Genomic DNA, 72,089 nt, shown 5'->3' on the forward strand with positions numbered 1-72,089 from the left:
AGCTCCGGTTCACTGAGATGTCGAGTGGCTGGAGTACTTTGGTTAAGCCTCCAGGGATGATGACAGGTATGGAGTTGCAAGCTTTTATTATATCTTTGAACTGTGGAGTTATGTGCGCTCGCATACTGTCCATCACAAGCAGAGCTTTGCATGTTTTAAAGAAGCCATCAGGACGCTTAGTTTAGCACTTTGTAAGCCAAATGTTCATCATTCTTGATTCATCCACCCTTTCTCGTTCACAGCCACGACAACTGTGGGGGGAGATTCGTCTTTGGGCATGGTTTTCCGTTTGAAAATGACCATCGGTGGAAAATTCGATCCATCTACACAACATGCCAGCACCACTGTGAAGTGTGATTTCTCATGACCAGTTAACTACACTTTTCTGCCCTTTCTCTGCGACACTTCGGCCCATGGGGATATCAAACGTGAGGGAGACCTCGTCCATGTTGATAATATGATCCGGTGACACGTTGTGTTCAGTTACCTGCTTTTCAGCGAACTTTCTGACACAACGTTGTCTGTGCTCTGATAGAGAAGTGGTTGTGTTGCATGAAGCGGTAACACCAAGAAGGCCCGCCTGCAAAGTCATTTATATTCATCTCCTTGGCAACTACCAGGGCGCTGCACCATTGACAAGCCTCTCCCGGCAGAACGTTGTTCAAGCACCCATCTGTGGACTCGTTCCTCCAGCTCTGGCCATCTTGCTTTCAGCCCGCGATTAGCTTTCTTTGTTTTCTTCATTACAGTTAAAGTAACCTCTGCTTTTTGCCAGTCCTTCACAAGTTTCTCACTCACTCAAACTTTCTTTCTGCTGCTCGATTACCGTTTTCGGCTGCATATTTTACTACCTGCAGTTTGTAATCTGCAGAATGGGATTTTCTTTTTGGGGGCATTTTGTTTGTGTTCAGTCTTTCTCAGTTGTCTTTAAGTTAATATTTCAGTTAACAGTTTTTCAGTTGTTTTCAGTTAATTTTTTAGGCTACAGGAGCAAAATAGAGCGCCCTCTCGCGGCTGTAGATGTAAATGTTTTCTCTTGTCAGTTAGTATGAATTAATTTTGATATATAAGTCACGCCTGACTATATAAGTCGCAGGACCAGCCAAACTATCAAAAAAAGTGCGACTTATAGTCTGGAAAATACGGTAATAAAATCTGATTATACAATAAACTGGAATAAATCAACAGTACTACCCCTTTCTGAGGACGCCTGGGATTCCACAGCTCATAATTCTTCTCTTCCACTCCACACCGGCAACATTACATACTTGGGTATCAACATTTCCCCCAGACTGTCAGAGTTGTTTAATCTCAACTATACTCAGTCGCACTGAGACATTTCAAATGATACCAAACATGTGTAATACTGTATGATACTTATTCACATTAAACCATAGATTGTTGGGTGAATTTTGGTGGGGATGGGTGAAGGGAATGATGTGTAAATTGGGAGGCGGTCAACTCAGGTGTGATTGTGTCTCGATGGTGCTAGTTTCACAAGAGAGAGTTCAAATGTTAATTTCCTTTGTTCTCTCAGAGAGTTACCCTCTGTTTTTCCAGCCTTGCACTGTACTAATGAGCTGATGACCTGAATCGTGTGTTTGATTAAGGAGTCGTGCAAAAATGTGCAGGATTGGGGAACACCACACCAGGAACACTTGTGCATATTGACAGGGAACATAAATGAGCAAAGATAATTCTAGTTATTAATAAATGTGCAACAATGGAGACAATATGACAATATGAACAATTGATTAAACAGAACTAAAAAATAAATAAATAATGGGCAAATAAATTTTTTACAGTGATATTCTAACTGTATAAACACGTAATGGCAATTTACCAAATTAATATTTTTTGAATAGGTTTTTTTTTCCTCAGAAATTTCCTCTTATAATAAAGTGTCATGTTTTACACCAAAAAAAAAAAAGTATTTTTTTGTTCTCTTTAAAACCGTATTCAGGACAAATATGGGTAAAATAATTTTTATTTATTTTTTTAAAAATACTTTCCTTAATCTGAGCGGTACAAGACTTGGGCTGAGTCCCAATTCGCCTACTTATACTACGACCTAAAAGTATGTACTTTTTTGTGATGAAAAAGTACATACTTTTGAGTGTGTAGCAAAAAGTATGCACGTTCTGGGACATACTTCGATGATGTCATGCAACGTGAACTTGAACGTGGTTGCCTAGTTACGCACACCGCGACTGTTAACAAAACATTTAACATTTCATTCATTCTTATATATCCAATATAATTTTATTTACTATTCCCATCTTTTTTTCCACAATACATTTACAATGTGTTTACCAAATTGAGGAGTGAAGCAGGGCGTCGTCGTAGATCAACCAAACGCAGGTCGTTTGTGAGGCGTCTCTGACGTTCATGTGCAAATGTGTGTAACGAAAGCTAGCGTTACTTATTTTCTGAGTTAAAATATTTAAAGTTTATAGTGTAACTATTGTTTAACGTATTTTATACTTAATCTTATACTTATGTATAATACTTAAAAATACCCCGATGAAAATGAACCATGCTTTTACTATAGTAAAAGTGTAGTAACCATTTTTCTTTGGTTGGACTGATAAAGTTAACATATGTACAGCCACAGTATTACTACAAATAAGTCAGACAGAAACATCAAAAGAAATACATAAAAAAAGACACTTGCATGACACTGTACTAGAGCCTTTTTATTTATTGTTTTGTAGCCTGATAAACCCCAATGAGGCGCTCGGTATCTTCATCGGACCCTACAAGATAAACACGGTACTTTTTTGGCACAACATAAACCCATTAATATTACGAGACAATAAAATATAACTTTAATTAGGGTTAAACATTTGAATTCTTACACTTAAAAACTGAGGGCGCATCTCCGCTGCTGCATCCGACTGCCAGGTTTACATCACCATCATCACCGCAAAGCTCCTCCCTCCCGCACGCAATGGGTTGTGGGCAATATTAGCCGTTAGAGTGTGCATTGATCTGCACTTCGAATTCTAACCGGAAATAGTAGACCATCCGGGTATCTTTGGAATACTCATTTCAACATGCTACGATTTGGGACGTTCTAATTCTAGTTTCGCATACTATTTAGGACGGATAGTATGCGAATTGGGACTCAGCATTGGTGACTTACAAAAACTTGGTGACTGAACACACAAAAAAAATTGACTCGAATGTTAAAGGTGCTCTAAGCGATGTCACACGTTTTTTCGGCCAAAACATTTTTTGTCACATACAGCAAACATCTCCTCACTATCCGCTAGCTGCCTGTCCCCTGAACAAACTGTAAAAAAATGCGGTCTCTGTAGACAGCCCAGGCTCCACAAATGGCAACAAAAACAAACTGGGCTAACCCGCACCACGAAACATAACAAACTGTTCCAGCCAATAACCGACAAGAAGGATTTGGGGGGTTAGTGTGCGGATGAGGAGGAGGGAGGGTCTAGCTAGCCTTCCGTTTTGTTTGACAATACTTTAAACGTCAACAAGAAGTGACGTCACCCAACATCACTTAGAGCACCTTGAAAGGTCCCATTACATGAAAATTTCACTTAATGAATTTTTTTATCATTAAAGGTTGTATCAGCGATTGTGGGTGACGTCACTTCTGTTTGTGTTTGAAGCGAGATTCCAAACAAACCAAGTTAGCTCGCCCCCTCCCTCCCGTTTCGTACATAATGTCGCCTACGTTAGCTAGAGCTACCCAAGTTTAGTCGAGCTTCGCTCATATTTTTTCAAGAAGGATATTTTCACACACAGTTCACATCCAAACAAGTCAGCACTAGCAGCTACTCACCTGTCCAGAAGAAACAGTGCAACCTCGGCGTCCGATTTAAAAATTTTCAGTTCTTTAAGTTCTCTCCACCTTTCAAAAGCCTTCCCGATAACTATATAACCTATACGATATTTCCTCGCCCTAATCCTCCTCCTCCTCTTGGGGACTGACTCAGCCATGTTCAATTTATCTTGTTCGTTGATAGACTCTGGCTTCTTCTTCAGCTCCGACTTCGCATTCAGCCATCACCATGCACGAGCGCAAAACCTCACAACACCCACCCCCTGTCGGTGATTGGTTGGAACACTTTATTTTGGTTTTGAGTGGTGGTGAAACCAATTGTTTTTGTGTGCAGATCTCAGAGCCTAGGCTGCCTACAGAGACGCGTTTTTTTGACAGCCTGTTGGGTGAAAGTAATCTTATTTAAACTGTGATAAAAATATATACAGAAAGCGATCAAAGAACAATCCCTTTCCAATCGCCCAAGCTGTCAATCACACAGTGCGAGTTTATCTGGACACTTGCCAAAACTCGTTATGAAATCAATGACACTGTTACGCTGCACAACGAAGCTCTTACTGTACTTACCTCATGTTTGCATGATTGAAATCATTAGTGAGAGTGCAAAAACTGCATTGCAATGATAAGATCTTCATTCACGCGTTCAACAGGCTGTCATCTGCTCAGTGCTCATCACTGCAACCTTTTATGTGATGGAATTAGGGGTGTGCCATATCATACCGTCCATGATAATACCGGTATACATTTTTACATGATAAAAAAAGTGTCATATCGTGATATCACTGATATAGCGACGCAATGACGTATGGCGCATTACGTTCCCTAGCACGCACAACAACACCTGTCTGAGCGCGAGAGCAGCAAGTCAGCCTCCAATGACGATTTAGTACCTAAAAAGGAGCTACTTAAATAGTATTTTAATAATTCCTGCAGGTCTACCACTTATAATGCGGGAAATTCCCCCGCAAACATTGATTCACTTGTACATTGTATGAGTAGCCTAAATGAATCCACACAGATTATAAAATCAAATCAATCATTTTAAAACTTTCTCCAAGACGCAATTTTACCAACCGCGTGAGTGTTCAGCGGTGCAGCATCTTCTCTCTCTCGCTCTCAAAATGGGTTGCACAAGTCAATCGTCGATACCACACTGTGTTTAGCAGTCAGGACATGACGGAATTGTCTTTTGTCACTTGCATCGTATCTAAAGTTTATCATTTTCACTTCTTTTTAAGTCTTATCAGTTTAAACATTTGCGATTTTAAACTTTTCAGTACTCTCGCGCGCTCTCTGAGAGATGTTTACTCTGCGTGCACACATACAGTAAAGCCGTCTCACAAACAGCTCGCGAGTAAAAAAAGTTTTTTTTCGCAGATTATATCGCTTTAACAGGGGAAAAAACACGCAAAATTGTGTTAAAATTCCGGTCATGGTTAGTATATTCGTAAACAGTCGGTTATGTCTGAAATAAGCATAAAACGCGCGTGACAGTGTGACAGACATTATAATGAAAACAGTAATGGATCCGGGCACTAGCTCTAAAAGTGACAGCAGCCATATGTGTCTGTCATTAATGTTGTCGTCAAAACAACAAAAGATAGCTTTAATTGTAAGGAATCAGAATTAATAGCCTATGTATTTAATTTAGTCAGGACTCAGGACTAGTGTTATTTTACATTTGATTACCTTATTCACTTTATGTAGTATTTCTGAATACTAGTGTTAGACCTACCCAAAAACTTTTCTCTTTATTTGTATTTTTATTATTTTGTATATATTTTTTGCTACTTTTTAAAATTTAATTCAAAGATTGAAATCAAGCTTCCTTGTGTTGTGTAAACTCTTAAAAACAAAATTACCCAATTGTAAAAATGAAATGAGTGAGCAAACATTTAGGTGAGATAAATGTAATAAAAAAAATTGTCTAATTTTTTTTTTCTATATCGTCATAAATATCATTATCGCAAATATTATTGAAATATCGTGATATAATTTTGAGGCTATATCGCCCACCCCTAATGGGAATTGATCTAAATACTTAAAAAACTTCTCACGATTCGTTAATCTCGATAGCTGTAATAGTAAAAACGTATAATAGCTGTAATTATAAAAGTATTCAAGAATATGCAAGCATGTCAGCCAATCACAGCAGTGGGCGTTTACATTTAAGTCTCACAGCAGACACGCCCCTTCAAACAGAGTGTTCAGATCAGAGGCTAAAATCAGGCTAGGAAAAATGCCTTTTATTTCAAAATTATTACAATTTTTGATCTTAAAAACATACTAACATTATAAGGGCACCTCAGGAAACATTATAAAATAATAAAATAATCCATGTCATGGGACCTTGAAGTGGGTGAAAAAAAAACCTCCTTTATCTCACCTTCGTGGACAAAAATGGACACCCATAGGAGCATTTTTTTTATTTATTTTTTGTCAAATAAAAATCAATAGGTCCAACACAATGCATATCATACATACACATGAATAAAGTTTCATGTGTTGTTGACTTGTATATGCATTTGTGTATTGATGGTTACTTTTATTTGTTCTTTTACTAATTTATTCATGTTTCTTATTGTTGTCAGTAAATAAAATAGAATTATTTAATTAATGCATTAATTCATTGCTTGACTGAAAATTGTAATGTTTTCACTGCATTTATCTAGAGTGTATTCATGTATAGCTCTGTCATATGACAAAACAAATTACATTTTGATTGTTTTATTAAATTATATAATTTTCAGTAAAACAAAGGTAATATAATTAAGTATTGGACAGCATTTATCATTATTATTGTGTGTAAGTTTTGGGGTGGCCTAGCAATACAATTTGTTCTGGGGTAATATTAATTTTTAAGGAGTGATACTTACATTTTTTGAGTATAAAATCAACAGTTTTCTCCAAAGGTGAGATCTTCGAGCAGCCACCCGTCTCCTTTGTGCAGACATTACAAACATTACAAACGCTTAGGAAAACCATTCAAGGTAGGGCTGTCGAGTTACTGATGTTGTGAGGTGTTAGTGCACCTGTCGCTCATATCATTTTTTTTTTATTGCCAAACTTAGTTACATACAAGATCAGGGAAATATACCATGGTTGTATATTTAACAATGAATGAATAAAATAACAAATATAATGGGTTTGCATAAATCATAATATGATATTTTATGCACAGGAAAAAAGAACAATGACAAGGTTAAATAACTTTAAATAATTCATCATAATACATACAAAAAATGATTTTTTGTTGTTGTTATTTGTTACTTACAAATTCAACAAAAAAAAGAGGGAAACATAAAAGGAGATTTAAGCAATTTTTGGCTGTGGATGAAAAATTGTGGATAAAATAAAGAAATAAACAACATATTCAAGAGATGACGATTTTGGGTTTTCGTAATAAAAATAATATCGTTAAGGATAAAACTAGGTCACATTAGTAGGGTTTAAAATATAAGAAATCAACCATAAATGTATTCACAAAATAAATTGCAAGGTGTTTCTTCAACAAGACACAAAATGAGCCAGTTTCGTCAATATCAAGATATTTACAGATAGATGAACTAAACCAGTCGCTCATATCTTTAAGTAAAAAAAAAAAAAAAAAAAACTTTTAAGTTGTTGCGCTTGTGATAACGTTGTAGGTCACATGATAACGTCAACATGGTGGATGATGTACTGCTCGCATTTATACTTAATGAGATCTGGCTATAAGTACCTACTCTCTTAGCGCTCGTTAAGTAAGTACTTATTGAAATTAAGTACCTACTCAGTGAGTATGCGGTTTCGAACGCAGCCACCGTGTCGAAAAGGGGCGAGACGTCATTTGACTCTTTGTGAGACTCTTAGGCGGGGTTAGTTTGCGGTCAGGTAACTATAATTCTCAGGCATTTTATTTATGTGGCAAGAATAGCAACTCTTTGGCGTCAACCCTTGCGTTCAGAGGTGAACTCAACTGAGTATAATATTTTCAGGTGTCAAGGACACTCGCTTCAACCTAAGTCAAGTGCGTAGGGGAAAATCTAAGACTATATATATATATATATATATATATATTAGGGGTGTGAACCTACACTGGTCTCACGGTTCGGTTCGATTACGATTATCAAGTCATCGAGTCAGTTCAATTCGATATCTCGATGCGTTGACGATGCACTGCATCCTTAATTTTACTTCACATGTATACAATTTTTTCAATAAATACAAGCAGTCACTTAAATACTTATAGTGCATTGTACTTTCTTGTAAAACATTTAAATATTGACAAATGTATAAACATGAAATTAAATTACAAACCAAAAGAGCCCAAACCTACTTATATTATAGAATATATTCAATATTCAAAAAACTAAATCTGCACTTCAGCAGTGTTTTTTAATGCACAAAATAAATGCAAACATAAAATAACAGCCTTTGACAGCCGAGAAAGCAGAGGAAACGTGACCTCATGGACACGCCATCAGTTCAAAGGGTCCTCAGTGAGAGGCAGAGATGGATACAGTATGCCTCCATTTTCTCCTTAGCAATGACATAGGGGGTCTTGGGTTCTACTGTATCTTCAGTGTCAGTGAAAGACTGTCCCAGCAAACTCACAAGCAGCGATGAGGCCTTTCGTTTGGGAGCAGAGGGCCTGTCCTCCATGGATGTTTCTTCTCCTAAAGTTCCTGTTCCCTCAGGTGCTTCATCCACTTCTGTCCTTCTAGATGTACCCTCATTCTGTGTTTGAACAAAATAATTGAAAATACAATTAAACTAGGACAGTGGCAGTGCACTCAGTCAATACAACAGCTCACATAATATATTAGGATTATAACTGTTTTTCAGTTAATTAAAAATAATAATAATAAATACATTTTATTACTTAATAACATTTTAACAAATTTTACCTCACGTTTAAGTTTGTTTTAATTTTATATAGCCTATTGTACAAGAAACATGATAGAATTACCTCCATGGATGCAGCCTCTTCTGTCAGGGCTCTGTATACCTCCAATCTCTCCTCTTCTGTGAGAAAAGGCATTCCCTTAAATCTGGGATTCAGGGCAGAGGCTTTATGAAGGATCCTCTTCTGTGACTCACTGTTGTACCTCTTCAGGAGATCTGTTCTGATTGTATTCTTGATCTCATGGATCATGTGTGAGTCTCCGTTGGTGTCTGTCATATTCTGGAGGAGTTGCGCATTTAGTGGAGCAATGAGAGAAACTGTCGGATTGCGCTCTTCTGACATCAGTGTTGTTGCATCCTTCATTGGCTTTAATGCCCTCACAGCATCCTTTGCATTTGTCACATCTGTTTCAGTAGGAGTGCACAGATCTGTCTCTCCTTTTCTGACTTCTGGTGACAGCAAGGTGGCACAAATTGCAGGTTGTTGTTCCAAGAACCTCTCGACCATGTCGTATGCGCTGTTCCATCTTGTTGCAACATCAGTTATCAGCTTATGATTTTTCAGGCCAAGACATTGCTGTTTCACTTTCAGACAGTGGCTCGCTGTGGTGCTGCGATGAAAGAATGTTGATATTCGGCGGATTCTGCCCAAAAGCCTGGAGAGCGTGGCCACTTTAAGCGCGTGCTGGGACGCCAGATTCAGCGTATGCGCGAAGCATTTTACGTGAGGGAATTTTCCGAATTGAGCTGCAGCGATCATGTTTGTCGCATTATCTGTTACAAGCACTACATCCTTATGTGATAGCTGCCATTCATCCACGACATGAGACAGTAGCTCTGCCAGATGAGCACCCGTGTGAGACTCATAAACGGCTCTCATTTGCAGCACATGAGACAAAATCTTCCAGTCATCGCTAATGTAATGTGCTGTTATTGTCACATACGACTCTGTCGCGACCGAAGTTCAGGAATCACGTTATTGCAACTCGGTGAGCTTGGCTCATTGACGCCATTACCTGGGCTTTGGTTTTGAGGTAGAGTTCCAGGATAATCTTTTCTGAAAAGTGGATGCGAGAGGAGAGCTTATATCGCGGCTCCAGTGTTTTTAACAGGTGACGAAACTCAGGGTTTTCCACTACAGAAAAGGGCCGTATATCCTTTGCAATAAAAGATGCCACTGCTCTGGTAATTCTCTGCCCTCTCACAGAATTGGGCGGCAACGTTGACATAATTTGATCTATTTTTGGCTGAGCTGGATCAACAATGGCACTGACAGGCGTTAACAGCTAGGGGGTGAAAACGGCTGATGTGATTTCTCAAGTTGGTGGTATTACCCCCTATATATTTGATTTGTACGTGACATGATTTGCACACAGCGTGTGTCTTTTCCAGGTCGGGCTTACCATGTTGTTGATGAAAGCCAAAATGTGCCCAGATGTCAGCTTTTAAAGTGGTTGGAGCATTTTTTATTGCTCGCACTTGAGTTTCGCCTCCCTCTGCCATTGTATGCCGCGACTAAGCACGCGGTGCTGACGTCAGAAAAGCGACTGTACATAATAATCGGTTATGGTCTATTACTGACCCGATACCGAATCGTCCTCGTCTGCATCGCGATGCATCGTAAAAACGATTGATTTTTACACCCCTAATATATATATATATATATATATATATATATATATATACACATGCACTTTTACAAGTTGATTGTACTGAAATGTGTGTTGGCAGTGCCTGTACACAACCATCATAAAATGATACAAATCCATCCAGTGTTTTTTTTTTTTAAATCTTCTTATATGTTTTCCCCTGTCTCAAATCAAGCCGTTCGACCGCGTGACGTCACACGGTCGGATGCCCCTCCCACGATTGTTAATTGACAGCAGCGTTTCAACACAGACCTGCCCTCGCTCGTGAGCGAGCCGTCATCATAGTCCACATTGTTGATACGCTGGAGCAGAATGGCATCTAAGCAATTGTGGTGTTCTGTTCTTGGGTGCAATAAGGAACACAGCATCATTTTGATGTTCCTATATCCGAACCGCTGAAGACGCAGTGGCTGAGTTTTGTTTTCGAAGGGAATATTCCCCACGATCAACATCAATGCTTTCATGTTAGCGCAAATCATTTCACACACCAGACTGCTTTACAAACGAGGGTCAGTATAAAGCTGGTTTTGCTAAGAAGCTGCTCCTGAAAAAAGGATCGGTACCAACTATTCGTGTTCCTGCTGCACCTCCAGAAGAAATGAGTGTAACGTTTTATTAACCTTTATATTAATCTTTATATTAATCTTTGCAAATCGCTAGCACGCTTCACGATGAATGCGGCTAAGGTTTACACTCAGGGTACATTACAGCATGTTTTCTATGTACGACGTTCTCAATATAATTCATAATCCCACGTTTATAATGAACAACGCGTTATGGTTATTGTGTTATTACAAACTGTGTACGCAGGTGTTAAAGTTTCCGTGGTAATACTACACTCAGCTTACTTTTGTAGATGGTTTATAACGGTGTCTGTTACTGATTAAGAAGTAATGTAAAAAAAAAACAGTTATAACTGCATGAAGATGAATGGTAACACAAAATTCTTAGGTGTCCTTCAATTACTGTTAGAAACATTCCTGCCGTGACCTCATGTCAGTGCATCAGCCCTGACAGTTGTACCTAACACTGCATAGATAACGTTACGCATCACTGACAAGCCTACATTTACTGGAAATTTTTTTTTCATGACCATTAGCTGTAACATCAATCTGTCAATGAACTAACGTATACATCAGTAAACACATAGCATATATGTGTATCTCACTACTCTACCCTGCCAGTACATACAAAGATAGATTGAAGTGACATTACGTTAACCAACCATTCAGAAACGTCCTGTTCGAGCCTTAATTGTGGAACTTCTTCGGGGCCGTCATGTTGTTCTGGGTCCGACTCCGGTTCAAATTGATACGGTTGCACAGATGTGTCCTCAGAGACTCCCGCTGCCATTCTTCAAAATATAACCTCAACTGTTGTCAAGGCAACACTCCATGTGTGTTGTGTCAGGTCAAAACGCCCCACAGAACAGAGGGGCGGGGTGAGCAAAGCTCATTATCATTTAAAGACACATGCACTTAAACGGCGTGCTGAAAACAGAGCTGTTTTTGACCAGGTAAAATTAGTGTTTTCTTACAATACTAATGAGAATTTTTAATTAAAGTATATTATAAACTTTTCATTTAGACCCTAAAGAATCATATTAGCTTGTACAAAAATGGCATTATATGACCCCTTTAAGGCGTCAGTATTACAGTGTGATTATACATTTAAGTCCTGAGTAATAATAATAAACTACATGTCCTTACTATGGGTTAGGAAGAGGGTTTGGTTTAGGGTTTAATTGCATGTAATTATGCATCATTTATAGTTATCACTACAGTAATTGTATGTAACGTGTAACAATGACACTGTACAATAAAGTGTTACCAAAGTTTCTATCCACAAAAGTGTTGGAATGAGTGAATAAAGTAATAACGTGAATACTACTGTCTCTAGCTAACAAGAAAAGTCATGTTATTGAGATCTCTTCTGAAACTTTAGACGAGACAAATGAGAGTGTGTTTAGAGTTTTTGTCTCAGGAGAAGTGTGAGAAGCTGGAGACTTGAGAAAAAGAAAAAGTCTCCATTTGATGTTAATGTAACCTCATTTATTATAGCAGAAACATTTGAAATGTTAAAAGGCATATTGCAGTTTTTTTTTTTTAAATTAATATATAACCTTGTATGAAAATACCATATGAAAAAAGTCAATGCAGGATTCGGACACCACTACAAAATGGCAGACACCTGATGTAGTGCACTATATAGTGGATAGGGAGCGGTTTCGGACACACATCTCCTGTCTACTATATAGTGCACTACATCAGGTGTCTGCCATTTTGTAGTGGTGTCCGAATTCTGAGTGAACTACATCATTCCCTACATTCGTTCACTACTTTTACCCACAATCCTCTCTGAATTCGAGTGTACATTCGATGTACACTTGCTGAAGCACTATTTCCCACAATCCATTGTCGAGAGGACTGAGCGCATGTGAAAGTGCGGTAGCAAGCATAAGAGATTGCTTTCTTATTTCTGCTTTAACATTAATTTCATGCTAGTTTTATAATTATTTTCCTTTTTTTATTAATCATTACTTGAATAAAACATATTGAAACAATATTATATAGATGAATTTTAAAATGAAATGATATTAATAAGGTAAATTACATGGGTAGCCTATATTCTTTTTTTATTAAAATATATTATTCTGAAATTTAACTCAGTTTAATGTGTTTTACTAACAGCCAGATTTTTTAATAATTTGTGGCACTGTGGTTACTTCGTTAAACTATAAGGAAGAGATGATAATTTGGTGGATGATTTAAAAATATTTGTTAATCATCTGTAGGTAGCGTATTCATTCGAATGTAATTGTCACAATGTGGGTTTTGTGTCCTGTCAGGTTCTATGATTCCCTGTCTTGTCTATTAGTTATCCCAGGTGTTTCTGATTTACCATGCCCCCTTGTTATCTTGACTAGCTTGTTTGTCTCTGATTATTTAAACCCTGTGTTTCAGCCTTGTCTTTGTGAGTTCTTGTATGTCTTACAGTTCGCTGTAGCACGTTAACGTTGATGTTGGTTGTTCCTGTTCTCGTATCCTGTTCCTGAGTCCCGAGTCCTGTATCCAGTCTAATTTGTATAGTTTGTGGTCTGTTAAATAAAGCATGTGCTGCATTTGGATCCTGCCTCATCTCTGCCTCAACTGCACTACGTTACAGTAATAATCATAACGGTCACCTGAGGGCACTCAACGACCACGTCATCTGTGAGCGTGAGAGTTTCTAACAATTTCAATCGACGAAACTACAAAGCTGGCACGGAGGTTGTAGCAAATTAGCTCAAAATATATATTTATAATTAATTTTAAGGGATTATAATCAAATATTTTGTATTATTTTTAGAATTGACTAGCAGAATTAATAGTACAATCATTTAATCAGTTCATCCAATGAACAGAAAGCATAATCAATTATTAATTCTAGGAAATATATTATCTTCTTGGCCAAGAAAGAATAACCTTTTCTAACCACAGTAAATAAAGTACTAGCAGGGTAATGGCATAGGCTAGATCAAGATGTTTAAGTGACTTCGAAATGTGGCAAACACAGAGACAATAAAGCGTGGATTTACTGGTTTAATAAACGAAACTACGGTAGGCTACACACACAACTAAACTAGGCAAAGATTGTATACAGAATCAAGAAAGTAAAGAAGGTGAAGAAAGAGAGAGAGAAGAAAGTAGAATGGCAAGATTACAATCAGTTAACCACAACCTACGAGAAACATCAGAGAATCAGGGTCACCTTAAAGGGGCACGATAACTTAAAAACGCATCTAAAGGCTGCGAACGGCTACTTGCATTGACTTTGGTTGCTGAACAAGTCCAGATGCAGGAGATTCTTGATGATTTTGTCACTGAAGCATTCGTTTGGGTTCTTTGGGTGGTCGACGTTGAATCCAAAGAAGTTAACTAGTTAACTTTTAAGAAGTTAAAATGAGGCAGGAAACGTTGTCATGAAGAAGTTGAGCAAAGATCTGAACTAATCAGACACTCTTAAAGGTCCTATCAGTTCACACCCATTTTGTTGAGGTGACCAATCAAAGATGACCGGGAGAAAGTCTTTGTTCCATCTTATCCTCATTTGCATGTTCATGGTGGCATGGAGAATTTGTGCAATCTTTACACAAAAGTATGGTAAAAATATTATGATGCAATTTATCATAACATATTGTTCACCATTGATTATAAACTCAAAAGAGGATTCTTTTGATACCAATAAAGAGGGGATTTCAAGACATTAAAGCAGTGATACTGTACATCATCTTTGGATATCAACATTTAAAATGACTCTAACATAAATAAAGAATCATAACTAGGCTAATAAAACATAGGGACATGAATAAAACACAAGAGAAATACTTTAAATATTTGGGAAAGTTTGTGGGTAAGAATGGGTGAGTTTTTATTTGAGTTTATCTCTATAGTCTTTGACCAAATGGCTAGTGTCGTCTGGTCTGCACACAGTCTCTTGCTAAGATCGTTCAGGGGAGCAGAGGTGATAACGGACTTTAAAGAGAACTGGTTTGGGTGACAACAGGGGAGAGGGGGCAGGTTTTATGATGTATAGAGCATTTTGATGAAGTCCATTCATTAAAAACCTCAACTTTATTTTCATCATTTATCTGTCTATGGGTCGTTACATTACTTGCCGATGTCTGTTCGTTCTAAAACAGATATAGATGAAGTGGAACGGTAAGATTTATTTTAGTGCATTAGTGAGAACGATTGCGTGTATGAATTTGTTCTAACGTTACCAGTCTGTGCTGCGTTTCTTTGCCAATATTGAAGCTATGGGTTTAAATTACTTCAAAACAGAAATACATATGCTATAAATTTCAGTTTCTAAGCGATTTTGTTGAAAAATCACAGGACAGCATTAAGGATAGGTTCTTAATGATTCTATGTGCGACTGTGCGTGCAATCTGCTCATAATGTGCGAGCTACGGTTTGTACGTGTGTGTTTAAGCGACAAGGAAGCACCGCTTTAGTTTAGAACAGTAAATCACTTGTTCAGAAACAGTTTAAAATGCTCAAAAAGGAGTATCCCGATGGCATAAACTGTGCTCGTGATTTAACAACTGAAGCGATGCAAAATTCAGCCAGAGACAGAAAACGAGAAGGTTTTGAGCTGAGCTCTCACGGAGTTGAGCCAGCAGGGGTGTGTGAGTGTGTGAGCCGGGACTGAATCTGCGGCTCAGCTCACTGAGGGCCTGCTGGGGCGGCCTGATGCTGGAGGAAGGCCTGTTCCTTTGCGGGAAGAGGGGAGCATTGCCTGAGACCCGAGCTTGGTGCTCGACGGGCCTAGGTTCTTTATCGGACGGGAAGAGCTCGATTTGGACATGTTGGAAAGGTATGCCAAATGCTGAAAACTGTCAAGGAACATAGGTGAGTCGACTGTGTATATACAGTGAGGAAAATAAGTATTTGAACACCCTGCTATTTTGCAAGTTCTCCCACTTAGAAATCATGGAGGGGTCTGAAATTGTCATCGTAGGTGCATGTCCACTGTGAGAAACATAATCTAAAAAAAAAAATCCAGAAATCACAATGTATGATTTTTTACCTATTTATTTGTATGATACAGCTGCAAATAAGTATTTGAACACCTGAGAAAATCAATGTTAATATTTGGTACAGTAGCCTTTGTTTGCAATTACAGAGGTCAAACGTTTCCTGTAGTTTTTCACCAGGTTTGCACACACTGCAGGAGGGATTTTGGCCCACTCCTCCACACAGATCTTCTCTAGATCAGTCAGATTTCTGGGCTGTTGCTGAGAAACACGGAGTTTGAGCTCCCTCCAAAGATTCTCTATTGGGTTTAGGTCTGGAGACTGGCTAGGCCACGCCAGAACCTTGATATGCTTCTTACAGAGCCACTCCTTGGTTATCCTGGCTGTGTGCTTCGGGTCATTGTCATGTTGGAAGACCCAGCCTCGACCCATCTTCAATGCTCTAACTGAGGGAAGGAGGTTGTTCCCCAAAATCTCGCAATACATGGCCCCGGTCATCCTCTCCTTAATACAGTGCAGTCGCCCTGTCCCATGTGCAGAAAAACACCCCCAAAGCATGATGCTACCACCCCCATGCTTCACAGTAGGGATGGTGTTCTTGGGATGGTACTCATCATTCTTCTTCCTCCAAACACTTTTAGTGGAATTATGACCAAAAAGTTCTATTTTGGTCTCATCTGACCACATGACTTTCTCCCATGACTCCTCTGGATCATCCAAATGGTCATTGGCAAACTTAAGACGGGCCTTGACACGTGCTGGTTTAAGCAGGGGAACCTTCCGTGCCATGCATGATTTCAAACCATGACGTCTTAGTGTATTACCAACAGTAACCTTGGAAACGGTGGTCCCAGCTCTTTTCAGGTCATTGACCAGCTCCTCCCGTGTAGTTCTGGGCTGATTTCTCACCTTTCTTAGGATCATTGAGACCCCACGAGGTGAGATCTTGCATGGAGCCCCAGTCCGAGGGAGATTGACAGTCATGTTTAGCTTCTTCCATTTTCTAATGATTGTTCCAACAGTGGACCTTTTTTCACCAAGCTGCTTGGCAATTTCCCCATAGCCCTTTCCAGCCTTGTGGAGGTGTACAATTTTGTCTCTAGTGTCTTTGGACAGCTCTTTCGTCTTGGCCATGTTAGTAGTTGGATTCTTACTGATTGTATGGGTAGGACAGGTGTCAATATGCAGCTAACGACCTCAAACAGGTGCATCTAATTTAGGATAATAAATGGAGTGGAGGTAGACATTTTAAAGGCAGACTAACAGGTCTTTGAGGGTCAGAATTCTAGCTGATAGACAGGTGTTCAAATACTTATTTGCAGCTGTATCATACAAATAAATAGTTAAAAAATCATACATTGTGATTTCTGGATTTTTTTTTTTAGATTATGTCTCTCACAGTGGACATGCACCTACGATGACAAGTTCAGACCCCTCCATGATTTCCAAGTGGGAGAAATTGCAAAATAGCAGGGTGTTCAAATACTTATTTTCCTCACTGTATATAGGCCTCCACTCACGCTGATTGGGTAGACATGTTGATTACTGATTGCTGACTGCTTGTTTGAATGACGTGATGATTGAATTTGAACATGTTCCTCCCGAACTTTGTTAATAAAACACTCATTTGGGAAGCCCACGTGTGCCCCATATTACACGGCGGTATCAGGGCCCACAGTGGGCTGCCTGACATGGGCTTGATTTTCTACCCATGTAACTAGAATAAACTGTAACCATATTTGACCAAGATTTGAAACAATTCATTGAAAGTTAAAAAGCATGGAGTGTTGAAATAAATTCACATAGATACATATTTAAAAGAGCAAGGAATGAACTGACTGAAGTTTGACAGTTATTTATTGGATTAACAGATTAGTTAGATCCAAATTGCTACATAAGTGAGGAATATGGGGGTAGGAATTCATAGAGCAAGCAGAAAGATTAGTTCACCAGGTAGAACAAAGGTAAAATGACGAGATAGAAAAAAAGTTAAATGAAATTAGATAATCTTTTTAGGTATTGCAAATTGGAAGAATTTACATTTATGTCAGGACCACTATCGTCAAATACGATTGACAATAAGCATACAGTTTGGATTGGCGGTATGGTTCCGTTCTGGGCAAGAACTCTCGCAGGGAGAGGGAGAGCAGCAATAACCCCCCTTGGAGTAAACAGAACAGAACCAACATGAATGTATGCAAATATATTTAATTCAAGATTTTAAAGTACAACATAATTTGAGAATTTATTTTGATACAAGGGGAATCAGAATGCCAAATCCTGACGGGGCGAGAGGAGGAGCTGGGGATGGAGGAGGGTAATTAGCTCCTGAGAAACGCGATAGCTGCTGATAAAACTGAAAGAGCTTATATATGTATACGGTAATAGGCGTCGTATTCCTATAGGTAGACGTGGATCAGCTGAGAGTCAGCTGATGCGAGTTTGACTAACATGACCTGCCAGAACTAACGCTACGCTTGATTTCAAACAATGCCTTTAAACATATTCACTTAAGCCCTATTCGGACGCGATTAACTTTACAAGGGTAGATGGAGTAATGTAATTTAACCATAGGACGTCTGTAATAATAATGGCCAATTCACAAGGGATAAGAAATCTCAGTAAAACTAGCAGAAGTGGGAGGGGTAACTCGATTCATGCATCGCCGTCACCCTCATGTCGTCATGTGTGTATTACATTGCTTCCTGATATCATGTATGCAAACGCATATAACCTATATTTATGTATATAATTAACTTCAGATTGGATTGTGTTGTTAATAGGCACCTATAAAAAGATGTTTTGTGCCTCTAACAAGTGCTTTCGATCTGCTTTCTGATCTGAATGGTATGTGGAAAACACTTGAGGTTTGCCACAAACTTGTCCCAGGGTCTAGAAAGCAACTGAATGCTTTTTCAAGAGCCTCCATACTTGAAAAACCACAGAAAACTACTTGCAAACAGGAAACGATGAAATATTATTGTACATATTTACAGCGGGTGTATTCACACAGGATTAGTATTACCTGAGGAGGGATTAAGTAATTGTCGAAAACAATTAAATAAATTCAAGGTGCACACTTATGCAAAGCTCTCTCTCTTTTGAACTGCACTAAATTAATGTGTGTGTGTTTGTGTGTGTGTTAAAATCAGCAACAGGTAAAGGAACAAACAATCATCTATATCAGACTGTACTTTGCTGTTTGATGATCATCCAAAATCAAACAACGATTACAGTATCAAACCAATGTGTCAGAGGTAAATATGCGCAGCCTGCGCAGGTTATAAAGCTTTTTTGGCATTTCATCATGTAAGTGCATGTTATCACTTTCCTGAAACCAATGAAAAAAACATAACATAAGACATAACATAACATAACATAAGAACATTTACAAAACATTTAATAATTGATCTCTCAGCCCTGCACGGTTTCCATTGAGCTCTGGATTCCAATTGCACTGGTTAAAACCATGGGTCCAGCCACATCCATTGAATTCTGGCCATTTACTTGGATACAGTTCATTTCCAGGCCTCACTGCACAAGGAAAAATTGATAGGATATTTCTGGTCTCGTCCACCCTCCCAGACAATCTAAATCTAATCTTTGCTCGGCCACTTAAACTTCAGATGCACATGATCCTGCAATGCTGCCTTTTCATCTCTCACCTCCTCTTCCTCGTGTCTTTGATTTATGTGCTAGAAGACGAGCGTCGGCGTACTAGGCCCCACTCTCCTCCTCCCTTCGCTCAGCCACGCATCGCAGCTTTTCCCGGTGCTGCACCCCATACAACAATGCCCACCCCTCTCAACGAATGCCTTCCCCTCGCAGAATGGGACAAGCTCAGCAGTCTCAGCCAATTCATCCCACGGTCTCTAACTCTCCCCATTGGTGCAAAGCTGCTTCTGCAACACAGGCATATATAACACTTCCTTCTCTTCCCACTACCTTTAACCTTTTTCCCTACCATTGCTCTACAGCTCCTTCAGCAGACCCTAGTGTGAGGATGCCTCCGCTAGCAAGTGTCTTCCAAACTGCCCCTCTGAACGGCACACTATCAGCCCTGCACTCTGCACTTTTTGGGGGGTCGTCAGTCCTGGCTGCTCTCCCAGATTGGTTTGCAATTTTTGGGGAGTATGGGTTTGGGCCAAAACACAGAGCTCGGAGTCCTCTGAGGCCAAAATATGCGTACTACTTTAGTATGATTATCTGATTATTTGTAAGTGTGAATCTTGTGAATGCTGGCCGTTGGGCCACCAAAGCCCACCATTCAATGAAACCCTCTCATCCAGGGCTAAAAAGAGAACAAATATTGAAGACTAACTGCTATTGCAACAAGTCTGGGACAGAAGTCTGAAGATAACAGTAGGCATTTTTTATGTACCGTGCCACCTTTGGATTCTATGGGTGTGGCCAACTGCCCCAAGGGGAGATTTATAGGCTTGAAAATGAAGACATTTGCTTTTCTGTTCTAGTCAAGTCCAGTCAAGTCATCTTCATTTATATAGCACTTTTAACAATGTAGATTGTTCCAAAACAGCTTTACATTGATAATAGGAAATTCAAGTGTTTTGGCTTTATAGCAGCTCTAGAATAAAGTTATTGTCCAGCTAAAGTTAGTTTGATTGATTCACTTCCGTCGCAACAATCATTAGTTATTAACTTAGGGGCCGCTAACACGACACCGTTTTAACAGAAAACTCTTATGTTCTTTCTGCGCAAACTTCAAAAACGCAAACCAGTGAGAACGCCGATGGCGTGCACATGCGTATTATGAGTTCAGTCTATAGGTATGTGCGTTTGAATATATGTGCATATGCGCGCCCAGGTGCAGGTCCTTCATCAGATCATGATACAGCCTGGATCCGGCAGACTGCGGTAAACCTCGGGATAAACAGAGAGACTAATATTAACGTAGACGCCATTCTTCTTATGATGTAACGAGTACATCAGGATTTATGGGAAGTGTTCCTGGTTCCGGCTGACCTAAACTATGCAGCCTAACATTGAATTATAAAATTCTATAATGTGTTATGTGTATGCTAGGTCAAAGAGATGTGTTTTTAGTCTAGCTTTAAACTGACAGAGTATGTCTGCCTCCCAGACAATGTTAGGAAGACTGTTCCAAAGTTTTGGTGCTAAATAGGAAAAGGATCTACTGCCAGCAGTCGATTTTGATATTCTAGGTATTATCAACTGGCCGGAATTTTGAGATCGCAATAGACGTGAAGGACTATAATGCGTTAAGAGCTCGCTCAAGTACTGCAGAGCTAAACCATTTAGTGCTTTGTAAGTAATCAGCAATATTTTAAAATGTATACGATATTTAATAGGGAGCCAGTGCAGTGTTGACAGAACTGGGCTAATATGGTCATACTTCCTGGTTCTGGTAAGATCTCGAGCTGCTGCGTGCAGGGCAACCACCCATAATAGCATTACAATAATCTAGCCTTGATGTCATGAACGCATGGACTAATTGTTCCGCATTTGTCAATGAGAGCATATGACGCAATTTAGATATATTTTTAAGATGGAAAAATGCGGTTTTACAGATACTAGACATGTGACTTTCAAATGAAAGATTAGTATCAAAGAGCACACCCAGGAAGTTTTTTGTCCAATAATTAGAATCTCTGTTTTTCCAGAATTAAGTAGTAGGAAATTACTAGTCATCCAATTTTTTATATCACCTATACATTCTGTTAATTTTGTGAATTGGTAAGTTTCGTTAGGGCGTGAAGAAATATAGTGCTCAGTATCATCGGCATAACAGTGAAAACTAATTCCATGCTTCCTAATGATATCTCCTAATGGTAGCATGTACAGTGTGAAAAGCAACGGTCCTAGTATTGACCCTTGTGGTACGCCATACTGAAATTGTGATCGATGAGACATCTCTTCATTTACTGCTACAAACTGATAACGGTCAGATAAGTATGATTTAAACCATGTTAATGCAATTCCACTAATGCCAACATCATTTTCGAGTCTATTTAAAAGAATGTTGTGGTCAATAGTATCAAATGCAGCACTAAGATCGAGTAACACTAATAGAGAGATTCAACCATGATCGGATGATAAGAGCAAATCATTTGTAACTCTAATGAGAGCTGTCTCAGTACTATGGTACGGTCTAAATCCTGACTGAAAATCCTCACAGATATCATTTCTTTCTAAAAAGGAACATAGTTGTGAGGATACTGCCTTTTCTAGTATCTTTGACAGAAAAGGTAGATTGGAGATCGGCCTGTAATTGACTAATTCTGTACGATCAAGTTGTGTTTTTTTAACAAGCGATTTAATCATAGCCAGCTTAAAAGTTTTTGGTACATATCCTAATGACAAAGATGAATTAATGATATTAAGAAGAGGATTCTAACTCCTTCTTTTTTATCAAAAGGGCCCTTTTAGTACGGTGAGGCAAGCTGTGTCTTGACCTCACCCCGTTGTTAACTCATTTTTCGTTCATTTTCCCTACCTGCTCTCCCTTGTTCCCTTCCTTATTTCCATCCCCATTTATTTTCCCTGTGTGTTCTGTCCTGTGCCAGATTGTTGGAATGTTTCCCTGTTTATGTGTCTGGTCCTGATGTGTTTTTCCTGCCTTGCCCTTCATGCCAGTGTGCCATGCTGTGCTCCAGTCCTGCCACTACTAGTACTGGACTGTGTGTTTTCCCCTCATGGAGTAGTTTATGTACATTTATGTACAAATTTATACAACATTGAGTGGAACACCTCATATCTATCTCTGGATGTGTGTAATTTTCTTTTACTTAACACTAGTACAGTAAAGACTATTGCTCTTACTAAGTCAGAACTACAAGTTACATTTTAAGAAGAGATGTGTAACCTCTGAGTTACCTGTTCATTCTCTGCAATACTATGTAAGTAGTGTTATGGGATATTTTGATTTTCATTGATTTACAGTATTGATTTTCATTGACTTTCAGTAAGGCATTGAAATGACTCTTTGCTGGACTGTATGTGGTCTGCCAACATATGACTAATGTGTGTGTGTTTTTTAACACTGGGAAACAGGTGAGACGTCAGGAGGAGGCAGATTGAAAAGGGACCTCTGACCCCGAGGGTCAGAGGCTGCCCAATTTAGAACTTGTGAGTTTGTAAGAATAAACTTAGCAGTATCAGAAAACTAGCAGGGAAGCCTCTCCTTGTTTAGATAAGGGCCTGTAAGCAGAAGACCTTGAAAGCAGTATAAAGACTCCTCTGCCCTCCCTCTCCTGGTCGCACTTGTTTCACAGACTGTACTTTTGACTTCTGTGTGGCAACTGGGCCTTCTTGCAAGAATAAACTACTTTTTAATGATCATTTGAATTTCAGAGTGTCTCTTACGCAGTGATTGATTGTTTAATGAATATTTTTTGCCACAACAGTAGCACTAAAATATATAATTCAATCTAAACACATGAAACTAAAACTCAAGAAAAAAATTACAACTTTTTTCTTCATTTCTAACCAGGTTTATCAAAAGGTTAGTCAGGTATATTGTATTCCAAGATTACTCCTTGAACAAAGAGAAAGACAGACAGCTAATTATTTCATTTAATTCAGTTTATAGTAAGTTTAACCCATATCCACCCAACAACCTTAAAGAATTTAGTTTGCATATATTGTTTTGAATGGCACTTCCTCTATAACAATAAGACAATACATATATGCAGAGAGTTATTAGAGAGATTTTTAAAGAATTTATTTGTAGTGTCACCTATCATTAAGTTATCGTAAGTGATGTGCTTATTTAAAATGTAGATGTTTAAAGACAACAAAGTGCTTGCAAAACTTAATTTAAATGTATTTTTTTAACAAAGTATTGATTACAATATGATCTTTCATTCATCAGGGTTACTGAGCTTTCAGACCCATGGAGATCGCTGAAGAGTGGAGGAAGTCCAAAGATCTTTGCCTTCTACTTCTATATCCATGGTCGCATAACTGATGATGACAGACAAGAAAATAAATTTAACATCAAACACATGCTTTCTACAAAGCTAAGGCTGTTGAATGTGTTTTCTTTTTGAAAGACCCATTGTAAAAGGTTTACAATTTGCTTGAAGGCTACTGTCAGTAATGCAGTTGAAATTTACTGTCGAAACTTACCAGAGCACATCTGCCATTTTGTACAAGGCAAAGATTAACCTGACAGTGCAGGAAGATGTGGTCAGAAATTTCTGAGAAGGTGAACATCCTAAAGGAGAAGTGGCTTGTTGTATCAATACCGTTCTGAAGGACTTCCACAGTGGTATCTTCAGGGTTGGCGCATCTAGGAAGAGAGGAGGGTTTTTCAAACGAAGGTAATAAAGGGAAAATTAGAGCATGTCAAAATTTAAATGCCTTGTATATGATGTACTTGGTCAGCAGGGCTGTTTCTAGGCATAGGCGAACTAGGTGCCGAGTATTTTATAGTAAGACTTTAGAATAATGGTCCATCATTAATAGGTAACTGTGCAAGAAGTAATGCAAGACAAATTAGTACTGCATTAACAATTCAGTTTCTTAACTAATATGGAAACATGATGAACTAATCATTAGGTAATTAGCAATAGCTAATTTAGGACTGTGCCAGTTTCTTATTATGTAATCAATCATTATTGAATCAAATTCGCCTCATGAAGAACTATTATCTAACTATGACCAATTATGAAGAAATGAAAGCGTAAGCGTAAGTTCTACCAGAAAGACTCCACTGCCACGTCTTTTATAATTTTGCGGAGCCAATCACAGCTTGACATCAATTATAAAAAGACTGATCTTACCCTCCTATTTTGTTGCCTGTAGGTGTTGTAGCAAAGTTCCCCTCCATCCTCCCCACCACCACCGGGATGGCTCCCGTCCACTCGCCCGGGGGTAGGCTCTGCCCCTGCCTCTATCATCAGGCAGGACCTACCAGTTAACTTCCAGACCTGGCCGAAGGACGGGGCCTACGCCAAAGGACTTTGAGTCGGAGCTTGTTGAGGGTTTACCAGCCCGTTCCAGTCATCCCAGAGTCTGTCCAGCCCATTCCAGTCATCCAAGAGTCTGTCCAGCCCGTTTCAGTCATCCCAGAGTCGATTAAGAAGGTTGCAGTCACTCCAGAAGTGGCCAATCATGCACTTTTGTGCCCCCGGAAGCGTGCGAAAAGGACTGTTGTGCAGTCAAATGCTCTTTCAGAGGTCCCAAGCCCACTGGCCCAGGAGGGCCCAAGTACAGATGTCCCAAATCCATTGGCCCGGGAGGCCCTGAGTCAGGTGTTCAGTGGTCCCAGAGGACCCGATTCTTATGGTCCCAAGTCCAGTGGTCCCAGAGGACCATATTCAGGAGAGGTCAGACCCATTGGTCAAGGAGAGGCTGAGTCAAGATACCACTAGTCCAAAGGTCCAGGACAGGCTGAGTCAAGAGGCCCCTAGTCCAGGAGAGCCTGAGTCAAGAGGCCCCTGTTCCAGAGGTCCAGGAGAGTCTGAGTCAGGAAGTTCCTAATCCTTTGGTCCAGGAGGACACGACTCAGTTGGTCCTGTATTCAGTGGTTCCATAAATATTTAACCTGGAACCAAACCCTAAGCCGCCTACTTTACCAGCTATGCCTGTGTTGAAGGAACCTGGGACTGCACAGCCTGAATCCTTTACCAGTTCTGTCTTGTCCAAGGTGGGCATTGTTAAACTAACAGCACGGCTACCTCCACAGAGACTGTTCTTTTCAGTTAATTAGTTTATTTATTTTCTGTAGTCACTGTGCCGAGTCTGTTTTTATTTCTGTTTTGCTTTTTCTTGTTGTTCTCTCTTGTTGTATTTGTTCCTTTCCTCCATCCTGATCCTCTATCCTGATCCATCCTGGCTGCTGCTTTCAAGACCAGGCAGTGAGACTGATACAGCTTCGGTTGCAGCTCAAAGTTTCCAGCCTCTGGTTCCTCAAGCTACAGCCTGATCTCCAGTCATTATCTGGTGCTTCTCCATCTCCTCGATTCTCCAGCATAGCCATCTCATCTGGCTTCCCTTTCTCCTGTTGACTGCCCTGTCCAACTGTTTGGATCATCCTCACTCTTAACCATCCCTATTGTGCCTTGTCTTATCAATAAAATTCAATCCCTTGGTCATTCTGCATCTGGGTCGTCTTTCTCCATAAGACTGCTGTGACAAAACTTGACACAATTGTCTATTTTACATTAGTTAGTGTCATAAAATAAAATGCTAAATCCTCTCTGGACTGATCAAATCTGACCTATGTGACCTTTTAAATGCAAAAGAGCCTCACAAGCTGCACTCAGAGCCAGGACAATCTCATCTGATAATATTAAAACAGAAACTCTCAGTAGCGGTGTTCATTTCAACCCTGAGTCGGACAATAATGCATACAGAGTCAGAGAATATATGTTGTATGGAAATAGAACAGGTATAGTCTAGTTTAATTAGGTCCGAATGATGACCAAGATATACTGATGAGTTCAATGAAGTTTTTGTGCATCACACAAAAGATAAAGCGTCAGTTTTACTCCAGAAAATCACAGTAAGAGCTGAATAAACACTGTATAAAAGTGCGCATTAAAGTCTTATCCATAAACTCTCTCTCTCTCCCTTTCATTATCATCATACACAGCGAAGTACACAAAACACTTGTTACAACTAACAGTAAACAAATATATACACACAGCTTTTCAGGGGGTGCTTAATAAACTGGTAAACTTTATATCCGTAAAACGACTCGATGAGCTGTCATAAAGTGTGTGCTCTCCCTTCCATTTCTGCCGTGATCAGTAACGTTAGGCCTGTCGCTCTGAAGACTGTAAGCTTGATCACGAACAGTTGTACTGATCCATCCTCGAGTAACAACAAGAGTAAATGAAGACTGCTATGTTCATTCTTACATCTTATAACAAAACACCTCAATCGCTTAGAAGACAGCTGCTCCGGCATCGAAACAATGGCAGACTGTGTCCAGTTGTGTACACACACTGCCAACACACATTTATGTTCAAACACCAAGTAATGAATTTTGCATAATAGGTGCCCTTTAATGTAGTACTCATTTCTACTGCATTACTTCCTGCATAGTTACCTATTAATGATGGACCATTATTTTTTAAAGTGTTATCCAGTTTTGTTGTATTCACTTTCTGAGACTGCAACAAATTTAATCATATAACAATTTAAACATCAAGACACTCACTCGTTGATAATCAGATTCCAGCGAACATGATATTTGGCATCGTTAACAGGTGTGGCCCAGCAGTTGTCCAGAACTGTTGCAATTTGGTTTCTATCAACTCCTTCCACCTCAACAGCCACATATATCTGCTGGTTCACCTGCATTTGCACCTCCCCTTCATATGGGCTAGTAAACTCTGCATCATGGTAGGGAATCATGCGGATCTGGTATGTGCCCTTGCCAGCAGGAAGTTCCTCACTTATCACACTGTAGGCAAAAACATAAAAATAACAGCAACCAGGACCTAAGTCGATTGTAATGGTGATAGCTCATGCCTTACGACACTCAAACCTCCAGCCTTTCAAATATCAGCCTAAGGCAGCAAACCTGCTTTATAACCACTGTAACCTTTATCAACACTTAACTATTAACACTTGTGGATCAGGTGAAATTCTCTGGAAAGTCCTAAATTAGATAACTGATTTTATTAATTTGATTATATAATAAGCAGTCTCTGTCATGTTCAAAAAGACAGATATGTTAGAAAGTGAATGCAGTCAATCCAATTTGGCAAAACATGGTGATTTATCAAAATCACAGTTCTCGTTTGCCATGATCACTGCAATTAAAAAACGGTAAAACTTGTGGTCCCATTAATGTGCATAAACTAAAATAAACTAACAATAAGCAATCCATTTTTTATAGTAGTAATTAATCTTTAACGTTGTTAATAAAAATGCAACTGTTAATTCTTGGTTCATGTTAATTCAGGTCCATTTATTTACATTAATAGATACAACTTTTGATTTTAATAATGTATTAGTAAATGTTGAAATTAACATTAAGACTAATAAATGCGTTAGAAGTATGTATCATTGTTAGTTTGTGTTAAGCAATGTAGTTAACCAATGTTAACAAATGGAACCTTAATATAAAGTGGTACCTAAAAATATTATAGATTGTCTGAATACTACCAAAGTCCCTTTAAGACAAGTCTTTTCACTTGGCGGCCATCTTTGAAACGCCACTCGGGCATGCAAGTGCAGCTCCTATCTTTTTGAATGGGGAAACATCAAATTCTCCAAAAGTGTTTGCCAAGCTTACGATTAAATTTCATATTTGAGATCACCAATGAAATCTGACAACATCTGTCTCATATTTTTTCTATACACTCGAATCATGACAGAAAACAAAATTTTTCAGGCTGGATCAAGCTCTTTGATACTACACACTGTTATTCAGAAGATATTGAGAACCCTTACCCGCCTTTGGCTCGGAAACCTACAGGCATAGATATAGTCTGGATCAGAGGGTATGCACAAAAAAATGTCATGTTCATCCATATCTGTCTTGAAATGATGCTGTGGTCAGTGTCCATCAGGTCAGACTGAATGGAGTTTTGGTAGATGAAGTGAGTCCTGTTGCTCTATGAGGATGTGAACAAATGTCAATTTCAAGCTATGGGACAACTTACTAATCATTACACACACAGGACTGTATGTACAGTATGGATATGCATCCCATTAGTAGCTCTAGTGATGAAACAGAAATGGAAAGATCATTACCATCAGAGTGGTACCACATATGTGGCCTTCATTGTCAAAATAAAACAGAAGTCTGCCATCCTCAAGGGTTCCAGTGCAGCTTGGGTCATTTAGGTGCAGGTGCTCAGGATAAAAACCAGATTCAAAGAGCTGGCAGCGGGATAGAGATATGAAGCCGGTGCTGCTGGTACAAGACTCCACAGCATCTGAGCAAAGAAAGGATTGCAAAGATTATGTTTATGTATATTTTGTGTGTATGTGTGTGTGTGTGTGTGTGTGTGTGTGTGTGTGGTTTAAAATTGAATTTGAGATCACATTAATAGATGTAGGTGGCAATTTTATTGTGAAATATTTTTTTATTGCGAAAGTGGGCGATTGCAGTACAGTTATCTGTGTTGGTTTATCACTAGCAGTTCATGCCTAATTTTGCCTCTACTGCAGCACTCTTAAACAATCTTGTCCAGAAAAGCCCTACCTAACCAGGTAACATGGACCAGAGAGACTGAACAAAGCTCTGGATTGGTGACCCATGTTTTGTGATTTAACATCTATTAACACTTGCCCCGCGAATGATGGAAATTTACAGCAATCCATGTTTTCACTGTTATACAAGGCGCTATTACAAATATTCAGAAAGAGTCCTGAATCTCCGGTTCAAAACACAGGCAAAGAAGGAGAAACAAATAAACAAAATCAAGAAAATAAATCAAAACTCCCTAACGTTACTGAATGAGATGTCAACCCAGGAAAAGATACAGGTATTTGCAAGCTTTGGGGGTGTTGATGAACTCGATCTAATCCATCTATGTATTGATCATCAATCTGAATCTGATCTGGATAGTCATTGACAAAAAAATGTATTCTCATCTTTTTGTTCAAAATGTTGCTTTTTTATTAACCTTACCCACATTCAAGTGTTGATAAAAAAAAGAATGAATGAAGCTAGAACTGAAGAATTATTATTATTTTTATTTTTTTTAAAGCATAGGCTCTGTTCTTTCTTTTGATATATTTTATGTTCAGATATTCATACTACTAAATATTTTGGGGGCCATGACAATTTTGTGAAAAATTATCAAAAAGCTGATGGGGAAAGAGTTAATGTGATCTCAAATTCAATTTTAAACCATATGTAAAATGTAAGAATATTTTTTACAGTCAGATTTCCTCAAGAGAATATGAATGACTGCAGTTTCATTAATGTGGCTAATTTAAACTGATTGTGTTACAAGTCTTACAACCATCCCTGAGCTCCTCTATACAAACCATTCAAATCGAATTGAGAAAATTGTGTGACATTCTGATGGAAAACAAAAAATATATATAAAAAATCCATTATATAATAAACATTAGTTAAATATCAAACAGTTCATTATCTATGATTTTCTTATTAATAATATGCAATGTAGTGCTGTGAATTGATTAAAAAATATTATCTAATGTTTCTGTATGATTAAATATTTTAATGTGAATATGTTTAATATTCCTTTAATAAAATCAACAAATACTATGGCCAGTATTGGCAATATTGATACCAATACAGATACTTCTTTTTTTCTTAAATCGCATTTAATATGTCAACTGCAAAACTATCAAACTACTGTTTTTGTTTATTATTTGTTTCTATCACACCTGTGTGGATTAATATTTGAATAAAAGTACAAGCTACTGGTAGCATAAACAAGGTAGTCTGACAGAGAAGGACATGTGTTGGTTTCCTAAAAGTGGGTCTTGTAAGTGCAGTTGAGCACATACAGAAATTAATTCATAATTTTAGATAGTTGTATAGACTGTGGAACTGTGACTTGAGTGAATGAAAACGTGTTTATTTTATTTTTTTAGATGAATGTATGAATATACAACAAGTGTGAGAGCACTTACCAAAGTTTTCAGGATTTGGTCTTTGTCCCAAGCAACAACAGCCATAGACACCACCTCTTTCCTGGCAAGCCTCATTTTCAGTGCAAGTACTACAAACTAAAACAGACAAGAAGACGACTTTTGCACAAAAGGACATGGAAGACGGCAGTGATTTGGATCTTGACCTATCCATATGTGTTAAAGTATATCAGTACATCAGAGTGGCTGAAGATTAGAGCCATTGTATTTACACATTGAAAACCGTTGAAATTGGCAAAAGAACTGCAAAAATAAATACAAGAAAATAACCATTACCATCATAACCACCATCGACATGAAAAACCCAACGGCCGATGGGGACATCAGGTATGGCTAGCCGTTTTATCATTAAATACCACTGGCTGTACTAGAATTCCAGATATCTCTTCTCCAATTTTGAAGTCGTATTTGGAATTAAGATATCTACAGTGCTATTTTGACTACTCATATTCATCCATTGGAAAATATTTTTGGATATCTTCAAATGAGTTTTTATTAGTAGAAACTGAAATACTGGAAGCAATATTTTTGAAATGTTTAATGTGAGTTTACATCAAATATTTACAGGCTGAAATTTGTGACTACATGCAAAAGAAAATGGTCAGTAACATTCCAACACCGACGCATACATGTCAGTAGTGCAAGTGCGCGGATCTGCTGCATCAGATATAGAACGTAGTTTACCGTCTGCGATTTGGAGCATGTCCAACGTGGAACGTGTAGTGGACAGTGTAAAACAGTTTATACCAATGCGACTAGAATCTACTGTGTATCATTTTCCATAGCAATGATTATTTACAGCAGTGTTTCTGCGAAATTTCTGTATGACAGCTGCCAAACTTCCAGTGAAAACAAGAGCATTTAGTAGTGGTGACGTTCGGCACCGAGGCTTCGAAGCTTGTATCAAAAAAACAAAACATCACACCAGAGAATGTCTAATATGGCGAGAAGTTTCACTCTCAGTACACTTCCGGCTTCTGAACTGGTTGCAGTTCCTCTCTGATTCCATATGAGGGCGCTCACAGGACGAGTGCAGAATGAATGGAGGTCTATGGCGCTATACCAATAAAAATTCACTTTTCTCAGGATATAATTTTTTGTCTAGTAATTTGAATGTTGTATTCGAAAGGAGATGCAAATAAATTACACATTGCTGGGTGTTAGATTTTTTAGAGTCACTTATTTGCTTTAAAAAGTCTTTTAAAGTGTCAATGACGTCATATACATGTACGACCAGAGATACTGCTTCACGGCAATCCTTCAGTCACTTTGGTGTGTTCGCGCTCTGCACTTTCTTTTCTCTCGAGGCATCGACAACACAGCTGACACAGGTAAACACACGTGCTAGAAGAGTTTTTGTTTTGTTTGTTTCTGGTCCCGCTGCGGATGACACGATGCCATCAAGCGGCATCTCTGGTCGTAATCAGTCCTTCACTGACCAATCAGCGTTCATTAGCAGAATGCTTGCGTGTTATGGGCAAAAACAACTCAACCTGTAAGAAATCAAAAGGACATAAGTACTCGTTCATTCAACTTTCGACCTAAAACCCATGTTGAACTTGCAAAATCTACAATCAGATTTGAGATTTATCAACGGCAATCGGGTGAAAGAGACACATTTAGCTGTCTAGCCCCATTGACTCCCATTCATTTTGCACTCATGGCGATCGCCCCCAGTGGAACTCTGGTGGTACTACAACCAAAATTCGGTCCAATAGAGCTTAATAGGGAGTGGGAAGGCTCTCCGTAGACGGGCTCTGATCACACATTGAAGCAGTGTATCGGAGCTTGAGTCGTTTTGCCATAACCACGTGATCTGTGACGTCCGAAGCTTCGTTTCCACACACAGTCATGTGACTGCTTCATATTCAGATTCAAAAATAGCGCGAACCCCTTGAGCAGGTTTCGAGTGTCATGCTCTTCGGCAGTAGAAAATAAAAAAAGAAATAGACTTAGCCCTCACACTGTTGAACAAGTCCTGTTCCTTAATAAAAAACTTTAATTTATTAAATTACCCACAAAATAAAATGTCAGCTCCCCAGTTCACAAGCACTTCACCACTCCACAACAATTTTCTTTTATTTTGATTATATATGCCTACATGAGCCTTGCCTATGAACTTGTAGGATTAGGACTGAGGCTAAAGTTCATGTTAATAAGGCTGCATTTGTAGATCAAAGCAGATTCATAAGAATTGTTTCTGTACAAGTGAATTAGTCCCATTTATTATTATTTTTTTCATAAATTAATTCATACAGTTGTTTGTTCATACATTGCATAAGAACTACATCAACACTAACACATGAATTATGAGGATTAATTGTATTGCTTTGTGGTTTACAGAGCACAAAGTGATTTATTAAATGAAAAAAAAAAAAAATGAAAAACGGTCTTCTGGGACAGAAAAAGGCAGCTTTTCCACCTTTTGACCACAAGATGTCGTTAGTGTGCAACGTATTGAAAAGCTTCGAGAAATGAACCATTTTACGTTACAGTTGAGGGGGAAAGCCCCAGTGCTTCACAAAGCTTAATTTCGCCATCACTAGCATTTAGCACTCAGACACAATATAAAGACGATATCCTTTTTCTTGTTCTTGTTTTCCGTTGGAAAAATTAATAAACGCTTCTTGTTTGCCGATTTTTCTATTCACATGGATTTTTTGCTCCTTGGGAAGCTAATGATAATGATATTCCAACTGTTCATTCAAATCAAATGTGATATGTGAGATTCAATAATAGTAATTGAAATAATAACATATACCAAAATATAGGTGTCACGGAGTAACTCACACCATCCACTCAGCAATCAGCACCAGATCCACCCACTTGTTCATCATCACTGGAATTCTAATCACCTTCACACCTGTTCAACCTCATCAGCCTCATATCAACCCTGCACTCCATTCAGTTCACTGTTTGGTCTCGTCACACGCTACACAGACTCTACCTGCTCTCTTCAGAATTACATTCTACCTTACCTGATCGTTGTCTTCATCCTCGTCTTCGTCATCTAAGTCAGCTGTCTTCGGATCATACTCGTGTATCCGTTCCGTTCATCATCCCCATCATCAGTTGTTTCCAGTCAGCTAAGTTCTACGTGACCTTCAACTACTATCCATCACCAGTTGTGTTCTATTTTGTTTTCTATTTTTCTAGTTCTACAGAGCGTGACTCTGTAAATACACTTACCTTTATTTACTTTCACCGTCTGTTCCCTTCTGTGTCATGACAGAAGACCAGACCGTTATGCAGAGCACGAGCACGGATCCGTTTACCAAACTGGTTCAAGCAGTTGGCAATCACTGCCACCCTCTCCTTCTACTATTGCCTCTGCCAGTCCCATGGCCTGTCCAGTGACATTCTCCGCCAAGGCGGAGGATTGCAGCGGATTTCTTCTTCAGTGCTCACTATATTGTGAAATGCTGCATCTCTTACCCACGGATCGCGCTAAGTTGGCCTTCATGATTTCTCTTCTCTCCGGGCGAGCGCTACAGTGGGCACAGTCGTTGTGGCAGTCCAACACTCCAGTAACCACCTCATTATCAACCTTCACCAACCACATCAAAGTCGTCTTCGGACAAACAACTTCAGCCCTCTCCGTTCACGATCAACTCTTTCGCCTTCAGCAAGGTACTAATTCAGTCAGTCAGTATGCCCTAAACTTTCATACAGTGGCAGCCTCTAGTGGATGGAACGAAACCGCTCTTCTGATCGCCTTTCGTCATGGCTTGAATGCTGATATTCGCCAACTAACTGTAATTTACGATGATTCCATGGGGCTCGAAAGTTTCATCCAAACAACCATCCATGTGTCACGACTGTCAGCCTGCTCACCGCATCCATCTCTGCTGTATCCTCAGCCAGCTGCAACATCTGTCGCCCTTCCAGCACCCGAACCCATGCAGTTCGATTCCACCCATCTCACTCTTGCGGAGCGTCAGTGGCGAATTAACAACCGATTGTGTCTCTATTGCGGAGGAGAAGGACACATCTTACAGAACTGTCCCATCTGACCACCACACCCAGCGGTGAGTACAGTCCATCTACCGCAACAAATTTCTTCTCAAACCCGTACTACTTTGTGTATTCTGACTCATCAAACCTCTGTTTCAGCACAAACCCTCATCGACTCCGGCTCAGCGGGAAACTTCATATCACTCAACCTCCTCAAAAGGCTCAACGTTAAGAAGAAACGTAGCCCCCAAGCTCTAGAGATCCATTCCATCCTGGGAAAACCGCTGGGCTGTGGTCTCCCCCACCCTGACGCACTGCATCGGATGTCTGCACACGGAGAAAATCTCATTCATGGTGCTGGAAGGATCCACTGCGGACATCATCCTTGGACGCCCGTGGATGCAACAACATGAACCCCGCATGGACTGGAATTCAGGGGAGATCCTCCAGTGGGGTGAATTCTGCTTTCAACACTGTTTGTCTGCAGTTGTAAAGACCTGTTCCATCCCTCTTCAATCTAACCCCGATCCGAACCCTGTCATCTCACAATGTTCAACCTCCATCGAAAGCCCAGAGACGGAACACAAAGTGGAGATCCCCCCTGAATACCGGGCATTCCAGGATGTGTTCAGCAAGCGATTGGCAACCCAACTTCCACCTCATCAGCCATGGGACTGCGCAATCAACCTGCTACCTGGGGAGACCTTACCCAAGGGAAGGGTGTACCCGCTGTCCATCCCGCAGCAGAAGGCCATGGCCATGCCAAAAACCTAGGAGTAGTTCGCAAAAGTAGGTTTTTCAAAAAAACAAAATTTTCTCTCAAATAGCGCCTGAAGGTCGGGCAAATCCGAGGCAACCATTTTGTCCACCTTGAGCCAAGGATTCCAACGACATAAGACACTTGAGTCTACGCCTAATGGTTTAGGAGTTATGAGCCATTTCATACTTTTGATCACTGTAGCGCCCCCATCAGGCCGATCGGGGCGGGCCTTGGTGACGTTGTAGGCGGTGTGAGTACTACTGGCCCTCAATTTCAAGTCTCTACGACTTACCGTTCGGTCTGCCCGATCAGTTTTAGATGGAGAATGATGCATCTTAGGAAAATTAACAATAACAGTAGGGTTTCAGCACTACGTGCTTGAACCCCTAATTACTATTTGCTCATACTATTTGCTCAGGGTTTTTCTCATCTCTATCAGCTTACAACGTGATTTCATTTGTTAAAGCCACAGATTCTAATTTGGTATGTTTGAGCCATATTAACTGAGGCACACATAGCATAGTCAATTAGCATTAAGCTATTTGGCAAAGCAGGCCTAGGTACACATAGCATGGTTCCCAACTTTGGTCCTGGAGAACTCCTACATCTGCACATTTTGTATGTCTTCCTAATCAAACACCCGATTTAACTCATCAGCTCATCAGTAGAGCCTTCAAGACCTGAAATGGTTGTGTCAGGTCAGAGAGACATCCAAAATGTGTACTGTTGGGGGTACACCAGGGACCACACTGGTAGATTACAATGGATCTCCTGTTCCTGGATACATACCTTCCAGCAAAGTTCAGCTCCAACCCTGATCAAACACCCCTGAACCAGCTAATTTTGATCTTCAGGAGCACTTGATAATTACAGACAGGTGTGTTGGATCAGGGTTGGATCTAAACTGTGCAGGCAGATAGATCTCCTGCCTTGCGTCTCAATTTCCATACTATCCACCCTAAACAGTATGTGAAATAAAATAAGTGTGTCCCAAAACATAGTATGTTGAAAAGAGAATGCCAGAAGTCCCCGGATGGTCTACTATTTCCGGTGGTTTTTCGAAGTGTAGATCTGTGCTCACTATAACAGCTAATATTGCCCACAATCCATTGTGCTTTGTATGGAGTTTCCTTTGTGTCTTTTTTATTCAATCAAACATATTTCATTGGAGAGTATAACTAATTATTTTGTAAATAAAAAAATTAAAAGATTGCAAAAAAGTCTCCTTAAGGCTCAAAAATAAAGAAGTTGATAAAATTATTTGCAGTGCATGTAAATCTTTGAAAACCGTTATTTTTCTCTGTGCACTTTGAACACTTTTCATCACAAACACACACATTTTGCTCTCTTTTCTGCGGATCTAAATATTTTGCTTGCGAGTTGAAAAGTTTTGCTTGCGAATGAAGCTGGTTCTCAGTGGGCGGTCTCTACCAACCAGAATGGAAGGCCCTTTACTATTGGTCACCCTGAATCAAAGTGACAGGTTTACCACGCCCACTACGTTTTCCCGCTGTTGCTGCACAGTGTGTCTGAGAGAAGAGCGAGCGAACTAGTAACATGGCGAGCAACAGGTCCTTTACTGGGTAAGATAACTGATTTAATATCACTGTGGCGAGCAGGACGAGGCTGGTGGCATGATTACAGATGAGCGACACCCGTGGGACGCACCGATCTCATGTCTATCATGGAGGAGCGGAAGCATAAGAGGAGGAGCAACGACAGGAAAGGTGGAGAGAGGACTGGCCTGGATTGTTCATTGTGTTGTGTTTTGTTTTATTATGCGTGGTGGCAGTCGTCCGTGACTTTTTTGTATTTGTTTATTTTTTAAAGTCTTTGAACGTTCACCGGTTCCTGCCTCCTTCCCACAATAACGAACTGTGTTACAATCACAAAATCAGTGACAAGTGAACTGAATTATTCTCTTCTTATGTTCTCCCATTTAACCCTCGGGGGTTGGCAAACGCGCCGGCGCGTTTTGCTGGATTTTCTTCACATTGTAGCACAATAAACTTAAATTACTCCGTCATTTATGGTCATACAGAAAAAAGAAATATGAAAAAAGTATTTGATATGTCTTTTGTGTGTGTCCACTCACAATCAAAACAAAACATTGTGCTTTTGTAAAATAAAGAAAATAAATGGTGTGCTTTCTGCCTCCCCGTCGCGGTGAACTTTTTTTTCTTGAGCACATCTATAAACTGAAACAAAACTCAGCGAATACTTGTCACACATTTATGAGCCATATATATATAAACGTTTAAGCGTTTACTTTTAAATGATCGGATTCAAAATGAAAACAAATATTCTCTGTTTAAGTCATTTGTATAAAACCAACAAGATGTCCAGCTTCTCAAACCCTCGCTCATTATTTTTTAATTTGGCCACGCGCGCAAAAGAGATTGACATGCAAATCTCCACGTTAAGGAACGCGAACACGCTCATTACCTCAAAAACAAAGCACCAAACTTTAGCAGTCTCTGCTTTTCATCGAGTTTGTTAGACACGCTGTGAGCTTAGTCAGCTTACATTGGATTTACCTCAGAAGAAGAAGAACGCGATTTGAAAACAAGAAAGATGTAAGGTAAGAAATGTATTCTGAATTATATTAGTTAGTGTTATTGTTTCATAAACTTCACGTTGCAGTTGAACTGTTGCTAGATATATGCTGAATATTATAATGTTTAGACCCGTGTTCACTGTTAAATACTGTGTTTGTGGATATCTGCTCAAACGTAGATATGTATATGATAACAATAATGTTTCATAGTTTGGAGTGGCTCGATCGCTTCAGTAAGGGACTGTTCGTTATTTATTTAAGGGGCCACCGGAGGAGTTTTGAGATCTGTTGTCAAAAAAGACATGACCCTCCCTTCGCCAGCAATAATTTTTTCTATGACCCTCCAAAATGATTGTGAAAAAAGGCATGACCCTCCCCGATAATTTATTGATTAGCCTACTTCTGCAAAGATGTTCAGATAGCCATTGTTTGTTTTTTTTTACACCATAAACTCTTGCTTTCTCATCTTACTAGGGCTGTAACGATAGACCAAACCCACGATTCGGTTCGTATCAAGATTTTTTCAACATGTGGGTGGCGCTGCGAATAAAGCATCTAAAAGCTGTCACAAAATAACCGGCGAAAGTAATGATTATTAGCCTAATATGTCAGATATAGCAAATATAGCAAGGAGACATTTTAATTGTTTATTAATAAACAAGTGTTTTCTGTGTCGACTGCAAAGATGAAGTTGACAATGAAGTTGACAATGAAGTTGACAATGCGTCGCGATCTTCTCAGAACGCGCCAGAGAGAAATGCACATTTCAAAAGCAGAAAGCAGTCTGTTTTCCTTCGTTTTGAATTGTTCTGTTTAAAAGTAGACATTTCAAGCTTTCTATATATTTCTCAGGTCTGTGAGGCAAGTAGCATACCTTACGCAGAGTTTCGGTTCATTTATGAGACAAGAGTCCAGTTCACTCGCCCGCGCCTCCGTGTCATGTTCACCTAGACAGTTCTACTATATTTACTTCTTAGGCTATTTATTAAACACAGATGAAACATTGATTAAAATTAAGATACAATTAATAAAGAATCGAAATTCACTTTAAAGAAAGGCTTTGTGCTTTCTGTTTGAGGTCTCTGCATGGGATATTTTTAAAGTCGCTTTCAGACACAGAGCAGTCATGTCTGTAATGGAGAACTGTCACGCCCGTAACATTGTTTTTATTTTATTTTTTCACATAAATTGCGAACACGAAAAATTAAATAAAAATAGCCTAATATTTGATGTTCTGTGGAGGCCGATCTTTATTCATCCGGTGGGTATATATCTTTTGGTTTGCACAGTGTAATTTATAGAATTACTAACAAATATTTTGCCACCTAAAAGTTAAAAAGATTTTTTGTGTCACGTCACATGTGTATTTCCCTCATATTAAATATAAAACGCATTTGTAGACTGATATTTTTCTAATGTCTTTACTCCTTTCAGACGTTTCAACATATTGGTATTAAATGCATTTTCTGAGAATTTATATTTCAAGTTTTGACTGCAAATGTCACGTCCATAACACTGGAATCGCCCAATTTTAACGAATTTATCCTCAACTAGTTTTTGTGGTGTAGGTCTATGTATTTAATGTTAACTTAAATAATACTAATAGTAATTTAAAGATGTGGTAGCCCTACATCTTACACATCGTGGAAACAAAATAAGAATAGAAACTAAAATATGGTAGTAGCGCGCTAGCGCACATTCTATCAACTGCAGTTCTGGTGCCTCAGTCCCAATGTAAAACTCGACGTACATTCACATCACATGTTAATGCAGCGGTAGAGGTACACTCACAGGACACTGTGCACTTATTCGCATTCACAAAAGTTCATTATTAGCTCGTGCTTTAAAGCTTTGCCGGGAAAACATTTCTTTGGCATTCTGTTCTGACATGATGCACTTTTTCTAAGCACGAACTGAAGTGCGCGAACAGCGTCAAACGTGATTTTTGTTGGGTCAGACCCATCTGATATCAAAGGGGGGCTGATAACGCGAGATCAACATGCCATGGAGCTAAATGGAAAAAAATAGCAAACAAGCCACTTTGAAATGTTGCTATTTTCATGAATATAAAAGTTGGGTGACCCTCCCCTTAGACTTAAAAAAAGTTGGATGACCCTCCCCTCAACAAAGAATAAAAAGACATGACCCTCCCCTATTTTCCTCCGGTGACCCCTTCCATAAATACCGAACGGTCCCTAAATAACGCGCTGTGCGCTTGAAAAGCAAAACACACCAAACATTAGGCTTCATGTTTTTACTCCAATCTCATTTCATAACGTCATAATGAATGGAAACATTTGAAGTGACATGATAATCAATATATTTTTCTCTAGTGTAGTGTTTACTGAAGTGTTCCTTTTTATATCAAATGTATTTTTATTAAGGCATATGATTTGACATACAATTCACTTGTACATTCTGAGAGCTTTTTTTTAAATAAAGAGAGAAAAAAAAAATATATATATATATATATATATATATACCGGTATATATAATATAATAATAATAAATAAAAAAACAAACAAACAAACAGTAAGCTTAAAGAGGTACAAAAGGCAAACCAAAAGTAACAAAAAAAAAAAAAAAAAAAAAACACTGACCACAATACCCCACACTATTCCATCCCCCTATCCACCCATCTGACCCTTTCCCATATATCTCCACCCTTCCCCGTAAAGACCTTCACTCTAGAACCATTACCATTGTCATATATTGTGTGCTAGGATGTGGACTGTTGTACTGGATTTGTAGTTTTTAGGTATGATATGAGGGGTTTCCATGTTTTATTAAATATGTTGAGCCTGTTTCTCAGTGCATATCTTATCCTTTCTAAATGAAGTGTATTAGTTAAATCCTCTAACCACATCTTAGAAGTCGGTACGGTTGCGCTCTTCCATAAGATGAGGATTAATCTCTTTGCTATTATAAAGCAATAAGAGAGAAAACGCTGTTGTGCCACGCTTAATTTTCTGAAGGTCTCTGATGTTCCAAGAATGATAAACAGGGGATCAGGTTCGATTGGAGTATCTATGACCTCAGACATAATGTTACATATATCAATCCAGAACGATTGAACCCTTGGGCATAGAGCAAAGCTATGGAGAAGTGTTGCTACGGAAGAGTGGCACTTATCACACATGGGTGACACTTCTGGGTATATGTTATGTAGTTTCTCTTTTGAATAATGAAGTCTATGTATAATTTTAAATTGGACAAGACAATGTCTTGCGTTAACGGAGCAATTATGTATGTTTTCAAGACTTTCTTTCCATAAATCGTCTGGAATAGATTCACCAAGTTCTTCTTCCCACTTTCTTTTATATTTTTCAGTTGGCGGGGAGCTTATTAGTAAGAGATTGTTATAGATACATGATATTTTACTTTCGTTAGGAGACAATTTCAGACAGTCGTCTATTTTAGATTGTGGTTCAGTCTCAAATTCTCTTAAGTATTTCCGAACGTAGTCCCTAACTTGAAGGTAACGAAAGAAATTATTTTTCCCCAGCTCATACTTCCTCTGTAGTTGCGTGAATGAAGCAAAAACGCCTCCCACGTATAAATCACCAATACATTGAACACCCCTCTCACTCCATGTAGAAAACGCTCCATCCAGATTGGAGGGGGCAAATGTGGGATTTCTATTGATGGGTAACATAAGAGAAATTGGTTTAAGATTAAAGGTGATCTTGATTTGTTTCCAGGTACGGATCATACTATGAATGATAGGATTGTTATTATACAGGGACTTATTAACCGCAGCTGGAGCTAGCAGGACTGCGGCCATGGAATATGGGTGGCCGTCCTCCCGCTCCAGCATTAGCCAATCAAACATTGGTATTGATGTGTTCAACCAGAAGGTAAACATCTTAATTGTTGAGGCCCAGTAATATAGCAAAAAGTCTGGGAGCGCCAACCCCCCCTCTGACTTTGGCCTACAGAGATGTTTTTTACCTATTCTGTGAACTTTGTGTCCCCACAGAAAAGGAACTATTAAAGAATCTAGGTTTTTAAAAAAAGATTTTTTTAAAAACATTGGGATGTTTTGAAATAGGTATAGTAATTGGGGGAGGAAAATCATCTTTATACAATTAATTCTTCCAATTAAAGAAATTGGGAGAGTATCCCAGAATGATAATCTAGTCTGCAATCGCTCTATTAGAGGAGGGAAGTTTGCTTGGAATAGAGATGAATACTGTTTTGTCACTTCTATCCCCAAATAGGTGAATTTCTCTGGAGAAACTGTAAATGGAAAATGGTCTAGGCATGCTAAGTCATTCATTTGGACCGGCATTAAAACACTTTTAGACCAATTGATACGATAACCCGAAAAGGTCCCAAACAGGTTGATTTTATCGAGAAGATTAGGGATGGAGATTTGAGGCCTTGTTATATATAAAAGGATGTCATCTGCGTACAATGATATCTTATTATTTGTGTCCTTGGTGGCGTAACCATAAATCTGGGGTTCCATTCTAATACATTGGGCTAGAGGTTCAATAACCAATGCAAAAATTAAAGGGGATAGGGGACACCCCTGCCTTGTTCCTCTATGCAAGCTGAACGGAGAAGATATTGTCCGGTTTGTTAATATTTGAGTTGTAGGATGTTTGTAAATGAGTTTGATTAGTGACAGGAATTTATTTCCAAAATTGAACCTATTAAGAACTTCAAATAAGTAACACCACTCAATCTGGTCAAATGCCTTCTCGGCGTCAAGTGCAAGTATGACCAGATCAGTGGATGGACCTCTCTTTGTATACATAATATTGAAAAGGCGTCTAAGATTAAAATTAGCACTCCTATTTGGTATAAAACCCGTCTGATCCATATGAACTAGCTTTCCCAATAAAGGATTCAGCCTATTTGCTAATATCTTGGCAAATAATTTCCCATCGACATTAAGGAGGGAAATAGGACGATAAGCGCCTACTTCCTGTGAGTCCTTCCCTTTTTTGTGAATCAATGTGATCACAGCCTCAGTTAAGGTGGGGGGTAAGTTACCCTGTATCTGAGAATGTTCATATAATTTCAACAGGTACGGGGATAAATTCTCACTGAATGTTTTGTATAGTTCCCCTGAAAGTCCATCAGGACCAGGTGTCTTATTACTCTTTAGGGAGGCAATGGCGCTCCGAACCTCTGCAATTGTGAGGTCAGAGTTCAAGGAATCACAATCTTCCTTGCTCAGTCTGGGAAGTTCACATTTATCTAAAAATGCATTAATAGTTACAGAGTCTGAAGTAGTCTTTGAGGTATACAAATTAGTATAAAATTCAAGAAACCTGTCATTGATATCTTTAGGCTTAGTAAGTATTGTATTATTGTGGGCTTTTATCTTGTGTATCGTTCTGTCATTTTCCATTTTTCTAAGTTGTCTAGCTAGTAGTTTGTGTGGTTTGTCACCAAATTCAAAATATTTTTGCCTAGTATAGAGGAATGCTTTACTTAGTTTTGCAGAGATAATTTTGTTATATTCATACTTAAGTGTTGCTATTTTCCTATGTAATATAATAGAGGGGGCGCGCGCGTTTTCTATGTCAAGTAATTTAATTTGATCTTCCAATTCTTTTAATTTAGTCTTATTTACTTTTTGTCTAGAAGCTTCAAACGAGATGATACAGCCTCTTATATAAGCCTTGAATGCTTCCCAGAGGATGGAGGGAGAGGTATCAGGGTTATCGTTCATTTCAAAGTATAGAGAAATCTGGTCTTTTAAGTATTCGCAAAATTTATTTTCAGTAAGTAAATGCGAGTTCAGTTTCCAAGAGGTGTGTGGTTTATCTACATGATCTAAACACACCGAAAAGGTGAGCGGGCTGTGATCCGAAATAACTATACTGTGATATTTAGCATTTAATGTGGACGGTATGAGTTTGGCATCCACCAGGAAGTAGTCTATCCTACAGTAGGGGTTATGTACAGGTGAATAAAATGAGTAGTCCCTGCCTGTAGGGTTCATCGCTCTCCATATATCCAGTACATTAGTGTTATTAATGAACGTATTTAAAAATTCACTAGAGGCATTCCTTGGGAGTCTTTTCGTGGAGGACCTATCAAGATATGTGTCGAGGACAGTATTAAAATCGCCCCCTATTATCAAGTGTGTTTGTGAAATGTCTGGTATCAGTGAAAAAACCTTCTGAAAGAATATGGGGTTATCTAAGTTGGGAGCATATATATTAACTAGAGAAAGGGAAATGTTATGGATTTCACCAATCACTATAATATAGCGGCCTTCTTTATCAGTGATTGTTTTTTTCTGTAAAAAGGGCACACCTTTTCTCAGTAGAATGGCCGCACCTCTTGCTTTGGATGAAAAGTTTGAGTGGTAAACTTCCCATATCCAATTTGCTTTTAACCTGCCATGCGAGCCATTCTTCAGATGAGTTTCCTGTAGGAACATAATGTCTGAGGTCAGTGATTTTAGGTGGGTCAGAATTTTACCCCTTTTGACTGGGTTATTTACTCTGCGTACATTCCAGCTGGAAAATGTGAGACCCTTCAGCCCTCTGGTTTGATTGTTTAAACTATCATACATCTGGAAAATGTGGTTAGTACAGTATGCATAGCAGTACAGTTGTCAATGTTTAGGATTTGAGTGAATGGTCCTCCTATCCCTCCCCTCCCCACTACCCCAGTCTCCCCCACATCCATTATCGAGGTCAATCCAATCTCCATAATAACAAATAAAAACAAAACTACTCTAGCCAATTCAAAGTGAATGTGGCGCGAGCCTACTTAAGGAAGTACGTACAAATAAACAAACCAGTAACTTCCCCACACCTTCTGGTGGCCTGATGCTAACTCCTATCTGTGATCACATAGCTTGGTAACTTACACAAAATGTTTAGGTAGTTTAGTGAAGAGTAGAAAATATAACTAATTAAAGTGCCATAGTGATATCGTATCCATGGGTGCACACACACGCGCATGTGCCATACCCACAAATATCCATATATCTAGCTAAAAATTAAAACTGTAATCAGGTTTTTAGGAAAAAATAAAAATAAAAATTAAAAATAATAATTATGTATATATATATATACACACATATATATATATATATATATATATACATATACACATCTATATATATGTATGTAAATAAAATAAAAATAAAATAAAAAGGAGAAATAAATGCATGTATGAACAAAAACGTATAAAGTTGTGACTCCAGGCAATAACAGTTTAAATAACTTTCAATAACAGTATAATTGTGTCGTAACTTCAGGAAATAACACTTTGAATATCTTTCAATAACAGCGAACCCTTTCCACACTTTAAAGAGCTAACGTCAAATTAACTGAACAATTATCAGGGCTCTGGATACGATATCAGAAAGAGAAAGAGAAAAAATAAAATAACAGCGCAAACCTCGGTTTGTATGATGCGGGACATAACATTTTCCAAATATTCTTCTAATGAAAATGGTGTTTTTTTTTTTTAGTCAGATAATGAGGCACCATCTGTGTGTAATGTTTTGTACAAGTCTTTAACTCACGTGGAAAGGAAACAGCTAGTGTTGTGCTAGCGCTAGCCATAAAAGCTAACGTGAACTAGAACCATAGACTGACTAGAACACAACCACCTTTCTGAATATCTTGGTTCTCCGCATCAGCAGTGATTGCATCAGTTTAACGTTACGCGTCCTTCTGTCTCGCTTCAGTTGAGCTCGGAGTCGATAGGCGTTCGGCATATTCCTCCGTTTTTTTGGCATCCATGAACGAGATCTGCGTGCCGTTATGGGTTATCAGGAGCCTGGCAGGATAGAGGAGGCCATACCTGACTCCAGGTTTGCCCCGTAGCAGCTCCCTCGTGCGGTTGAATAGTGCCCTCTTTTTAGCTACGGCAGGCGGATAGTCCGGGAAGATTTGAATCCTCTTACCACCGTGAAAGAGCTGTTTCTCCGCTGCAGCCTTGCGTAGGATATCCTCGAGCGTGTGAAAGTAGTGTAGTCTCAGTACAAATGGTCTGGGTGGCTCATGAGGCTCGGGCCGTCTTCGGAGGGTCCGGTGTGCTCTATCAATGAGAGGCTTCTCATTCAGGGATAGCACCTCTTGCAGCAACCCGGCGATAAAGTCTCTCAGTCTGGGTCCCTCAGTCCCCTCCGGGACTCCGATGACCCGGATGTTGTGTCTCCTCGAGCGCCCTTCTAGGTCTTCACATTTCTCAGTTAGTTTTTCTACTTCAGAGCTCAGGCGGGTGACTTGACGTTGAAGTGCAGTGACATCGTCCGACTGGTGTGAGGCAGACTTCTCTATCTCTCCAATAGTGTTAGCATGCGAGGTCGCGGTTTTCTCCAGGGTCGAAATGGATGTCTGCAATTCTTCTTTAGTTGTGGCCAATTCGCCTCTCAGCACAGTATACACCGTCTGTATACGACCATCGATGGTGGCGCAGATGTCATCTTTAATCTGAGTAACTTCATTTCGCAGCGCAGCAATAGCGGCCAGTACAGCTCGGTTTGGTGGGTCCGCCTCCTCAGTTGAGTCCGAGGGTTGATCAAGGCCTGATTCAAGTTGGTCGTTCTTTTTCGCTTTCCCCTTTTTTAACATTGTTTTTTTCCTTTTAGGTTAGGTTTCTCACTTGTTTGTGTCTTCTTATATCACCCCAAAGCACTTTTAAACGGATATACAGGTGTTTAGTGTATTAATAAAATAAAAGTTACGAGAGCTATGTAAAACACGTCTCACCCCTCCATTGCTCAGCAGCGCCCCCCACCAAGTGTTCCTTTTTAACGATTGATAGGCTGCTATAGGTTATTTTTATTATTATTTTATGCAGCACTGCAGCCTATGCCTACAAGGCACAACAAACCTGGTGTTCATTATATATATTAAGCCATCAATATTAATGATGTGTGTTCACGCCTCCTTGCATAAAGCTTTCTTACACAAAACATGTCTTACAAATTTAAAATCAATATATTGTTTTATCTGAATGAGTTGTAAGGATGATTTTCACATAGTTTTGGAGCAAATATTCTAGGCTACGCGATACAATTTTCAAAAGTCGTGTGAAGAAATAATCAGTATGGGTTTCATGGCCTTATTTCAGTGACAATTGTTTTTGTTTTTTTCACAAACCTCGCATAAATGTCATTATCTCAAAACTACAAACGTTTATATACATGCTGCTGATACATTATTATAGCAGAGTTTGTGCTGAATACAGTGTAATCAGACTTTAGCCATGAAAATGTCACAAGTAACAGAAATAAGAACAAATGTCAGCGCATGTCAGAACACCTCCAGGGCCCAGAAAACACCTCAGACCCTAGAGGGTTAAATACTTAACGTTGGCTAGTATAAGTAAGTGAATTGAGACGCAGCACAGGAACAGAATTGGGGACCCCTGAGCTACAGTGCAACCTGCTTCTTGCGCCTTATATACACCTCATGGCTGCCCACATTTCTTTCTCCTGCATGTTGGTGGATTTTCACATGATGTACACTCGGCTTGTATTGTCCAATCTTCATTGTCACCTGCTCTGTTGAGGGGTGATTCATGTATTCCATTGTTCTGCAGCATGTATTGCTCACAGCGGCATGTCGTGTATGTATTAGCAGGAGCAAGTCCCGTACTTATTAACTTGAAGGTCCCGTTCTTCGTGATCCCATGTTACAAACTTTAGTTAGTGTGTAATGTTGTTGTTAGAGTATAAATAATATCTGTAAAATTATAAAGCTCAAAGTTCAATGCCAAGCGAGATATTTTATTTAACAGAAGACGCCTACAGCGAACGGCCGATTTGGACTACATCCCTCTACTTCCTTCTTTAATGACGTCACTAGAACAGTTTTTTGACTAACCTCCGCCCACAGGAATACACAAAAAGGGGGGGCGTGGTCTTGTTGCGCTCCCACGGAGAAGAGGAAGAGTTGCGTTTGTAGAGTGTGTTTGTCGCCATGTCGTCGAGACGCTGTTATTTTCATCCCGAGTCAAATCACCTTTGTTTGGCCTTCCCTGAGCACATGCATCTCCACGTTATGGTAAGAGGCGTGACCTTTCCGGGCTACGTGCGCTAAGCTGCTGTCGAATCACAACAGAGGAACCGCTGGCACAATCAGAACTCGTTGCGTATTTCTGAAGGAGGGACTTCATAGAACAAGGAAGTTATCAGCCCGTTCAAAGGACAGTGAAAACAGCGGTATACTAAAATTGTGTAAATAAGTAAATTGTGTGAAAAATACTGTGTTTTTTTACACGCGAAACATGAACACGTTATATTGCACACTGTAAACACAATCAAAGCTTCAAAAACACACGAAAAACGGGACCTTTAATAACATTTGTCATATCCATTACTGTGCCAAACAATCCGAGAGTTGTCATGATATAGAAATAAGCACAGCTTTGACAAAATTGCTTTCTGTTTAATGATTCTGTTTGTGTTTAGGTATTTCACCTTTCTTTCCTTTTTCCTAATTATTCCCCTGTACAAGTCTTCCATAATTATGGCAAAAGTTTGGTCATCATTGCATCTTATTTTGACTTCAAAATGCATGTGCCAATGTCGTTGTACATTTTGTCATCCCTTAAGATGTTCTGCCCTCTAGTGGTTAAAAAGCTCTACTGTTGGTTTCCTAACCTAGAATATGCCATCTCACATAAAGATCATGTGGTAACAAGCATACATACACAATGTGGTATACAGCCAATTTAAATGAATTTAAATGAAATTAATATAGTTAAAATAGTCTATAATACCTGATGGTGAGGCTATTGATGAAGATTTTGGAGAGGTTGTTGACTGTGAGGATGATGATGGTGCTGAGGTTTGTGAAGATAGAGTAACTGGCAATGAAGATGATGAGGATGAAGTATCTGGCAATGAAGATGATGAGGATGACAAAGTTGGTGAGCGTGGTGTCGTTGCTAAAGATGGTGAGGATGGTGATGAAGGCTGTGAATGTGCTGATGATGGTAAGAATGAGGAAGATGATTTTTAACACGTTTACACATTTATTTAGACTTCTTGAATGGATGTTTTGTGTTGAGACTATTTTGTCTTACATTGAATGCACGTCTGCTGGTAGTCAGGACAGCAGTCACCGATTAGGATGCAAACCTCATCACAGTAACACCCACGGTAGCATTCGTTATTATGTCCAGCACAGCAGAGCACTGTGGGTACTGAACACTGGCCTGAAAGACATAAGACAATGACAGAGAACATAAAGAGTTCTGTGCAGCTTTTAAAATCATCTAGACATGACAATACAAATAACAGCAATACTTGGTGATCCAAATGTACTGCATATAAATAGAAATATGCACAGCTTTGGCAAAAGTTCTGTTCTGTATAAGGGGTCTGTTGTTTTTTCAAAATGTTTGTGCACCCAGGGAGGAGCAGGCTGTGCAGGGAGGAACAGGCTGTGCGGGGGGTGCAGGCTGTGCAGGGGGCCAGGAATCATTGTGTGTGCAGACTAGAGCTGAAACAACTAATCGATTTAATCGATTAAAATCGATTATTAAAATAGTTGTCAACTAATTTAGTCATCGATTAGTTGCTAAATAACTTTTATTTGCCATAAGCGGCTCATTTCGTGCATATTTTAAATCTGCGGTGACCAAAGTGTGGCAGTAATGAGCCACCGGAGGTTTTACTCAGCCAGTACAGCAGAAGAAGTGAATAGCCAATAGCTGGCCTCGTTTTATGTCACGTGCTTCCCACACAGCGTTTCTGCAGCATTCAGCGAGATGGTGGAGGCAGGCGGCAGTGGAGTAAGCTCGAGAAAGAAAAAAGCGGAAGATAAAACTAATCGAACGAAGTCATCCAAAGTGTGGGAGCACTTTACTTTGAGCCTTCAAAAAAGAAGAGTAACCTGTAAACTCTGCACTACTGAACTGGCCTGGCACGGGAGTACTATGTCTCTGCACGAGCACATGCCATTGGCACTTTATTCGAAGGATTGTTTACAATTTCACAGCATAAGCTATAAAGCTGTTTCCCAGGTATAAGCTGTGTGTTTACAGGAAAAAAAATAAATAAAATGCAATTTACTGCAACTGTATTCTGTTTTATTCTTATTCTTCGTGAAAATATGTTCTGAAAGATTCCTTAATAAGCTTTGTTCGGGATGTTAAACTACTTTAGGAGCCCTAAGGACTGCCATGGTGAAAACATTATTTGAAATGTCCTTGTGAAATTTGCTAGAGTACGTATGGGTCAGTGTTTTGATTGCAGAAGAGTTCGACAAAGCATTACTAACACATAATAAAAAACAACTCCAGGTATGTTTTTGATGAGGATATGACAATGCAAAATGGTTAAAATCTCTAAAAAGTCTATGATGAATGATAAAGACCCTTTGTTAATAATTTACTTGGGAAAAAATGGGCAAAACTAAAATATAAGTACATAAACCGATTAATCGATTATCAAAATAATTGTTAGTTGCAGCCCTAGTGCAGACCACATACACCAAATGGCCATGGTCATAATGGTCATCGCTACATCGTCTGGAGCTGACTCTGGCATGGCAGTCATCTTGGCAGAGTGCTCTGGCGTAGCGGCGGCCATCTTGACCAGAGACACGGGCGTAGCGGCGGGCATCTGTCCAGAGACACAGGTGTAGAGGCTGCCATTTTGTCTGAGGATTCTGGAAGGGCGGCCATGACAGCTGGAACCTCTGGCATGGCAGCCATGTTAGAATCCATCTCTACTATTCCCACAGTGTAAGATGAACCACTTAACTGAAGGGCGTGGTCCAGGAATTCCACCAGCGACCCCCAAGGACCATCACGGATGAGTATGTCTTGGTAGTGGTCATTGAGTCTGTGGCAGTAAAAGTCAATGAGGGCGAAGTCTGGGAAGTCTATGAGGCAGGCAATATCCAAAAAATCTTTAGTGTGGTCCCTGCCTTGCCGGAGCCTAATTAAACAAATTGCTGGATCTATCTTTGGTCAGGTCCTCTGTAATGCAGGGTGAACTCAAGAAACAAAGCTGGACACAAATGCAAAAAAATGTAACAACAAAATAAACAAAAACACAACAGAGAACAGGGAACCAAGAGAAGAATGAGAAACATCAAACATACATCCATGTAGGACAAGACCTGACAAAGAACACAGGAAACACGTTTAGGTTTAAGGCTACAATATATGGTGTAAAAACATCTGAGTGCTGCCCTCTTCAGGTTGAAAGGTGGCTACTGCAGTTGAATTTTCCTACTGGATGTTTGCGGTACTGCGTGACGTAAGCAGGTTCCAGCTCACCAAGCCCTTGGTACGAGCTACCACGCATAGTATTGCATCAGTTAGGATAGCTTCAAGTTAGCGTAGATTTATCTGTATTTAGTACAGTGGTCAGGAGGGTATGTAGGTGTAGTGTTGCTGGTTGCAACAGCACTGCTGGACTGCAGACTTGGAAATTAGGCGCCAGTGGTTGCATGCACTTGGCCTGGAAGACCGTGAGTTCCCGTCTAGAGCTCAAGTGTACAACCTGCATTTTACGCGGGATTGCTTCTACAACGCGATAGAGGTGGAAATGGGCTTCTCCACACAGCTCGCGCTGAAAAGTGACGCAGTGCCAAACGCTGCTCCTCCTGCATTGACTCCACCACCACAGCGGCGTCTTGATGCGAGTGATCATATATATTTTAATCACAATTTATGGTTAGGCTAAAGTTAATCCTCTGGGGTCGACAAACGCACCGGCGCATTTTGCTGGATTTTTTCACATAGCGGCAAAATATGAATATGCCTACAGAGAGCGCGCGCTATTGACATCAACTCGATAAAACTCATCAGATGCATGTACTTTACGTCGTCTTGCGAACCTGTCAGTAACTCTCCATTTTAGAGTCTGACAGCAGCTGTCAATTAATCCGTCACTGCGGGTCTCAGGTGCACCCCAATTTTTAATTTAAATAATTCAAATAGTTAAAATAGTCACCTGATGGTGAGCCTATTGATAATGAAGATGTTGAGGAGGTTGTTGACTGTGAGGATGATGATGGTGCTGAGGTTTGTGAAGATAGAGTATCTGGCAATGAAGATGATGAGGATGACAAAGTTGGTGAGTGTGGTGTCGTCCATGTTGATGATGGTAATGTTGCTAAAGATGGTGATGAAGGCTGTGAATGTGCTGATAATGGTAAGAATGAGGAAGATGATTTTTAACACTTTTAAAAAATTAAGACTTCTTAGATGGATGTTTTGTGTTGAGACTATTAAGTCTTACATTGAATGCACGTCTGCTGGTAGTCAGGACAGCAGTCACCGATTAGGATGCAAACCTCGTCACAGTAACACCCACGGTAGCATTCGTTATTATGTCCAGCACAGCAGAGCACTGTGGGTACTGAACACTGGCCTGAAAGACATAAGACAATGACAGAGAACATAAAGAGTTCTGTGCAGCTTTTAAAATCATCTAGACATGACAATGCAAATAACAGCAATACTTGGTGATCCAAATGTACTGCATATAAATAGAAATGTGCACAGCTTTGGCAAAAGTTCTGTTCTGTGTAAGGGGTCTGTTGTTTTTTTCAATTACTTTTCTTTTTTCTAATTCTTTCCCCGGTACTAGTGTTGTTGTTTTTTACTCATGGCAAAAGTTTGATCATCGTTGCATTTTATTTTGGCTTCAAAATGCACACACCAATGCCGTTGTACATTTTGTCATCCCTTAAGATGTTCTGCCCTCTAGTGGTAAAATAGCACTACTGTTGTTTGGCAGATCAGCTTCTTTTAACATGGAATAATTGTGATACCAGGCTGTTTTTTAAGCATGACAATATCTCAATTTCAGTGTTTTCCTAACCTAGAAAATTTTAACTCACATAAAAAAAATCATGTGGTAACAGGCTTACATGTACATAAAATAAAATTATTATTAAAAATTGTAATTTTCTGCTAAAATGATTTCCATTACTTATTTTTTCACATCAATCTACACTCCACATCCTATGATGACAAGGTAAAACCAGATTTGAGATAACTTTGTAAATTTAGTAAAAAATAAAAATAAAAATAAAAACTGAAATATCACAATGACCTTACCATTCAGACCCTTTGGTATGATAGTGGAAATTTTCAATTTTGTGCAACACTTAACCCTCTGGGGTCTGGGGTGTTTTTGGGGTCCTTGAGATGTTCTGACATGCCCTGACATTTGTGCTTTTTTCAGTTGCTTTTAAACATATTAATGGCAAAGGTGTAAATTCACTCTATATATCACAAACAGGGCTACCATAATATGTGAGCCACATGTATGTACATGTTTTCATTTTTGAGAGAATAATGTTTATGCATGGTTATTGAAAAAACTAAAAATGAAAGTTTCTGAAATAAGGCCACAAAACACATACTAAATATGTGGCAATAAGACTTTTGACTAATGGATGTTTTCTTCAAAATGATGTGAAAATCATCCTGCCTAATCATTCACATAAAACGATACATTGATTTTAGTTTTGTGAAACACTTTTAGTTTGGAAAGGCAATATGCGGATGGGGCGTAAACGATCATGCATATTTAGTAGTTCACACCTGATGAGACAATGTCCCTGCATACTTAATGAGCCATTCATATATATATATTCAATTTTGCATGGAAACGCTTCCAAGACGCTTGCGTGTCGCGTGAAAAATAGGCGTCGGTTCTATTTCTAGCATGCACGCATTTTCCACGCGGCTCGTGCCGCGCCTGAGACGCGCGTCTCACACAGGCAGTGTGCAAACTCTAAACTGTTAACATGTGAGCCGAAATAAAAACGGACACGCCACGCAGCTGAGACGCTTACATCTCTCTCTTTACATACATATTATATAAACTGTGAATATTTGTTTTTTATAAAAATTACTTCATTTAAAAGAAGAGAATTCAAGCTTCATGCCTGTGTGTCTGCCTGTTTGACTGAGTATTCGCTGAGTTACAGTTCATTTTCGGACGCGTTTCAGAATAGACTTCACTGACGGAGAGTAGGCAGAACTCGCATCATGTTTATTTTTCTTTATTTGGCGAAAAGCACAACACTTTGTTTTTATTATGAGCATACACAAAAAAAATACACACTAAACAGGATTGATTGATGTATAACACAAGCATATAAGATAAAAATTATTATTATTATTATTATTATTTTTTTTTTTTGCACTCATAAGGAAAAAAACGAGCCTGACCCTAGGGGGTTAAACTTGAGTAAATATATGGGAAATTCAATTGATTGGATATGGTTTGGAAATGCACACTCTTGTCTATAAAAGGTCTAACTGTTGTAAATGCATATCAGAGCAAAAATCAAGCCATCAACTTGTTGCGTTGCTGGACACGCCCCATCCGGCCCTAATGTAACCCTCGTTCCCTAAAGAAGGGTGGTGATGAGGGAGGAGCCAATAGGATGGCTTCTGGCACTAGACTGCGCCGTCCTATCAATCAATCAACCAATCAATCAATGTATTTATAAAGCTCAATTAAACACAACTACCATTGACCAATGTGCTGTACAGAGTAAATAACAAAAAAAAACAATACCAGAATAAAATCAACAAGAATAAACAGGACAACTACATCAACATTTATATTTTGTAAGACAAATCAAATAAAAATGGACAGAGTGGGCGCAGTTCTAATTTCAGTAGGCAAATTCAGCAATCGAAAATGCTCGATCTCCTCTAGTCTTAAGCCTTGATCTAGGAGCCACTAAGAGACCTAAGTTTGCAGACCTAAGAGCTCTTGCAGGTTGATGGATTGTCAGCAGATCGGAAAGGTAAGATGGTGCTAACCCATTTAACGACTTAAAAACTAATAGCAGAACTTTAAAATTGATCCTATAACGCACCGGCAGCCAACTGTTTAATGATTCTGTTTGTGTTTAGGTATTTCACCTTTCTTTCCTTTTTCTAATTCTTCCACTGTACAAGTTTTCCTTAATTATGGCAAACGTTTGGTCATCATTGCATCTTATTTTGACTTCAAAATGCACACACCAATGCAGTTGTACATTTTGTACCCTTAGGATGTTCTGCCCTCTAGTGGTTAAAAAGCTCTACTGTTGGTTTCCTAACCTAGAATATGCCATCTCACATAAAAATCATGTGGTAACAAGCATACATACACAATGTGGTACAGCCAATTTAAATGAATTATTAAAATATTTAAAATAGTCACCTGATGGTGAGGCTATTGATAATGAAGATGTTGGAGAGGTTGTTGACTGTGAGGATGATGATGGTGCTGAGGTTTGTGAAGATAGAGTATCGGGCAATGAAGATGATGAAGATGAAGTAACTGGCAATGAAGATGATGAAGATGAAGTAACTGGCAATGAAGATGCTAAAGTTGTTGAGTCTGTTGTCGTTGTTGCTAAAGATGGCGAGGAAGGCTGTGCATTTGCTGCTGATGGTAAGAATAAGGAAGATGATACAAAATTAGATTCTGTGGCATTAGAGTGGTGTGATTTTTAACACTTAACACTTAAAAATGATTAAGACTTCTTGGATGGATGTTTTGTGTTGAGGCTATTACGTCTTACATTGAATGCACGTCTGCTGGTAGTCAGAACAGCAGTCATTGAATGAGAGGCAAACCTCGTCACAGTAACACCCACGGGAACATCGGTTATTCAGTCGAGGACAGCAGAGCACTGGGGGTCCTGAACACTGGGCTGAAAAACCCAAAGAGTGTGCAGATCATAAAATTATCAAGACATGACAACATCAATAACAGCAATACTTGGTGATCCAAATATACACCATATATAAAAAGAAAACATCTTTTTACAGATTTTAAGTCAATTTCATAGCTTTGGCAAAATGTATTCCCTTACATTGTTAATTGTTTTGTTCTATTTAAAGGGACACTTCACCCATTTGCATTAAGCTTTGCATTGTTAGAAACCCAGTCATACTATTGAATGGTCGTGCAATACCCTCTCATTTTCCCCTGAGACGGGAGAAATCCGTTATTTACCTCTTACACTTCCTCCTACAATGACGCAAAAATCGTAATTTTGCGTCATTGTAGGAGGAAGTGTAAGAGGGGGGGATTTCTGTTAAGACTACAGACACTTTCCTCATCTTTCCCAGGGGGCGGGAACCGCTCACGCTACAGACCTATTACAGATCAGTGGGTGGGACTTTACCCTCTGAAACTGAAAGCAATATCCTCCATCTTGTTTGAAGCTAAGCTAACAGGCGCTGTGGAGACAGATGTAAAGTTATGACAATAGCGGAGGAGAGTGCTCAATATGATATAGAAGAAGAGGATTTCGGAAGTCTGATGCTTGAATCAGGTGTTTGTGGCTACCTTTACAAGCCGCATTATAGCGAAGAGCAGCCGAGGCAGAAGACCTGCCTGCCACGGACGAGGAGCCCGGACTGGCTCGAGTTAGGGCGGACTGGTGGCGCCGGTGATCTCACTATGCAACTACGAACCGCTACGAACACAGAGATAGAGTCCGTCTGCGGCAAAGAATTTCAACGATGACAATTTCTCCTGGAAGAAATCTCTGAATCAGATGAGGATACGGACGTTTGTGTTGAGAACTATCCTAGTTTTGCACCGCATATGTTCTGACTGAACATCCAGGTACCATGCAATAATTCACCTTTTCGAAAGAAATGCAAACGAGGAGTAATGCACTAATGAGTTCGCCAACTAACTAGACATTTTGTGTGAAATGAATTTCAAGCTCTGGTGGTAGCTAGCCTTGTAGACGGAAGAGTGATTTCTCTTATAGGCAGATATGCGCTTTCTGGATTAGTGGGAGTGGCTTGCAGAGCTGTGCAATGTGGTGCATGGTGGGAGTTGTTGTCTTTCATACAAATGCGTCCTGAAGTTATTTTTTGTCTTTCCTCGGTCACGAAGGCACCAAATTCAAAATTTATTTTACATTTCGACTACATATATGACCCACTTTAAATAAAAAACAATGTTCAAATGGGTGGAATGCCCCTTTAAAGGAACCGTATGTAAGAAATGTATTTCAATTAATCATAAAATGGCCCTGATATGTCACTAGACATTAAGAAATCATGTTCATTTCAAATACTTATATCACTGACAACAGTAGTCCGGCCAGGATATTGTCATTTAAAAGTGAAGTTGCAGCCCTCAACTGATGTTGATGTTGTCATGTTGTGTTTTGGCCTGGGGCCTGTACCATGAAGGTAGCTGAACAAACTCGGGGTTACAGGATTAGTTTTGAGTTGACAAAACCAAACCGATGCAATCAGGCTTTATTGGTACCATGATGCAGCTCATCAACTTTCTCTGTCAACTCAGGCTTTGATCCTTAAGCTATGATAACTCCACGTAAAACTCCACATAAAAGAGTGACATCGACACTGAACAACCAATGGCGGGTAGAGCGAGAGCGATTTAGGCCTATTTTTCCGCGGAGGAGCAAGAGATAATCATTCAGAATTACGATGAATTTAAATATGTATTTCAAGCTCGAAACAATACGGTCTCTGCTGCCAAAGCAAGAGAAGACTGTTGGAGAAAGATTGCTGATTGTTAATGCGTAAGTTAAACAAATACGTTCTATATTTATGTAAAATTATGTATGTACTGTATGTATGTATATGTATGTGTAGCCTATGTGTAATATAGCCTATTTTTATAATATATAAAAAATGTGCATGTATGTGTCACAGGTCGGGGCGGGCCAATCGGACTGCACCCACCCCTCGAGACCCGTTACCACCCTTGGGGAGTCGGACAGAGGACAGGCAAGGATGACAGACAAACCGGACTTCAAAGAATCAGTATTTTATTAAGTATAAAAGTGGATAAGAAAGTTCAAATGGGTAAGTTTTCTGGGCAGGGTCGTTCCGTCCTACGAACCCACCAAAGGCCCACAGGATACAGTAAAGGGAAGTGCTCTGGTGAGTGGCTTCGCTGTCTTCCAGTGGAAGGGACGAGTCGTGGCTCACGACTGGGAGGAGGCTGCTGCAGGACGGCTCAGGTGCGTGTTTCGGGTACGTACTCTTCTTCACAACGGGAAACAGACAGAGAACTTACGGCTAGGGAGCTTCACTGCAAAGCAGACAGGTGAGTGTACAGGCACGTAATCCTCTTCTTCTACAAGTGACAGACAGAGAACTTACGGCTGGGGAGCTTCAATGCAAAGCAGACAGGTGAGTATACAAGCACGTAATCCTCTTCTTCAGTAATGACAGACAGAGAACTTACGGCTGGAGGAACTTCACTGCAAAGCAGTCAGGTGAATATTCAGGTATGCACTCCTCTAAAGGGCTGGCAGACACAGAGCTTGTGACAGGGAAACGTTACTGCAAAACAGACAGGTGAATATACAGACACGTAATCCTCTTCTTCAGTAATAACAGACAGAGAACTTACGGCTGGAGGATTTTACTGCAAAGCAGTCAGTTAAGCATTCACCTACGTGTCCCTCTTCACAATGGGCTGACAGATAATACACTCAAGTCTCTGTGGAGTACAACAGTATTAGCCTCTTCTCACGTCTTAGAACATGATAGAACACACAGGCTAGTGATAGACATCCAGCGGGGTTAAGTTCACACTTCACACATCAAAACAGTGCACCACATCACTTCATCACTGCAATTCAACACTCAGTGGGAAATACATATGGCTGTCGCCCATTTCCTGACCTGGCATTCTCATCAAGAAGTCCCATAGACAAGAGAGAGAAAGGGTGGAGATCGGTTGGACTACTCACAGTCTCTCACCAGCGATCTTACTGTACAACGATTTCCTTCCTCCAGTTGAATCAGCGTGCTTTTCCTCCCACACTCACAGTCTCGCGTCCATTACCAGCCCCACTTCCTCTTCTCCACCGCTCGCGCTTCCTCCGAGATACTCAGTCCCCAAAAACACCACCCCTCTTCGCCCCTTTTGGCTGATTACCCCGTTCACAGGGATTTTGCGCTTGCCCGGAACTAAGCCGGTGTTCTGTTGTTTTGGGTCCGGCGGGAGGCAAATCTCAGCGGACATTAGTTCCGCCTTGCACGGAAACTAAAGCTGGAACTTTTGTCACCTCGTGACATATGTACTAAGAAAGATTAATATTCATTGATTTTTAGATGCAACCCCAACTCCAAATGTTCTTGGCAGCAGATAAAGACAAAATATAAAAATATAATTCAAAGTGGTGAGTATTTACCACAACCTTTTATTATTTTTGTGAACATTTTATCACAAACACTTGTTTGCAGCAAACAGAAATAAAGAGTTAAATTCAGAAAACCAGAATACACTGGCGGAGGAGTTGGCTCTGAGTAGGCAATAAGGGATGGCCGATTATGGATGGGATTACAGGTGCTGTACAATCTGACCCTGGTGCTGGCTCCTCTAAGCAAGTAACACTGGGTACGTGTGCAATACATTACTACTTTTTTAAGTTTTAAATATGGCTGACTGTACAGTATGTTCTGCAGTAGAGGGAAATACAGTGTCCCTGTTGAAGCCAGCACACACACACACAGTCTCCCACACAGAGGTCAGTATGCAGCAGACAGAACACCAAACATAACCTGCTTTACAACAGTTATGCTTTACATTGGCCTATTTTTATTTATTAGGGTGGAGGAAATGATGAAGACACTCTGTCTGTGTGTTCTCAGACAGTTGCTGATGTGAATGCACTGGGCTTTTTATTATGGCAAACATTTGAATGTGTGGCATAAAAAGGGACTGGCCCTTTCACATCTCTTTTATTGTAGGATTTTTCACAACCTGCCCCAGAAACTGAGGCCTCTACCTCAATGGGGTTCAGAAGAAATGTGTAAAGATTTAAAACCCTTGCCATAAATTACAGTCAGTCCTGTGTTTGTAGGAAGTCAAGGAACTTTTTGTGATTTTGATGAGCCTCCAGAAAACTTGTAATGATCATGTTTGTGGTGGAATTATGTTTCAGGTGGAAACAGACTCAGTCAGGGCCCTGTACAAAAGGAGTCTTGAACTAGACTGCACACTAAAGGAGACTTGAACTAGACTGCACACTAAAGGAGTCTTGAACTAGACTGCACACTAAAGGAGACTTGAACTAGACTGCACACTAAAGGAGACTTGAACTAGACTGCACACTAAAGGAGTCTTGAACTAGACTGCACACTAAAGGAGACTTGAACTAGACTGTTCACTAAAGGAGTCTTGAACTAGACTGCACACTAAAGGAGACTTGAACTAGACTGCACACTAAAGGAGCTGACTGTGAGCTGAGGAGGCTCCAAACAAAATCAAACAGCTTGATAAAACTGATCTCAGTATGTATATAGTTATATTATATATAACTTATTTAACCAAGTAACACTTTAGTATGAATATTTATTAATGCAACTTTCTCTTGCTCTCTTTCTCCCTCCCATCCCACAAAACCAATAAAACAGTTTGAGACTTATCTGCAGTTTCAGTGTGCTTTTATTAAGTGTAATATTGTATGGTGATTGCATCTACATCTGCACCAGCTGGGTGGTCAAGTGTGATCGGGTCAGTTTCATCGGGGAGAAGCTGGTTTTGTGGTGTTTCTCGCTCCTTTCTACTGGTGGCTATATTGTGCAGAATGGCACATGCAGCCACTATCTGTGATGCCCGCTCTGGTGACTCTTAAGCGCCGATTTAACAGTGTTTTGTACTGAACCAAATTTAACTTGCTTTCCTCAAAGCACTGACACAACACAGACTCATGGAAAATTTGTGAGTCAAGCACTGGAGCCAGGTCATTTGGCATCCAAACTTGATCATATGTTCATGACCACAAGTCGTCTGCAGATGAAGTGTTTAGTAGATCATTGTTATATCTGTTAAAGTTACTATTAATTTAAAGATTCATCTCACAGAAAATAATCATCTCACATATTTACATCATCTCTACCTGAACATTAAGGCTGTGATAGGACTTCCTATTAACATAATCTGGCTCATGTTCCCCTAGAGCAGTGGAGATTGGAGCAATAGACTGCATACATGTTGCAATGACTTGGGAATCCTATCATAAGATTATCATAATAATAATAAAAAAAGATTCAAAATAATTCTTAACATGTATTATATTTTATAGTACATTTGTGAAATTTGCTTTTTATAAAAAAAAATTAAAAAAAACAAGTGTTCATGTGATGTCACCCTATCAATATATCTTACCGGCAATTTTATAAAAGCCCTCTTTTATGGACATGGTCGATAAATGTCCGGGGAACACTATTAATGAAACTATTCATGTACTCCTGCAGAGCGAGGACCACCTTGCGAATGGTTCGACAAACATATGTTTTCCCCTAGCTTCTGTGCGTCACCGTGCAAGAATGTACCACTTGCAAAAAAAAAAAACCCGCAACGCAATACCATTTGCGGTACAGTAAGTGCATGAATTCGACGTGTTAAATTCTTTATGTGCGGCTCAAGAAGTTCGCAAAGATAAGACATTACTTCCGCGGAAAATCTGTATCTTTCATATAAGTATTTATCAGTTAAGGCAAGGGGATTTTGTCTGGCTAAAAACTCTTTCTCTACGAAGTGCTCGTCTAACAATTTGCGCTGAGATGTCCACAGGATTTGGAAGAAAAGGTGAAGTCATTGCAACAGACACTTGGAATAAGTTACGTCACCTATATGTTTCTTTGCTCTCAGCTGATTGGTCAAACTTCAGTCTGAGATCTTGAATCCAGAACATAGCCTGCCCCGGAGCAGGTTAGCCGTACAGCGTAAGATACCATGGCAACGAACACCGATTAAAGCTGAGCTACTTTCATAGTACCTAAAACCCAGGGTTGGCGGAAACTAAGCTGAAACATAGCTGGCTAGCCACCTAATCCGGCTTCATGGTACAGGCCCCTGATGCCCCACCCTCCACCTATCTACTAAATCACGAAGTCAGTAGTGTTTCAGCATCTGGGTTGCCAGCTCTGCTCTAGTTACCACAGCTGCAGCTACAAACGTGTCGGATAAAAAATGTCTAATGTTACGAAACCTAAAAGACCTCGTTATGAATCCGAAATACAAAAAACATCTCTCATGAAGCATAAACATAATTAACAGAAAAAAAACTTACTGTGTAGGACTCGTCACCTTGCCATTGGAAGCTTCTTGTAGCAGCCTACGTTCCTGATGAATCCTGCAGCCTAACTGGCAACCTCCAGTCAGGGGGGAGGGGGAGGGGATACACTGCTCTACAATAATTTGAAAGTGATTGCAGTACCAGTTTTGGCCACAATCTTACATACGGTTCCTTTAATATGTCCCCCCTAATCCCTCTCTCCTTGTTGTATCTAAGATGACATCACAATTATAGACTTTTAAAATAATAAATACAATTTTGAAGTTTGTGTTCCTTCAAAGACTATTTACATTTTTTAGGTATAAAAAAAAAAATTCAAAACAAAAACACACACGCTTGTTTTGTTTTACTGTATTACTGAGGACTTTGCATAGACTTCCATTGATTTTATATCAGGATATATTTTTTTGCCTAACCAAACTCCAACCACTGAACCTACCCATCACAAAACACTACATTTAAATAAAAACATGGTTTGGCAAATTTATAAGACTTTTCAACTAGTGAAGACCAGTCAAATGTCCCCACTAGTCAGTCGGTTGTCATAATGTTCTACTATTTAAGTGAGGACATTTGGCCCTCACAAGCAGTGTTGGGGAAAGTTACTTTTAAAAGTAATGCATTACAATATTGCGTTACTCCCAAAAAAAGTAACCAAGTACTTGTATTACTTAGTTACTTTTTCTGAAAAGTAATGCGTTACATTACTTTTGCATTACTTTTTCTTACCTGGGCTGAGCTTGCTTGTTTGTTTTTTTAATAACAACAAAAACAAGCAAATGTCAAGGCCCTTTGAATAAATTAATAAGCCTCAGGCTGAAGGAAATGCATATTTATGCTTGTACAGAAGAGGGCGCCACTCAAACAAACCTTTCAACTGTGCTGCCATTCTGGATTAAAGAACAATAGGAGACAAGAGAAGGAAGTTCAACACTCTTATTTCTAAATCTAATCTAAAGATAACTTTGGCTTATTCCTGTGGTTGAATTTGATCATTGAAGGTCAGCAGCAAAGACATTGGTTGATAAAGTGAGATTAAAAACAAAGTATATTTGTGTAATTTAATATAGTTAATTATAAAAGTTTTGCATACAATTCTGAGATTGCATTTTACTGTTTTTAGTCATTTTGAGGAATACTGAATGTTTTCATGCAAGTGAGATGAGTAAATTGCATTTTCACATTTAGTCAGTAACTTAAAACATGATGGTTATTTTAGTTGTAAAGTTAACTGGCTAAATTTCATCATACATGCTTCATGTAGTTAGGTAAAGCCTTGAATCAAAATGAAGTATTTAAGTATTTAATAAATAAATAATAACAGTAATCACTGTTACTCTTTATAGACACTAAGTTTTACTTTGGTTGTTTTTATCTTCTGTGAGTCCCCGTCCCCGTCCCCGTCCCAACCCCTCTCCTCCCCTCCCTTTCCCTTCCCTTGTAGTTTGTCAAGTATGTCAAGTATAACATGTATACACACAAGTTACTTGAAGATTGTTGTCTGTCTTACCTGAAGCCATGTTCGTGTTTCTTTGGTTCAGGAGCAGTAAGAAAAGCCAGATGTGGACAGCTAAAACCTTCATCCTGGTCTAGGTGTCTAACACAACTCACTTTATTGTCACTTCACCGTGTATAGAAGTATGAGGTGTGTGTGTGTGTGTGTGTGTGTGTGTGTGTGTGTGTGTGTGTGTGTGTGTGTGTGTGAGAGAGAGAGAGAGAGAGATAGAGAGAGAGAGATAGATGGAGAGAGTTTCAAATAGGTGGAGACTGCATACAGTTACCCACATCCCTCTCACTAAGCATGATTTGATGTACGTCAAAGTGGCATTTGTCACAATGCTTAGAAGTCTGAAATTATGACAGGAAGGCTGGGGGGAAAATTCTGTGATTTTATCATTCAAATAATGCCAAATACTTTCTCAGAGTAATTTACAGAGGTGTCTGGATAAAAGAAATGAGGACCTTAACAAGGTTTTAGTAAGAGAGGAACCTAAACTATTGTATCCTTCAAATCTGCCTATTCAGTGTATTGTGTTGTTTAGACAATTTTTTTCTTTCAGTTCTGTGATAGGTGCTCCAGCTATGGCCAAGCAACAGCAAGTCAATGAGAGACTTATTTCATATGACAGGAAAATTGACCGATCATTTCGTCCCTCTAAATGGGGAACACTATCAGGAAAAAAAGCTGGAAAAATTGCTAGTGCTATTCTATATGGAAACTGCTAACAACATTAGTGAGGAGGACATTGTTGCTAATTTATTGTCCACACCGTTTTCAAGATAAATTTTGAAGAAAAGATGGAGTTAATCGACAAAAAAAACCTACAACTAGAGCTTAATTTGGTGCAGAAAGCCAAAGTTTTTGAAAGCATGTCAACCCCAGCAATAACAAGTGAGACTCTGGAATACAGCATCAATCAAGAAGGAATTGTTTGCTGTTTGGGTAAATTATTTAAAATCTAATAGGTCATGTGCCAACTGATTTTATTCAGGCTGCCACTACTACTGTTTGATATTTTAAAGGACAAGTTCGGTATTTTACACTTAAAGCCCTGTTTACAGATCGTTTCTGATGAAATAGAACGGTTAAGATAAAATTTTGGACAAATGCTGCTGTCCCGAGAATTTTAGGTTTCTTTCGCTTTCCCCCCCACCAGTAGACTGGGTGTATAGGTGCACTCGAACACTCCTTCCTAAAACACATTAAACTTTCGTTTACAAAGACGTGAAACTCACCGAGTGGTCAGGGGTGTCCACTGATATGCTCACACAAAAATCGCTTATATTTTTGTCTGTTATAGACACATGCGTTACTATATACTATAGTTTTAATTAGAAATATGTTATAGTTTTCACATATATGAGCAGTATTTTAGTCCCTCTTTTCACTGGAATTGTTTCAAAATTTAGATTTTTTTTTTCAATCTTATATTTGTCATTCAGATGACCAAGAACATACAAATTTTGGAGGGTGATCACATGTCAATTAAGAAAAATATATATTTTTACAAGAGAGATATTATAAAAGAAGGGCTTTGTCAAAAATACAATATAGATAGGGTTACAATGGAAAAACTTGGAAGGCCATTTCAAATATAATTTTTATATTTTTTATGAAATTAATGACAGTAACAGGATTGACATCATAGTAACAGGACTGACCAGAGTAACAGGGATGACAGGACACACATTCTTCAGCGTACACTGCACATATTTGTTTACATAATTTTGTAAAGTTTTACCTTTTTAAATTGTATTACTTGACATAGTTGTATTAGCGAAGCACATTACATTTCTAAGAGATCTAAAGATTTAAGGGTGTTTTCTTCCTGCTTGACGTTGCCTGCAATGTAAGCATAAACACAAAAACTGATGCTGAAAAAGATGTATGTCCAAATTCACAGTATAAAAGAGTAGGCAAAAGTACCCGGATGACCTACTTCTTCTGGTGAGATTCTGAAGTGTGCATACGATGAAGTGTGTTTTACTATCCCATGAGGCCACAGGAGAAGATTTATGTATGGCAGTGAAGCGACGCAACTGACGGTGGTAGGTCACATGATAACAACATGGCGAATGTAGTACGTCCAGATTATATTCATACTACACACATTCATACTATATAAAACATACTTTTTTAGCGGTTATGAAGTAATGACTTATTCAAGAGAGTATGTGATTTCGGATGCAGCCTACATCTTGTGTAGTGTACTTGTTCTATGTCTATTCTAGAATGCATTGTCCCATGCTTCATTGCACTGCTTATACTGTTTGTCTGTGTATGTATAGCATTATTTTTTTTTTTTTTACTATTCTGACCTTGAAGGACCAGCTTCTTGTCGATCTGGCTGTAGTTCTGGGCTCACTGGAGGTGTGGACAGGCTGCTGAGTGCAACTGAAGCTGCCTTTTTAGCTGCCCTAAACTTTGCCTGGGCTGCTCTCCATTTTCTTCGCTGTAACCTCTGCTCCCTCTCGCTGCACTCTTGTATGTTTTTTTTCTTCTCCTGCTCTCGGTCTCTCCTCCTTTTCTGCTTCTCTCATTGAAGGTATTTTGCCCTTCTTTCAGGATCTGCATCTCGGCGAGCACGGTAGCGCCTTTGTTTTTCTGCTGCACTTAATGGCATACTACTATCATCTGCTCCTTTGAAAGTTTTTAAACCAAAAACTAGAACTGATCAGTGGCAAACCTCTGAGACCCGCATATTAAGACAAGCTTGTAGGAAAGAAGAGCGGAAATGGAAAAAGGACAGACTTCAAACGTCATATAAGTGGCTCAGGGATTGCCTAGTGGCCTACCAGTCTGCTGCAAAGGCCGCAAAAGTTGCTTATTTTTCGAACGTAATTTTTAATAACCATCATAGACCTAAGATCTTGTTCTCAGTTATAAATGCTGGCTTAAATCCACCTGTCAATGCTTTTCCAAATCCCTCAAATGCACTATGTGAAAGCTTTTTGAGTTTCTTTATTGATAAAATAGCTAATTTAAGGCCTCAGGCAATAGTGTCACATAATGATCATTATGCTTCGACTATGCCACTAACCTCGTGGGAGGTTTTTAAACCCATTACCTCACAATCCCTTGCAGAAACTATTGCCACCCTCAAACCCTCTTTCTGTCCTTTTGATGAAATACATCCTCGTTTTTTAAAAATGTTAACATAATTGATTTAGTTATCTTTTGTGAACAAATGTTTATTAACCGGTTTGGTCCCTGCATGCCTAAAAATGGCCTTTGTCACTACTTTGTCATTACTCAAGAAGCCTTCCTTAGATTTTTCTCATCTGACAAATTTGAGTTCGATAACAACACTCAGTCAACACAGGTAATTTGTCTGTTTTTAATACCAGATGTGTACGGAACCTTGGAGATTTCCTAGATAGTCGATTAACTTTAGAGAAACAGGTGTCCTCTGTTGTTGCTTCTAGCTTTTTTCAACTCCGCCTTCTTGCTAAAATGAAACATTTGGTGCCCGAAAAATCCCTTGAGACAGCTATTCATGCATTTATAACATCCCGCTTGGATTATTGTAATAATGCCAAATTTCTTAAGAAAAGACTTAAATTCGATCATGTCACGCCCATTCTGCGAGCTCTCCATTGGCTCCCAGTCCAATTTAGGATTGACTATAAAATTCTCCTATTTGTGTACAAATGTTTGCATCATCTTGCTCCAAATTATCTGTCTGAACTACCACACCTCCTATAGCACGTCCCGAGACCTAAGATCAGGTAATCTAAATATCCTCACTGTCCCTTGCACTAGGCTCAAACGCAGAGGAGACAGAGCCTTTTCGGTGGTGGGGCCACCTGTTTTCCTTAGCTTTTAAAACTTGTTAATGTCTCTCCTCTGTATGTTTCATATTTTTGATTTTGTTTATTTGATTTCTTTGTTTTCAAATCTGTATACGTAGTTTAGTAGTTGTTCTCTCTTCGATCCTTAGTTATTTGTGCTTGTACAGCACTTTGGTCAGTCTTGTGGCTGTTTTAAATGCGCTTTATAAATAAAAGAACTGAACTGCATTATACATAAAATGCATATTTTATGGGGAAAATTAATGAGTTAAATGGTTAAAAAAACAAACAAATAATAAATCTATGTAAATACGAATATTTGTTTTCTTTGTTCAGAGACATTAACATAATTTTTCATTTTTCATAAAGCACAGTTTTGGTTGTGATAAGATAATGCTAGAAATGAATGTATTAGATGTGACACCAGATAATACTTGTATTGGCACAGAATGTGTTTTCTATTATTTGAAGCACGAACTAAGCAGGAATGTGGCTTTACAGATTAAAACCTACTTGACAAACGTGTAGACAAACCTGTTTTACACGCGTCACTGAAACACAGAACCAGAAAACATTTCAACTCGTCAGTTTAGGGAAAGAGAAACTTACAGTTGTGGTCATAGGCTTTTGTTCAAAATGTATATGAGCAAGTACATCATGAATCCACCTTTCAAACTTTTGTCTTATCCTGAATCACTATTGTACACTTATAAGTTTTTATGTGCAGACTTTTTTAGACCTGGCAGGAAGACAAATGCTGCTAACTATCCCAGTACCTGTTTGACTCGTCATATACATAAAAACAGAGAGAAGTAGCTCCAGCTTCTATGTTCTTCTGACAAACACATGTAGTTTTATTAACTCTTTCCCAGCCAGCGGTTTTGAAAAAAGTTGCCTGTCATCGTTTTTTATCATTTTCACAATTTCATGGCTCCCAGAATATTTTGTTGAATGAATATCTGAACATGCAATATATCAAAAGAAAGACCCTCTGCTTTTAAGCAAAAATAAATAAATGTTATTCTAGTTTCCTGTACTTTTTTTTTTTTATCAACACCTGAATGTGGGTAAGTGTCATTAAAAAAAGCAATATTTTGAGCAAAAAGCTGAGAAAATCACGTCTGCATCAGATTCAGAACGATGATCAAAACACAGATGGAGTAGATCGAGACCACCAACACCCCAAAAGCTTCACAGTCCTAACCATTGTATGGGTCGACATTTCATTTGGTAACATTAGGCCGTTTTTAATTACATGCTGTTTATTGTATTGTTGATGACAGCATTATTTTTCATATGCATCTGCTCACATATGAGATTGCTTGTTTCTGCTTCTTTCTTGCCTGTGTTTTGATCTGGAGATACTCTACTCGTTCAGGAGATGCGTAATAGCGCCCCCTACCTTATAACAGGGAGAAAGCCGTAAAAACTCATCAATGGCAGGGAAGCACTTTCTCATTAAAAAACGAGAAAACTCGGCAGTGGTGGGGAAAGAGTTAAACGCTAGAGTGCCGTGTAAAGTTAAAGGTAAAGTGTACCTTTAACCCTTTGGGGTTTTGAGGTGTTTTCTGGGCCCTGCAGGTGTTTTGACATACCCTGACATTTGTGCTTATTTCTGTTTCTTGTAACATAATAATGGCTAAGGTCTGATTATACTGTATTCAGCACAAACTCTGCAACAATAACCCAGCAAACACATTTACTTTGTGGCAACGTCTGTGGCACGTTGCATTTCTGCTATGGCAACGTCGCTGTCTACGTGCTCGCCAACATTGTAACAACGTAGAATTCTAAGACGCGACAGGGCTGTAGCAACGCTGTTGCGCGACATTCAGCAACTGAGAGACAATGTTCTGACCATTTATTTTTTATACCATTTTATTTTTGATATCCCCCATTTAGCATGTTATGTTTTGTGATTAATTTTTAATTAGTCAGATGTTAGATAATTATATACTTTTTAACCCTCTGGGGTCTAAGGGGTTTTGGGGGTCCTTGAGATGTTCTGACATGCCCTGACATTTGTGCTTTTTTCAGTTGCTTATAAACATATTAATGGCAAAGGTGTAATTAGACTCTATTTAGCACAAACAGGGCTACCATAATATGTGAGCAACGTGCATGTACATGTTTGTATTTTTGAGAGAATAATGTTTATGCATGGTTATTGAAAAAACTAAAAACTAAAGTTTCTGAAATAAGGCCACAAAACACATACTAAATATGTGTCAATAAGACTTTTGACTAATGGATGACGTTGCCTAGAGTTTTTTCTTCAAAATGATGTGAAAATCATCCTGCCTAATCATTCACATAACACAATACATTGATTTAAATGTTGTAAAACACTTTTTGTTTGGAAAGGCAATATGCGCAAAGGGCGTCAACGATCCAACACCATCATGCATATTTAGTGATTCACACCTGAGGAGACAATGGGGCCCACATACTTAATGAGCCATTCATTCAGGTGTGTCACCTATAGCCACAAGAAAGAATGCAAGAGCATTGGTTCACATTTGGAAGCATCTCAATTTTATTTTATTTTTCCACAAATTGTGCTTGCAAATTGTATAATATCCAAGGAAAACATGTCTAGTAATTGTGCAGTTAATTCTCATACTGTATTTTCAGTTTTGGAATATGTATCCTCTACCCAAATTTGTCAATAATAAAACACAATAAAAATTATTTAAAGAAAAGACTTATATTTACCTTTTAACATTTGTTTACATCTACCTTGTAAATATATATATTTTTTATTAAAAAGGTTACAATTACAACAACAATTCAAGTGTAATCTTTCTTTGTAAAAACTAAAGTATACATTTTTTCATACATATTTCAAAGTTAAGGATTCATTACTTTGAATATAGCCTACATTGACAAAACATACTATATTTAACATATTAGCAAAAATTGGCAAACAAAAGCTTATTTGAGGTGGCAGATATTTTACAGTAAAGATATATAATCTATCCAAAACTAGTCAATGAAATGTTGTCTTTCATATGTCTGTAACATAGGTCTTTCGTTTTTATTATAAGGAATATAAATGTTAATTTGCAGTTTAATACGTTGCTTATACAAATACATTTTATTTCAACATATTTCAGTCGATTTTTACTCATCTCAGTATAGCAATACAGTTTGCTAAAAGCGGATCATTCATTCACACACAGAAACGCGATTCACTTGAGAATGAAAAAAACTTACTACAGTATTCCTCAGCTCAGCTGCATCTGCTCCTCGAAATACCAGCACTTCTGAGGTACATTTTCCATTATTATTATTATTCCTCACAGCGCTGCGAGACGGTGTAAACAAGTACAATGATCTGTATAAGCTTGATGTGTTTTCTCGAGCTGATATGGGGGCGTTCACAGTTTGCATGGATCACCTCAGTCATTTGCGTTTGAATAGGGCGCTCTCCGTGGGCAGAGTCACATTAAAAATAATTAGCTGAGATGAGAACGACTGACATCTCTTTTCATAAAGATTACATAAACAGAGAATATTTGTTTTTTATAAAAAATACTTAATTTAAAAGAATAGAATTCAAGCTTCATGCCTGTGTGTCTGTATGTCTGTTTGACTGAGTATTCGCTGAGTTATGGTTAATTTTCGGACGCGTTTCAGAATGGACTTCACTGACAGAGAGAAGGCAGAACTCGCATCATGTTTATTTTTCTTTATTTGGCGAAAAGCACAACACTTTGTTTTTATTGTGAGTATACACAAAAATAATACACACTTAACAGGATCGATTGATGTATAACACAAGCATATAAGATAAAAATTAATTAATTTTTTTTTTTTTGCACTGATAAGGAAAAAAAACGAGCCTATCGCGCCGGCCTCAGGGGGTTAAATATTGTTTATCCTCATTATTATTTATGGGCCTAACAGTAATTAATTATAATCAACACCTGCAAGTGTACACTTTGAAGAGTAAAAATGACATAGCTAATTCAACTTTATTAAAACTGCATATGGTAATCAAATTGCACTTCCAAAAAAAAATACCTTTGTGAGAAAAGACAAAAACATACTATACAGGGAGTGGACTAACGTTAACTAGCATGAGCAGACATGAGAAAATCTAGCAAAGAAACGAATGAGACAACAAATCAAATGAAAAAATAAACAGGTGCGGTTGCAAACATTATTATTATTATTATTTATTTATTTATTTTTCTCTGTGCGTTTCCAAAAAAAAGGAAAAAACATTAACGTGCAACAAGTAGGCTATGCGCTTAAGTCACTGCCTGTTCAATGAGTGCTGAAATCCATTACTCATCATTAAAGTAATTTTGGCTTCATACTTTTGACAAAGTTAAATATTTGTCATACCTGACCAGAAGATGTTCAAATAAATGTCACATTAGACAAGGAAGTTGTAGGTTGTGTTTGAATAATTACGTATCTTATTTAGCTGAAGTAAATTAAACGCAATTCTTACGTATCCTTGCTTGATGAAGAATGAGACGGTTCAACTGTCAGTTGAAATTTAAAAGGCTGATTTTCGCGCTTCAGGGAAGTGACGAGTACATATGTCGTCCAGTGGTTGTCCAGACACCCTTGGCACAACTTTAAGCAATGGCCCTAAACAGTGGTTCAATGTCAACACTGTGACAACGCTGTTACAACCTTCACCACACAACGTAGTTATAGCAACCTTTTGGCCATGCTGTTAAAACGTTGTTAAAAGGTTGGGTTCGTTGTGCCAATGTTCTGTGTTTGCTGGGAATGTGTTTGGGGAATTTGGCTGTTAAAAGTATAACATTTAAAGCCACTTAAACGAACGCATGACTCGATTAAAGATTTGTTCATTCTGAATGAGACTGAACAAGAGAGTCAGTAAATGATCTGAAGTTCCCATCACTATCTTGTAGCCTAGGGTTTTACTACAACATGTGAAAATCACCCTGCCCGCTCATTCACAAATAACAATATATTCATTTAACTTTTGTAAGACACAATTTGGGTTAAAAATGCTGTATGCGAGGGAGGGACAATGACCATGAATATTAGAGTTGTGACGTTCGTGAACGAACCGATTCTTTTGAACGGCTCATAAACATGAACGATGGGAGC

At 39.0% G+C, this 72,089-nt stretch overlaps 1 protein-coding gene across 1 annotated transcript; it reads right to left on the reverse strand.

Moving 5' to 3' along the window:
• Positions 1-23,500: 23,500 nt before the first annotated feature.
• LOC311082111 (alpha-tectorin-like) lies at positions 23,501-52,339 on the reverse strand (the record flags this gene model as incomplete). The annotated part of the gene is made up of 14 exons (XM_084112855.1): positions 23,501-23,806; positions 23,972-24,134; positions 27,012-27,257; positions 28,253-28,416; positions 28,556-28,740; positions 30,416-30,511; positions 48,721-48,852; positions 50,131-50,263; positions 50,338-50,525; positions 50,748-50,765; positions 50,863-50,942; positions 51,605-51,796; positions 51,948-52,024; positions 52,316-52,339. 14 exons carry the CDS (start codon positions 52,337-52,339, stop codon positions 23,717-23,719), a joined length of 1,788 nt encoding a protein of 595 aa, XP_083968981.1. The 3' UTR covers positions 23,501-23,716.
• Between the last annotated feature and the right edge of the window lie 19,750 nt (positions 52,340-72,089).

The sequence above is a fragment of the Abramis brama genome (assembly GCF_963993115.1).
Source record: "Abramis brama genome assembly, chromosome: 4".
NCBI classification, from domain to species: domain Eukaryota; kingdom Metazoa; phylum Chordata; class Actinopteri; order Cypriniformes; family Leuciscidae; genus Abramis; species Abramis brama.